This window comes from Leiobunum rupestre, chromosome 4, assembly GCF_980474605.1.
Source record: "Leiobunum rupestre chromosome 4, qqLeiRupe1.1.hap1, whole genome shotgun sequence".
NCBI lineage: Eukaryota > Metazoa > Arthropoda > Arachnida > Opiliones > Sclerosomatidae > Leiobunum > Leiobunum rupestre.
This window is the reverse complement of record NC_143387.1, coordinates 21,313,240-21,385,328: the sequence shown is the minus strand read 5'-3', so window position 1 is coordinate 21,385,328 and position 72,089 is coordinate 21,313,240. Positions and strand designations below refer to the sequence as shown.

The 72,089-nt window shown below is 36.0% G+C and overlaps 1 protein-coding gene across 1 annotated transcript; it reads right to left on the bottom strand.

Annotated features, from left to right (window-relative positions):
• Positions 1 to 46,200: 46,200 nt before the first annotated feature.
• On the bottom strand, positions 46,201 to 65,365 carry LOC149946857 (glycerophosphocholine cholinephosphodiesterase ENPP6-like). The gene is made up of 7 exons (XM_090171629.1): positions 64,695 to 65,365; positions 56,684 to 57,034; positions 51,500 to 51,609; positions 49,263 to 49,418; positions 49,051 to 49,194; positions 47,103 to 47,217; positions 46,201 to 46,438 (listed from the first exon to the last, which is right to left on the bottom strand). Exons 1-7 carry the CDS (start codon positions 64,933 to 64,935, stop codon positions 46,305 to 46,307), a joined length of 1,251 nt encoding a protein of 416 aa, XP_090027755.1. The 5' UTR covers positions 64,936 to 65,365; the 3' UTR covers positions 46,201 to 46,304.
• Positions 65,366 to 72,089: the final 6,724 nt, after the last annotated feature.

Here is a 72,089-nt window from a genome sequence, read left to right as displayed (position 1 = left end):
TTGGGCTGAGCTCATTTTCCAGTCTTCTCAATTCGAGCTCATTGCGAGCCGCTCACTATCTCCTATGTCATAATAGCACACAAGCTCGTATTCGTTCGCTCCGTTGAGTTATCAATTAGCTCAGTCGATGGGCTACTCAAAAGCGAATTGTTTTTTCAAACGAGAGCGGCTCGTCAATACGGGTACAGTCTCCGAGCCAAGCCGATTACAGACGAGTTAAGATTCAATTCGCTCGAGAGACGGCTTAATTGACACCTCTAATTGTAAATCTTCCGGCTACCATTACAATTGAGTTACCCTTTAATTTGCTGATATAAATAGAATTTATAATTAAGGTAAGGTAAAATTGTTTGCGTCTTTCTGTGGGCTGGTGTTGATCTGTTAATTAGTAAAAAGATATATTTTTAGGATTTAACAATTGTAAAAACAACTTTGTTCTCTCTACAACAACTAAGGGGGGGGGGTGTATTTAACTAGCTTTTCTAAATTTTCCATTACTAGCTACAGAATACCAATGTCACATCTTGTTCCCTTGAAGTACCCTAAGCCTTAGTTTGCAGACGTCTTTTCAGTCTAGTTTCTTTTTAGAAACAGGTAATTTTCTCCTCACTAGATGGTGTTAGTTACCATTGCTGCATTGGATGGTTTTCCTGGCTTCTTGGGGGGAAGAACTTTCCAGGGTTCGAAAACAAAAAACCCGACCCAAAAAAACCCAGTGGGTTTTTTGGACCCACCCACCCCAAAAAACCCCCTTTAAAAACCCACCTCAGAAAAACCCACTTTGAAATTTCATATTTTCATGAAAAGGCATTTTTTCAAGGTGCAATGACCACTTTAATATATATATATATATATATATATATTTACAAAGTTAACCGGCTTGTTAACTTAATAGTTGAGACTTGAGACTTATGACTAAATTTTTACAAGCTTTTCAGCTTTTTCTGACACAATCTTTTTTAGCAGGGCTCGACATAAGACATTTCTAATTTCTCTTGATTTGAGGTTTTTTTTTGACATATCATGTAATAAAAATATGGAAATAGTATACTAAAATAAAAAACCCACCCGAATAAAAAAACCCACGAAAAACTCACTGGGTTGGGCTTTTTGGAAAAAACCCGGGTTTTTTCGAACCCTGCGACTTTCAACCCCGTTTCCACGCGGCTCAAATAAACGAGTTTCCCACAAAAATTGCGGATAATTTCAATTAATGTATTTCTGAAATAATATAAAAATATTTAAAAATTTTATTTAAAATGTAATTCATTTGAATACACACCATTATCTGATTAATTGGAGCCAATTTTCAAAAGCCTTGTACATTAACAGAATAAGCGTTCTATAATAACCGAATGGGAATTTGATCGAAAATGAGCGTTTTCCAAACCATCCTGTATATTAATTAATCACTCGGTCGTTTAACTTAACTAACGCAGTAACCCTTAACAACCTAAGAGTAATTTAAAACAAAGAAAAATCCACGACAACGCTTTATTAATCACTCTGTCCATTAATTAAGAATAACATTTGCACCATCCTTTAAATTGAATTAAGAAGCAACACATTGTAAATTTCTCCTTCATAACCAGGGAATTAATCCTTAACAAAGTAACTTTACTTCAAAAAGTTTATTGAAACGCTTTATCAATTACCATGCCCGTGAACTTGATAAGTACAAAGAGGATTTTTAACCAAAAACAGCACTTTCTCAGCAACCCATTGCACTAACAACGATCCCAAACACCTTGTCATTCATTCAGTTAAAAAATGCATTGTATCATTGACAAAAGCACCAAAAGAAAAATAAAGCTAACTAAGAGTGCTATTTTCAACAAATAGAAAAATAAATTACTTAAGTTTGACGATAAACACGTCCATTGTAAAAAGGACCAAAATAAACACCTCGTTAAAGCAATTTATGCAGTAACAAACTTTGCCCTCCGATTGAAAAAAATAGCTCAAATAAGCAGAAAACGCCAATAATAGTGAAAGGTCGTTAGAGATATAAGATTGATGTGGAACTGCCCAGGCTGGCACAGCTGATCTTGAAAATATTGTGCCAGACTATGCTTGTTTTTAACTACCGAATGATGTACCACTCACCCTTCTAACCCTATCAAAAGTATCAGTTGGATGGTTATCTACAATACAGAGTAATAATGAATACTAATACTGCTCAAATTATTAACTCTTGTTAGCCAAAATAAATAAAAAGGTATCCATTGATTCACCTTCCTAACCCAATCGTTAGAGAGCTATGGGCATCGTTACGAAATCAAAAGTACCATGATGGAAAAACGAAAATGGATACTTATCACGTAAAGGGGCCCAGATCGGGAAAAATGATATAAGGGCAACAAGGCTGGGGACATTTACTATCGATTGAGGTATTATTTACCGTCTAACCCAACCGGTTGATTAGTTTAGTAAAATACCACGAAATCACAAATATGGGCACTGCCAAAGTTCCACCCCCTCCTTAATCGATATCAATTTTGGACTATCAAGGGTCGGCGACGCACTATCGATAGATGGATCATTCACCATTTTACCACAACCAGTTCGAGAGTAATCGACGAACGGCGGCGGCGGCGGCGGCGGCGGCGGCTACGTACGCTGGGAAATAATACATTCAAATCCCAATGTAATTGTGTGTAAACAAATACTCGGCTTCGAATATAAGTCATAGACCTATAGCCGGTTAATTTGAAATTCGACTAGGCCGTGAATCCTATTTTAATGAATAAGGTGAATAGCAAAGTTTAGAGAGCGAACCTTTGTGTGTACAGCCTGCATCTAATACAAGCTAATATACATTTCTTGGAGGTTTTCTAGTGCTGGCTTAACCAAACTTGAAATTATCGTGAAAATCCTGAAATCTGGATGAAAATTGGTCACGAAACTGAAAATGTATTTTCGGCTAGTAAAATAAAAACAGTAATTAAAAAGTTGAAGGTTAACGGAATCTCGAGATCGCGTGACCCAACATACACGACGAGTTCCGCGTTCATTATTATTAAATTGAACAAAGTTTTATTCACATAAATACCTTTAACAGCACGAATGATTATTTTACAAAAGATGTTAGGGTGACCCAGTAACATAGTTACAGTAAATATCTTGTAAACACCTAGGAATGACTATGCTTTCAATAGAAAAGTTTTGGTTTTTACACAGAATCCTAAGGGATTTGTTTGTATTAGTTTCACGTACTGTCCCCCGCCGCCGCCGCCGCCGGTGTTAGCACGATTTATCGTGGTACATTGAGTTATGTACAAAGATACATAATACGTCAATCGATTGGAAATATCATGCCCTTGCCGGCATGGTTAACATTTGTGAGATTGGGGCCCCCGAAGTGGGGTATTTGCCCATTTTAGTGATTTTTCGCCATTTATATGTACATAATTTTTTAACACAAAGATTGACTTGGTTGAATATTATATATCTAGTTAGTACTGATCATTTCTGAATTACGTTTTCTGTTGCATTAAGAAATTTTAACTTTAAATGAGATTTCTGGACAATTCGCGGGACCACAAAATAGGCTTTCGCACTATTGTAATATTTGAATTTCGTACCAATTGATACAGACGCCATCTAACTCCAAAAACATTCGAGTTTCACTACCTTATTTCCAAAACCAGGTACCTAGAAAAATTTGATTTGTATAAAAATTACTTAAAACTAACGTGTTCACGTTTCGCTATTTAATTCCTCTTGGGTTTATTACGTTAATGTACAAGATGATTGGAAAACAATTCAAATTTAAATTTAATATTTAAAATATAATTAATACATCGGGGGGATTGTATATACTTAAATTGTCGTGACATCTTGTTGAATAGCTTATTTCAAAGTCCACATCCTTCATGCTTGTTCGTTTGACTCAAGCTCACATGTTTTAGAAATATCACTTTCAATTCGCATAAAATCTACATCCGTCGTGGAATTCCGTAACGCTAGAATCGAAAACCTAAGTAGCATTCTACTTTGAATAATTAACGTTTGCTTTAGCGTATGTTGGTTTAAAAATAATTTAATGTTTTAATTAAACTATCTTTATAAAGTTTATATTCTGATTCATTCTTCCATATCGACAAATACAATGATTTATATTTATCTCGAAATAAAAATAGGCGTTTTTGACATTGAAATTTGTTATCGCAAAATCGATAATTTTGATCTCGACATCGAAAATTGTGATCTCAACGTCAAAAAGATGATTGAGATCTCATCGACGATAATTGTGATCTCGAAATCAAAACTTGGGATATCGACTTCCAAAATTTTATCTTACACCAAACAACTATTCAAAACAGGGAGATTTGTGTTTTGCTCATCACTAGATGACGTGTCCCCTATTATGGCAAGTACACCGAAATTAAGGGAAGAGAACGTGAAGTAAGCTTACGCCAAGAACGCAGATTAATCCGAGAATCGTGTACACCGATTACGCAGACTGGTCAGCGCTTTGGGCGGTTACAATTTTCAAAACGATGGTCTCGACCTTCAAATTGGAGACCTTTTTACCTCTCCGAGGGGACTTTGTACCCTAGGAGGGGTTATACAACCACCGTGTCTGTCTGTCTGTGGGTCTGTCTGTCAGGCCTGCGAACGCGTTCGCATTTTCGGGGCAAAGGGTAATCAGGGAAAAGGTTTTTCCAAAAGCGCCCTCTTTTTGTCAGTGGGTGTAGTATAATTTTTTAATCGGCCGGGATTCGAACCCGAGCCCTCTTGCACGACAAGTGAGCGTTCTTCCGCAGAACCACGGATACAGTTACGCTTCACTGAAAATTAAAAACTCTTCCGACGAGAGGTATATTTTGGCTTGCCAACTTGTTAAATTTGAATTTGGGCAACTCTGATATAAAAGTAAAAAATTGAAATACCGAACTTTAGAATCATCATTAAAAGTGTCTCCTTTTTAAAAAGTGTCAATCCCAAAGTTGATTTAATAGCGCGCTAGCTCGGACGCGTTTGTCAATTTAGTCAAATACTTTTTGAGTCCGGATCCGACAAACCAAAAACGCCGAAGCGGAGGCAGTCAATTCCCGAAAATTGTTTTAAAAGCCGGGTGTCCCGTATCGCGAATGAAGTTAGAATTTCGGAAGGCGAGGGAGAGTGCCATAAATTGGAAGCGGGCACACGGAACGAGCCGAAAAACATCAGAAATCGATTTCGCGCAGAGCCAGAAAGGAATAGAGTCGGCGGCGCATTTCTTCTATCAGAATACCTTCTAGGATGGACGCGCGAGCCGAACCCAAGGCGGCCCGCACCTTGGACTAAACTTGGCCTTTTTATCTCCTTCATTGGAAAGGAGGAAGCGCGATAAGAATGAAATTCTTACTCGAGTTGGCAGCACGAAGAAACTTTTCAGACACAAAAGAATATAAAAATTGAAAGTTTTTTTTCTACACGCTATCTTTAAGACATGTGGGAAGTTTCTCTCGGTGTTCCCGTTATTCTATTTCCAGATTCCCGGGGCGTACGCGATTTTAAACCTTAGCTCGAGAAATATATCACGAAATTACATACGTACATTTTTATACGTTAATTTTATTATAGTTCGCTATTTTGTATTGGTTTTTGTTGCGGCAATGCCGTATCTCTGCTTTTCGAAAAATCAAAAGATTGCGTTCTGCTTGTTGATTCGACTTGATAATAATACAGTCCTTTCTTTGACTTCTTTGCCGTTTCAGGTGGAACAGTGGGTTGTTCAAATATTTATCGCAGAAACTAGTTTTGAAACACATACTTCTGAACGATATTATTCAAAAGGAAGGAACAATAACATGTTCTTCCTTTTAAATAGCAATTTAAAAATTTCTCAGTTACAAAAAAAGTGGAAAAAAAAGCCTAACTAGTTCATTTAAAGGGCAGTTTTAAAGTTATTATTTTAAATAGAAAATCTAAGAAGAGACCAATATAAAGATTTTTCTTATATATAGAAAACTTAAGAAGGCGCCGATATAAAAATTGTTGTGAAATTTCCATCAACGGAAATGTAATTCCTTATTATCCAAATGAAATATTTAACAGCTGAAAAATTAAATGTTCCAAACCCCTAACCGGAGTTCTCACCTCCGCTTGAACGGGTGTCAACGGCAAAGTAATGCATCTCGACTCACCAAAGAATGCATATCTTTTCACTAACGAATGTAACTGTCCTCACAGTTTGTCAGAAATTAAAATACCGGTGCTCCAAGCGAATCATACAGCCTGCTACACCGGTAGTCTCATCACAATGTCCTACGTCAGCGTCCACGAGCACGGATAGGTGACAAAACAGCCATATAGGTAGTAGAACCCTACTACTGACTATCTCACCCGTGACGCAAGCCACTCATCCCGACAAAAGACACATCAATGGAGCGAACAGCAGCGCTTACACTTCGCGCACAGCTGTGGGAATAAGAGCGGATGCTCTAGCATCTCCAGCCGACACCTTACCTACAAAGGTAGAGATCCTATCCCTTTAGAAAAGGCTCCTAAAGGGGAACGATGGGAATATTGCAACCCAGCGTTGCCCGGCACAATTGGCACCGGAGATCCCGTTGGGCTCCAAAAGGCTGGGAAGAACGGTCACAGTGCCTCATACGGAGACCCGCCGTCCCAAAGCAAAACGTAGTTTCCAGTCCTTACCTGAGCTTAGTCGGAGGTGGAGATAAGACCATTTGATCACAGTTAACATCTCCCAGTGCACCACCACCATTCTGGGTTACAAGAGCCGGACCCCGACTCCACAGTTAAGCTACAAGTTATTTCACACTGTCACCCGTTAAGGGCGGTATCTGTTCTCACAAATTAATCTATCTTTCCTAACCTACGAATGTATCTCTCTGCACTTAAAAAACTCGCCTACAAATGTATCTCTCCTCACCAACTTAAGTATCTCTTCTCACCAACGAAAGCATATCTCCTCACAAATTAAATTATCTCTCCTCACCAACGAAAGTATCTCTCCTTACCCGCTTAAGTATCTCTCCTCGCCGTCGAATGTATCTCTCCTTACCAACGAAAGTATATCTCCTCACAAATTAAATTATCTCTCCTCACCCACTAAAGTATCTCTTCTCGCCGTCAAATGTATCTCTCTGCACCTAAAAACCTCGCCAACGAAAGTATCTATCCTCACCTTATAACCTGTTCAACGAATGTATCTCTCCACGGCCAAACTACCGGCCATGGATTTGGCTGTTAAAATTGGTTCTGTTTGAAATTAAAGATTACGTAACTACATTTAATCTCGAAGGGCAATGAATCATACTCCATGGAATTTTCCGTTAAATGTAATGGAAACCTATCTATTTGATTGGTCCAGATAACGCTTTGGATTACCTCTTTATTGATAGCGACGGTCAGCTCGCTCTCCCGACCTCACCATGTCGAACTCAAAATTGGCAGCAGTTGCAATAACCTTGAGAACCGCGAAGACCAAATTAATCCATCGCTATCAACGGGGGGGGGGGGGGGGGAGGATATTCCACTCTTTTCCGATACTGGAGGATCAAATGTAGGTCAATTAGACCCTTAAGACCTTTAAAACATCTTGGCGAAAACGGACTTTTGTTACATAGGGGTAATTAATTAGATTAAGTAACAAAATAAAATTAAAAACATTGTAACATAGAGAAAGAGGTTGGTTGCTGGAATCTGGTACATATTATGAGGCATCATTTTCTATGTCAACGGGGCATTAGTTTTACCTGGGCCCATTCTCTTTCTCGGCTTCCTGGAACAACCTAAACCAACCCAAAAGACTATAAACACTATTCTATTTTAAATTTAAAAAAGTTCAACTTCATTTTGAGTTGTTAATTATCAGCTAGGCTAATTTAAACGATCACTTGTCGATGAACTATTTTTAAAATCTAATTGATTTCTATGCTAGTGCACAGTCAAAACGGGATAAATGTAACCCAACTGAAAATAACCCAAACCAGTGCCCACAAAAATTGTAGGCTCTTTACACCCCAATAATTGATAAAATAATATTTTTATAATAAAAAAAATCCATGCGTGTCTATCTGTTAATAGTAAAAAATTTTTAGTTAACAATTTCCATGGATAGATTAAAATCTTTTAATATTTATAATGTTAAGAGGGGGGTCGAGAAGGGGGTGGAAATTTAGTACAGTCAAAGGTAAGCCTAAAGGGGGGTCTGGAAACGGAAACCCCCCTTGTCTACGCCACTGACCCAAACCAACCCGAGGCGTGTTCACCCAAAGGTCGTAAGTTCGATTGCTGCCAGAGGTGAACTGATTTCACTAAGTCACTTTGCTAATGTTTTTATTACGGCTATTTAAGACCTAATTATTGGTTAACAATTTGTTTCTAAGTTAAATAATAATTATAATAGCAGAATACCCACAAATACGGCAAAGTAAAACTATGCCCTCTCCAGTTTAATTTTCATCATTAGGATTTTAATTCCAGAGCCTTAACCATGCAACGTATTCTTAGTAGCAAGTATGAATTCTTTGACATCACTGACCTTTCCAAATATATAATCAGCTATAGGCTAATACCCAAGGCACCACCTTAGGCCTAAGTCATCTATCGACTTTTAATGCCTTTAAACAGGTGGCCAGGATACAGTGCGTATGGGGGTGGTGGCAAGCTCTTCATGCCACGCGAGCCAACAGCTTCCTACACTAACTATTACCGTTAACCTCTACAAGTTTTTATGGAAATGGGAAACCGAAGAACTCGAGGGAAATCTAGATATAGATAACTTTGCGCCGCTTCATTGAACTGGGACTTCCATACCTGATTAATTTGGGAGATATTTACGCGTGTGTATAAAAATTGTTGCACTGAGAATGAGTGCTGTTCGCGTCAATGTAACGGACATCTCCGCTTATTTGCGTTTCAAAATTGTTGCACTGAGAATGAGTGCTGTTCGCGTCAATGTAACGGACATCTCCGCTTATTTGCGTTTCCAAATTGTTGCACTGAGAATGAGTGCTGTTCGCGTCAATGTAACGGGCATCTCCGCTTATTTGCGTTTCCAAATAAAAGGTATCGCGGTTTGTCAAGAAAACACTCTGTATATTAGAGCGAAGTTAATCGATGTATCGATTACAATTATACGAAGGCATTTTATCAAGCTTCCGGGCAAACGTGACGCTCGTACTTGTCCTAAATGGCCTTCGTTAAACCAACATTGTCCGAGCCGAGGGAGCCCAACTCCGGTTTGTTCACTTTTTGACTTCGCAGCGAGAAATTTGAAAAGCAATTTAATGCCTGATAAGCTCGCGACCATTTGGTCCGGACAGATAAATATTAATACCGCTTCAACGGAAATGTTTGAATAAAGTATTTTTCCAGGAATAATTAGATTACGGAACTCTTATTACGGGCGTAATGTGGGGCGGCCGCGACCGCTGATGTCGTCGCCTCTCTTTCCCGATTATTTTTTTCCTTACGCCGAGCTCGTCACTGGGATGAAGGTTACGCAATTTTCGTAATCGTAGTCGTTCGCGTATTACTTTAGCTTGAATATCAATAACGGGCACCCATTGAAAAAGCTAGTCTTATTTATGATTAAATAAAAGAGTAGAATGTTAAAATTTAGAGCGCGTTCGGTCTCCTCGGTACAAAAATATGAACGTGTCGACGGCGGTCGCCTTGTTTCTGGCCTTTTCTCTTTATAGTTGAGAAGTTGTATTCGATTCGTCGACGATAGCGCGGAAAGAGTCGGAGAGCGGCTGAGCCGGAGAACTTTTCAAAGAGCAAAAATAGATTTCATTTCGCGGGTGCAAACTGCCCCTCCTCCCTCCCTCTCTCCCTGCCCCCACACATACACACACACGTAGAAAAGACGAGCGTCGGCGAGCGGGGATTCGCAGCCCTGAGGTTTTAATTTCCGCTTGACTTCCGTTCGCTTACCGCCGGAGTGTGCGGCTGATAAGTAAATTTTCAATCCTCGTTGAGACCCCCCCCTCCTCCAACGACTTTCATCTATATGCCATTTATTGCTTTTCTAAAGCGCCCTGTTTGGCTTCTGCCATTTGTAACGAGATTTCGGAGAATGAGGTTATCATCTTAAAAGCGGCGCCACCTTTTCAGATTATGTTGAAAAAAGGAAAAGATATTCCGCCGCTGAAGGAGCTCAATACCTATTGCAGGCCCGCACGTGGCCCCTTTCATAAATACCTTCATCTTAATTACTTTATCACCCTTCTTTATGTATACTAATAAATGGGATATTGAATTTAATCACTGTTTCCATACATAATTTCATAACTTTTTTATTATTAACGTAACAAATGAAACGTTAAAGATGGTTCGATCACTGATCAATTATACCATAGGAGAGTTTGGCTAAAGAAAAAGTGACCGTTAGATGGCGCGCCCGACACTGTGTTGCCCCTTCAGATACTTATGGGTGTTCCCCCAATGCAAAGAAGTACCGAGGTGCAGCCTAATTCATAGGAAACAGCGGGAAATTTAAATTTTACAAGCTAACTAGGATCGCTTTAATTTCTGTGTCATTTTTACACGTGTGAATTTTAAGGAAATCTATTTTTTTTAATATTTATAATTAGCGAACATTAAATTTCAGTTTATCAGACATTTATTTGAACTGAAATACGAATTTTGTACTTGAATTAATAAAGGAATAACACTGACCGTAGATTTGCCTTTTGGCTCTTAATTAGCTTCGGTTTGCTTAGATTGTTCGCAATTTCAAAAATTAAATTGTTAATCAATTTATAACAAAGCGACAATTAACTAATTTAGAGATCATAAAGAACCGTGATCGATCGACACGAAAAATTGGTAGTGTTTCCTTTCCGTAGGTACTCCTGTGTAATGAGGTAAAGCCTACAAAATATCTGTAGGGGCGCCATCCGTGGTAGAAATATATTTAGCCAAATAAAAAATCTAAGTGATCGAACCATCTCTCTATAACCCTGCTCGTGGCGCTACAGTCTAGAACATAATAGAAAATACTGTCGCCAGCTTACATCTTTCATCGATATTAGCAATGGGACATTAGAAGTTTCTACTAGGTTTCTGACTGTAGTGATGAAAGCTTGATCTTGCGTGCTAAGGTTATACTCCCTTTAGTTAATACGAACCACCTTTAGACTGCAACGCAAAAAATCCATTGCAGTCCATATATGGTTCTCATTAACTGAACTTTTTATAGATTATATTATGCACCACTATCCCCGTATTTCGCTTTCCGTTGCTTAGCAACGAGTTTTAAAATATTTACGATTAGACTTACCTTCTATTTTCGGCGTGTTAGTCAGATTTCCTGCACGGTACTGATGAGCCACAAATATAGCGAAATCGGTATATCGTTGGAAATTCTGGCTATTTTATTTAATTTTTAATTCGATTTGACTCGAAGATTTATTTGGTCCAAGTTTCGCGTCTTTATTTAATTTATTTAGGGTTAACTGTTTTGCTCATTTGCATTATGGACTGTTCCCGTCTTTTTGTACTCCCTTTAACAATAATCGTAGAGAGTTCCCGTACAAAAATCGTGTATAGAAAATCTATAGAAATATATAGAGGTTTATAGAAAGGCTATGGGACACGATAGGAATATCTTTTTCTATACAATTTTCGAAGAAAATACCACTATTTTTTTTTGGGAAATGTTTATGGTTTTAAAAACTTCAAATATCTATAGATATTCCCAAAGTACTCTATACGTTTTCGAGCTACCCCATCAAGCCCTTACAAAAATATGTCTATTGAAAACCCGAGATTTATCTCCATAGTTTTCCTTGGTTTTTAATACTTTTCCTGGGTTATTTTAATGGTTTATCTTTGGCTTTTTAATAGATTTTCTTTAGCTATTTCGGTCAATTTTCTATAACAAAAGATCATTTAGAGTTTTAACTCTATAGTTTTCATTGGTTTTTAATACTTTTCCTAGGTCATTTTAATGGTTTATCTTTGCCTTTTTAGTAGATTTTATTTCGATATTTGAGTTAATTTCTGAACTTTTTATTAAAGTTATATAGATTTACCAAATGTTTTTAAAAAACTTCACTGGTAATTATAGTTCAATTTCTATAGAATTTATTGTGTTTTTTGTTGTGTTTTTCACTGGTATATAGTAGAATGTCTGTAGAATTGGCCGTTTTTTAAACAGCAATTATTCATTTGTAAATTTAGTGGAATTTCTACACGATTTACCAATTGTTTTTTTTAGAAAACAGCATAAGTAACCGGGTAGCGGGTTCCAGATTTGGCTTGTTGAAATATACATCGCATAAACTGTATGAGCATCATCCTTTAAACACATTTTTCGCCTATTTACATTTATCACAACTAACGGAAGAAACGATAGTTAATAGCATAGACCCGGGACTTATTCTGTTGCAGACAGTGTGATGCTTTTCAAGAAAATACCCTCAACTTTACGTAATTAAGCAGCTTGTCGTGTATCAGAAATAAGGTGCATTTAATTGACATAGCGTATAATAGTCTTTGAATACAAGTTTTCGGTTTCTACCGAAAGATATGATATCCAAGTCTCAAGGTCTCATTCGGAATATATGGTCTCAAGGTCTCAGTCGGAAGATTGGGTCACTTGGGTCTCCAAATCGCCGACGGAAAAACTACTCTCCAGGTCTTTGCCGAAAGATCTGATCTCCGGGTATTCAGATCTCCGTCGGAAGGTCTGGCCACTAGGTCTACGTCGGTAGGTCTCGTCTCCAGGTCTCCGATGGAAAGTCAGTTCTGCAGGTCTCTGCCGGAAAGTCTGGTCGCCAGGAAGATCATCTTCTGACGGTTTCTGATATCTAATTTCCACTTTGTTCTGGTAACAAGTCTCCGGTCTTTCGTCTTAATTGAAAGTCTTGGTTTCCGGTTTTTCAACAATTGTTTTTCTAAGTGAAATTTAATTTAATATTTGAAACCGTTTCGATTACTAATAGACTTTGGATCTTCTTAAAAATCAAGCCGGCGAAGGAGATTGTTCAGGCCTAGTATTTCGTATGAAATGTGGATGCCACGGTTCGCCACATCCGTCGTAATTTTTTATTTCTTTTGCATTTTACCGTTTGCATAAATTGAATCATTTGTTATGAATATTTATATCTCGAACTTAATGTTAGCTTACCGGCCTTTTGGTTAAGACCAAAGTGTAGTATATGTGTTCTAAATACTCTCAATTAGGTTCACTCGGATGTTATTTGTTGCGGCATCTACCCCAAGTCAATCTGAGCTACTCTGCCAGCTGTTAAAAGTTTTCGTAAAAGGATATTATAATATTCAAAGAATTCTCTAACACACTCCAATATAATTCTATAAATAAAGCTATAAGAACTCTAATAAAATTCGAAAGTTATACTATAGATATTCTATACAGTTTTTCTATAAAAATAACCAATAAAAACCTTTAGTGTTCTAAGATATTGTTAAGAACATCTTTCGATGGGTTATAATGTTTTCTGAAATAACATTCGGTAAATTCTATAGATTTTCTACTATAATTAACAGTAAAAAATTGGTGTTTTCTAAATCAGCCCATTCTATAGAAATGCCACTATTTAAAATTGAAAAATTTATATTTTCAAACAAAAAACATTTGGTAAATTCTATAGAAATTTAACTATATTTACCAGTTCAAAAGTGTTTGTTTCCTCAAAAACCAATCAGATAATTCTATAGAGAAAACTTTAAAAGGGTTTTTTTACCGAAAATTGACCCAAATTTCTAAAGAAAACCCATTGAAAAACCACGGAAAAGCTATGGAGATAAAACGTGGGTTTTCTATAGACATATTTTTGTACGGGTTTATAGATCAAGTAAATTTCACTACACGATTTATTTCTTTTAAACATCGCGTTGTTTAGCACTGAGTGAATGAAAGTTCCGCAAGGTTATATGTCAACTATGCTAAAAACCCCTATGAACTTTTCGCCTATAGCTTTTCATCGTAACAAATTGTTTATACAAAATCTGCCGATAATAGAGAAAACCCGCTTGTTAATTTTGCCTGTCTCTACTGAATAGTATACGTATTGAGCCCCACAATACTTTGAACCTCATTGCCATTTAGGTAGGTAGGATTGAGTAAATGGATTTCCAAGGGCTCTTGAGACATCTGTGATAAATCTTGCAAAGACAAATACGTTTTATGTAGGTCACAGATCTATTTATATCACAGATAATACGCGGGTGCCTTAAAAAAGTTTGAAACTATTTCATCTACAGGATACAAGTTACAAGTTTGTTTCTCTATGTTAGCAGAAGGGCTACCAGGTTGATAATTATGGTTGAAAACTCGTTTTTGATATCAAATTTCAAAATAATTACCTTTATTAACGAAGTGTGTGCGTATAACAGTTAATATAATATTCATATTTGTCATATTGCCAATTAAACCTTTTAATGCGAAATATTTCTTGGCCTAAAGCGTAAATTAGCTGGTGAAGAAGATTTCTTGGCTTCGTTATATGGATGTTACAGAAAGCACCAAGTTTGTTTGTGGGGTAAGTGCAAACTTCATTTTTGACATTTCATATCGAAAATTTCTATCCCGACCATTCGGGATGCTTTTAGAAGCATCCTTTTTAATTCTTAAAACATACGGCTTCACCTCCCTTCCTAACAAAAGATTTTTTACTATTAAATTTTGAGATATTTTTTCAGTTTTCTGTTTCCAAATTTCGATTTAACGAAATTGAAAGGCGTCCTTTTAAGAATATTCAACTGAAATTTTGCATAAAAAATCTAGCATTAAATTAATATCACATATTAAACTGCAAAATTTAAATATAAACTTTTACCAATTTGAACATCTGAATACAATATTCATTATATTATCACTTAAAACCCGAAACGTTGTTATTATACTTCAGAGGTTGCAGTAAGTCACATACCATATTAAATATGTACGTTTCCAATATATTCATTGTAAATTTAAGTAACTAAATTAAAATAAAGCCAAGTAATTACCAAGTTGTGTATTTGAGAAAATCTTGGAACATTATACGATTTAAAATAAAATCGTCGATGTTATTCAGCCCATACCGGTAACAACAGTAAAAGGTTAAGAAACAAACACAGAAAACTATACATATATACACTTGAAATATCCAAGAAGAAATTGCCAAAATGCGGCAAAAATGTCTCGAGAAACAGGCGTCACTAAGAAAAAAATGAAGGACACCATTCAGAAAATAGACTTAAAGGAAAATACATTTAAGGAACCCAGATTAGTTATCGCAATGTTGATCTCGGAGAATTTCACATGATCTTCGAGAAACTGGTTAAGTTAGCGTAAAATCACGAGACAACACTTAATATGGACTAGGAGCCGAGTCTAGCTCGGCTGTACAAAGGTAGGGAGCTGTTGGCTCGCGTGGCATGACGGGCTTGCCACCACCGGCCTAGGCCTCCTACGTATTGTAACCCGTCCACCTGAATTATTGGCTTCAAAAGTCGCTAGATGACTTGGGCCTTAGGTGGTGCCAAGGGTATTAGCCTAGCTAGCTGATTATTAGAACGAACTACAGGCATTGTTTTTAAATAATATTATTACAATCGGTGTTAAGTCAAAAATGTATCTAATTAAATTGCAAGATAATTAATTTTTCTGTAATTTTAAGTTCGGTAATATGCAAATGATCAAACTCTCAGTTTTCCAAAGGTAAAACGCACTAAAAACCTGTTTTATAGATAGTTTTGTCTTTGCAATTGTAATTTACCTAAATTTATTTATTACTAAATATCTTTTAAAACGATCTAAAAACGTTGTGAGTTCTTTTTACACAACATTGCTATCGCAGAGGGATTATATCCAAACAGACGCATATTTAGGTCTGTTTTGATATTTAACATTTCGAAAAAATGAAACAAACCATATATTATTATAGACTGTTTTACCTTTACCATGTATCAAAAACATATATTATGAGCAAATACTATTAAAACTAACTAACCAACATTTTGGGGAAACTAAGCTTTATTAGAGAAACAAGCCCGGTACTTCGGCCTATAGACCTTCTGGGCTAATATAAAGCATAAGATTAACGACAAAAATAATTTCAAAAGATAAAATGTTTAAATCAAATGCATGCAAACAAACAAAATGTGTGTTTTTTTTGTTCATCGCGTAGGGGTTTGTTTGCTTGCTTTTGATGTTTCTTTTCCCATTTTTTGTCTTCCCCTCTTTTTCTACCTGATTCTTCGTCAAACTTCCCCTTTTATGACAGCCCTGTTCTAGAATTTTATAGCCTTTTTGTCGTCGCGTATTTAAGTCTCGCGTCTCGCACTTTTATTTAAACATTTTTACCTTTGAGTTTAGAATTGGATATTTTCCGATCAAACTTTTGGAGCTTTATTCTAATGATTTTTTGATAACTGTTCATTTTTGATTAACTACTTTCATTCGATATCTGTTTGCTGTTTACACTAGATTTTATTTTGAATAATGGCAATATTTGGTGGTGTGTTTAAATTTGCGTTTTTTTAAAACACGTATGACCAGTGGTGTAGACAAGGGGGGTTTCCGGGTCCAGACCTTTGACTGTACTAAATTTCCACCCCTTCTCGACCCCCTCTTAACATTCACATACTTCGACCCCCCTGGACGAATTTCTTGCTACGCCACTGCGTATGACCGTAATAAAAAAGATTTGTAACAATATCAGACTGTTCCTATATTTGAATCAAAAAATGCCAATTTTAAACGTTTTTCTAAATATTTACGATTCAGAAAAATTCATTGATTTATAAGATTTCCCTTAAACACGTCCTTTAACACATTTAAAAAATAAAGTATAGTTTGTTGTGCCATATCCATCTAAATAAAACTGTCTAAGTGCTTAAAACGCTACCGTTAAAACATCCTATGCAAATATGGTTGTTTTTACAGCTAAGCCCATAAAATATCCAGTTTAAAAACATACTACAAAATAATATAGTTCGTTTTACTGAAATTGCTCCCAAAAACACTACTTGAAAAACGGCCTTAATCAAAATCTAGTTCGTTAAACCACTCACAAGAAAAAATAAATATCATATTAAAAGTTAACTATATTCGAAAATAGTCTTTTTTTCCACAGATGAAAAACATACTTATGTCTTATCATTAAAAATGATCAGTTAGAACTTAATATTAATAACACCATTGAAACCAGATGCAAATTGTACTATATACTATACGAAAATTATTTTCACATTTTGATCTAAATAGAAAATATTTTAGGTTTCGATATCTCAAAATTACCAAAATGCCTATGGTTCATTTAACCTTGGTACACCCGAGCTTAGCACGTCGCGAGCGAAATCTCCGCTATAAACCACGTCCGTTTCTAGGCGAGTCATCAGGGCTGCCATCTAGGAGCAACAAACACAAGGAGAACGCAGCTAGCCTTTAAACACGCGTACAAATTTTATTGGACGAGCCTTTTTGCTGAACGTTTTACGGGCAGGGGGGGAGACAATTTCCTAATTTTCCCCTTCCGATGGCAGCAGGTGCTAAAGCGTCTAACCAATGAAAATTGTACGCAAGAAAATCCACGACTTATGACAGGTTGCGTTCTCCTTGTATGGGGTGCTGTGTTTGTTGCTCCTAGCTGCCATAGTCTTCTTTAGACATTCCAAGTTAATCATATATAGCTTTCTGGTATATGTAATTTAATATATTTTCTACAATAAACAGAGATAATACGAAAACAAATTTAAGGTCTGGTTCCGTTAAATTAAGTTATTTTACTAAACCCTAGGTTAAATATATTTTGTTTTAAATGACAGTCTGTCAAAGAAAGTTAACGATATATCGGAAAAGCATTGAGTACAGACGGTTTGAGTTTTTAGATTGATATCTGATCCCTAAATCTTGAAAACGGAATCAATATTTTTCAGTAGCTATATTTTGCATTCCAAAGTTTCCGTTTAAAATTCTTTAAGTTAATTTTTTAAACCTCTTCACTATTTCACAAACGAAAGCCATATTTCGGTATGATAGATTTAAATTTCACGATTACACTGAAAACATTCTTAATTAAGAGTGATTCTGAAAATATAAGAGTGTGAGGTCAACTTAAGACTTGATAATCTGCTGAATGGTTAAAATAAATTTATACAGAAACATGTTTTGTAGAATTGGAATATGGCATCAATTATCGAATAAGATATTTTTAAAGTCCTTTTTATAAAGAGCCGATACAAGGGAACGCGGTCTGTGCAGCTTATAAAATGGTCGGAGTTGGAACAAAAGAGGTATAATTCTCTCCGAAAAAGTATAGCTATCTCCAGAAGCAACGGCTCTCTTGGGGCCCGTAACTTATATATTATAGAGGCCTGGGTCCGATCTCGGCGGCCCTGGTGAAGGGAACTGGGAAAAACGCTCAAAATCGTCTCAACACATTCAGGCTCCCTAAAACTAAACCATTTTCACTAGGGATGCAACGGTTCCACTTTTTTTTTTTAACTATCTCGGTTCCAGATCCGGTTTCGGTTCCTAAATTTTTGCTTTATCGGTTCCGGTTCCGGTTCTTAAAATTTTAATTTATCGGTTCCGACCAATATTTTTTGTGGCCTTTGCTACATTTGTGAAATTGTGTCGAGTTTTCTGACTGAAGAAAATAAAACTAAAACTATCGCGGATTTCCGGATGATGCCAGTTTTGAAAGCAAACATTTGAAGGACGAGCCCATTTTCAATTGAGAATACGTAAGGTTGTGTCAGTTGACAGTGACGTAGAAACCCACATAGAGTTATCTGAGATAGGATAAAGATGAGCTTATATGAAAAACTAAAAGTAAATTAGGAAGTTTAATTACTAAATTTCAACAAGTGCCAAATGTTGGTAAATAAAGTTATAGAACCGTTTAAAAACCGTTTAAAACCATGAAAAACTCGGTTAAAGTTCCGGTTTCGGTTATCTTTTTTTTACAAATATCGGTTCCGGTTCCGGATACGGTTATCAAATTTTTATATTATTCCTAGAATTTACTCGGTTCTTCTCGGTTCCGGTTCCTGTTCCGGTTATTCGTTGCATCCCTAATTTCACAGTAGTCTTCTCCCTAATTAGATAAAAAGTTATGGAATAAATTTCAAGTGCTTAGGAGTATACTATAAAGGGCAAAAGAGAACTGAAGTGCGGCGGTAAACAGCTTTGTTCGGAAATCAGAGCATTTTCCCACAAAGATTTGAGGTCAAAGCGTATCTATCCTATACTAAAAGAAGCTTAAAGCCTCGATAGGTATTTTCGGATAAAATAACGAGCACACCGGATGGTGAAATAATTGCGAGCAAAACCTTTAAGGATCGACATGAAGGAGAACCTCGGAAAAAAGACGGGAGAGCGAAACGGAAATCATTGACATACGTACTCGTCTATCGAGAAGGGTCGTTTCTCAGTTATTTCAGTGATATTTTTATCGCGATCTTTTCACCTCAATATCGCCCTTGTAAATCTCGTCTTCGGTGATGCTTATGGCGACTTAGAAAGAGAGAGTCAAGAAAAGAGAAAGAAATTGAGTAAGCGCCCTCTATATTTTTGGGGAGAGAGTATCGTAACGACTTCTGAAAAGGTTTGCCCATAATAACGCGTCCTCTAACGACGAAAAATAACCCTCATTATCACGACGCCGGCAGCGCGAACCGCCGACGAAAAGAAAACTGTCCCATACCTAACAATTTTCCCCGGCCTACATCGTTAACAATGAAACTTTTCCCCTTTTATGGACTTATATTGGACGGGTGTTACGACGACGTAGCGGACGACGCTGAAAGGAAAAACCCCGCGAGCACGCTCCTTTTTTTGGCTCCGTTTAACGCTTTATAAGACACGAATTCGGTTAAGCGGAAAAAACGTCGACGCCAGGAGAAAGCTCGGATCTCGCTCGAGACGCGCGGCCACTGTATCTCTCTATCTATCCAAAGAGAAAGTAGGAAAATGATTTTCCCATTCTCTCGATAGAGAGGGGGTCCTTCGTGAAACGAGACTAAAGCGAGAGGCCCAAAATTATCCCAGTATAAAAGACCCCACTACTTTAATAGTAGAAATAATAAAAGCGTATTAAGTTCGCCAAGCGACTCCCCCAACACCCTTTAACGAGACATTGAGGTTTTATACGACGAAGAATGCTCAGCGTAAAAGAAAGCTTATATCATAATATCCCGGCCCCTGCTTCCACACTCGCGTGTCTAATATAAGAATAGTAATTTCGAGCTATATTCTCGAGCCCACGGAGAATACGTGGGCGGTACCAAGCTCGACTTGTGATTACGCGAAGAAAAACCACGCCCCTCTCTTTTCATCGTATTATCACCCACTTCGGTACGATTGCTGGCTCTCTCTCTCTCTCTCTCTCTCTCTCTCTCGTGCTCGTTTTATAAAGTTTGCGCTTGTTAACGCTCCCGATTCTTAGAGTATTTTTATTGTTTAAAGCAGCGGTTCCCAATTTTATTTTGCTATGGAACCCTAAATTATCCACCTAATTCTGGCGGAACCCCAACTCATTTTTTTTACTCATCTTAAACTCTTGACACAAACAAAGATGGCCACGCTGCGAATTCTCGGAACCCCTGTGACCCTTTTACCGAACCTCAGGGTTCCGCGGAACACCTTTTGGGAACCGCTGGTTTAAAGTGCCGTACAGGCTTTATTTTTGTATATTTCCGTTCGAGAACGTTCCTGCTTGCTTTTGGTGAAAATTTTTCTCAAAAGAACCGATATTTTCGGTTTTTCGACCGTTTTTCGGTTTTCGGTTTTTCGCCAAAAAGTCGAATTTAACTTTCAAATCGCGTGCCATGGTGACTGGTTTTAAACCTAACGCCGTGATTTCTTCTAACACGATTCATCCTAACCCTACTCGATCTACATCTTCAACCCGATTTTCATACTCCAGAGCCACCTCTAAAAATATGCACTCATCCGACTCGAACCAAACTACTCATCAATAGCCAAAGAAACAAGTCTTTCGATCCTGGCCAAATACGAACAGCCAAGCCAACAAGAAAATTACTGCCTCGAACGGTATTTTAATTGACTCAACAATTTATTCCTATTCTAACAAAGAATTAATCGATGCCGTCAAAAATGCCACCAATCCCGCTCAAATATACTCCTTTGCGAGGGTTCAAGGATTTTTCCAATTATTCTTCACAAACTCGACCTGGGCAACGGATCTAATAACCAATGGTCTCGTTATGCCTGACGCGACGCTCATTCAGTGCCATCCGATCGGCATTCCTCCAACGAGAGTAGTCGTTTCGGATGTTCCTTCTCACTTTGAGAATTTCGAATTAGGAGATCTAATGTCCGGCGACGGAACTTTGGTCGGCCCAATTAAGACCTTGCGTGCCTCGTACGCAGATCCGGATCTTCCATCTCTACAAAGTTTCCGTAGACAAGTCGTGATGAAATTCCCCGCCACGAAAGCCCGTGAATCACTTCCATAACGTCTGTTTGTTGAGTTAGACGATGTTCCCTACACCTTCTTCATTTCTACGGAAATAAAATGTCACCGCTGCCATAAAACAGGCCACACCGTGACCATTGTCCGGAGGCCATCGTTTGAACCAAAGATATTCCTGGCCAAGATCATGGAACAAATACTACACCAAAAGAAGTCCTTTCTAATGAAGAATCCATCGCTACTTTAGAAGCTTAATAATAATAATATACCATTAAAACACCCTTTTTTAAGAGTGTACATTTATTCGTTTACTTTTAATTTGTTCTTGTAATCTAAAATTCCAATTTTATTATTTATTCATTTCACATATTTTGTATTCCTAAATTAGTAATTTAAGTGTTCTATCGATTTTATCGCTAATGCAAAGACGTGTTTTTGTTCATTATTAATATCTTGTAAAACTGACTATGTTTTGGCTATAATAATAAAGCCTTTTTATACTCTCTCTCTTTCCGGGTAGACGGATAATATCTGCCAGAAATCTTGAAAACAGAAGCTGTAGTTCTTATTCTCTGTTAACCTGAATATGTTCTTGATAATATACTCCTGTACTATGTTCGTCCGGTCAAAGATAATATAGAACTCCGTACCTTAGATTCGAATTCTGAGAGCTTTCTGATGGACGGTTTTGTAACCAAGCGATTACCCACTTCCGAAAAATTGAAGTCCATCTTTTACTGTAATACGCTATCTAAAGTTGGTTTCCATGGTAGTTATCGAGCTAATTTTTTTGGAGTTACGACCGGAAGTGGGTAAACGCTATTAACTACGCGTGAGGCAGTTATTTCGAATCTAGTGTACGAGGTCTATATTATCTTTGGTGCTGTGAAGAGCAGTTGCGAAACAATTACTGTGGTCGCAGCCATCTTGTTTTAGATTTCCAAGATAATGGTGAAACGGTCCTTGTCTGAAAATATTAGGATAATATAACACATACCGTACTAAAGGTAGACGATTGTAGAAATAACGTATCTGAAAATCAGTTTACCAGAAAGATTTACGTATGGAAATTAGACGTGGTGTTTTGCATATTACCGTTAACTATTAATTTCCCAAACACACCATCTTGTTATTCTTAAATTCATTACAATGAATGGTCCACGAAAATTGAAGTTCAAAATATAATTTTTTATATTTACAGGAGTTTCGTTTTAATTATTGAATCATGAGTTCCAGAACGGAAACGGTGAAGTGTACAGAGCTCTTAAATTTACTAAAGTAGTCTGTTACACAGTACTTAAACTTACTTTATTTACTGTATTTTAATATAATTTAACTGATTAAATTAGAAACTCTTAGACTCTAGACATTAGAAAATCACAACAATCAATTTGTTTTTATTTTGGCTAAATTTTTCTGTTACTAAAAGTTAACAAGTATTTTAAGATTAATTTCCAAAAAAATAAATAATTTCAAGGAGTTTAAAATTCCGTTCATAACAAACTATAAATGAAATTCAGATTGGTTATTTCAATTAAATTCCTTTCAAATGTCAATGCCAACTATCGCTTTTTGCCCCTTAAACGTTTAAGAACCAATAAATTCGAATCGAAACAAGGTCGGACATAGCTATATCATTAGAACTGAGTTATTTTATTTCGCAACTTTTTGGGGAAATGCCTTCATCCCTTTATTTTCAAACTACTTGTTACTTGTTAAAGGAAATATCCGTGACAAATCCTTTCCAAGTTGTTTAAAATTGGGGATAGAAAATCCCATTTTGACAGCGAACGAACGTGTTTAAGGGAAATAAATGAAACGTCATGTTTGCGAAGAACTTAGATTTGAGAGAGATCCATAAAAATGCGCAGCGAAAGGGTGTCACTTCGAATCGGACGTCCTCCTTCTCAAAATATACGAAGAAGGGAAAAACACAGAAATTCACTTCCAATAAAACAATGACTGCGCCCACTTTGCCGTTTTATTTTATTTCGCCTTTGTAACGCTATTGCATAAATACACGCAACATACGTAAAATAGTATATGAGATTGTGGCAAATATTCAAAATAAACAAATTGGTTCTACGAAATAAATGTCAATTTTTTTGGAAATGAAAATAAAATCACTAATTGGGCGACTCAGCTTCGTCCGATACAAAATAATCCACTTACTATAAATTTCACAGACTTTTTGGTGCTCGGATAAGTACAAGAAATATGAGAGTATCAGGAATATTTGATATATATGGGCGTGTAGCTTCAATTTATTGCCTAAGGTTAAGGTTAAGTTATCTAACTGACTTCAAACGATTCCTCAGCGGCTGTCGCGCGTTATACGAAATATCACCTTATAATCACCTTATAATCACCTTATAATCACCTTATAATCACCTTATAATCACCTTATAGGCTTGGTGAAAGAAAGCATTTGGGGGAAGAAAATGGAAACTACGGAGCAGCCCAGAGTGAAATTTCATTATGAGCAGTTCTCAGCTGATTTGGATGTCATTCGGCAAGAGCTCGAAGGAGGGAGTTTGAATGTAAATGATATGTAAACTACCTATATCAATATTTTGGAAGACAATTGTATTCCAGTACGGGAAAGTAAAAATATATTATGAGCCTTATCTCAAGAAACTTCTATTGGAAAACATTTCGAATGTTCACTTTAATAAACCCGCTTCTAAAAGACTTCCAGAACAAATTGTATCAAAGGAAAAAAGGAATGAAGCTGTGGAGACATTTCTAAATGAAATAACCGAGGACGACATAAGAGCCATAAGGAAAGTAAGCAAACTCCTGCGACGCGATATTGCAAATATGAATGTTTGGGAGTTCGAAGGAGAGTTTACGAACTTCTCGCCTCCAATTTTGGTACAGCTTTTATGCAGAAATACAATTTTTGGCACTCGTCTTATTGAAAATGACTGAAAGTCGAGTTTTTAAAGACTGACGTGAGACGCAAGTGTTTTGACGAAACAATCGGATTTCAATGCACCAACGTACCAATAAGGGACTCTTAAGATTATTTCGATATTGATGAAGTAGATTCAGGTAATAATATTACAAAACGTTTAATTTTAAACCATTTATAATTATAATTTTGTTGGATATTAAATTGGATTTTTATTAATTATTTTCATAATTGAAGAATTAAAGTACCAATAAAAACTAGCGATAAAATATCTTAGAAATATAGGTGGTGTCTTATTTGCTACACTCTAAGAAATTACCGTATATTTTACAGTCAGATTGCTGGCAGCTAGCTGCCAGCAATTTGACTGTTAAAAAAAATGTCAAATTGATCATTAAAATTAATGTCCCTATTACAGTAAAAAATACAGTAGCAATGAGATTTATATTACTGTGTAAGGAGTTTCTAAGTAACAGTTTTTGAAACCTTTATTTTATGGTAACGTGACTGTGCATTGTACGGTGACGATATTGTGCATTGCACGGTGACACAACTGTGCATTGTACGGTGACGCGACTGTGTATTGTACGGTGACGTAACTGTGCATTGTACGGTTACGCGACTGTGCATTGTACGGTGACGAGATTGTGCATTGTGCGGTGACCTGACTGTGCATTGTACGGTTACGCTAATGTGCATGGTACGGTGACACGACTATGCATTTCACGGCGACTGTTCATTATTCGGTGACGTGACTGTGCATTGCACAGTTACGCAAATGTGCATTATACGGTGACCGTGCATTTAACGATTAAGCGACTGGGCATTTTAGGCTGACGCGATTGTATAATTTACGGCGACTGTGCATGGTACGGTGACACGACTGTGCATTTTACGGCGACTGTGCATTTTAAGGTGACCGTGCATTTAACGATGAGGCGACTGGGCATTTTAGGCTGACGCTATTGTATATTTTACGGCGACTGTGCTTTGTACGGTGACACGCTTGTGCATTTTCCGGTGACGTGCCTATGCTTTGTACGTTGACTTAACCGAATGTTACGGTGACATGACAGTTAATTTTACATTGATTTTGCAGTTTAAATAACGGGTGAGACATGTTTCATATTACTGTTCTTGTAAAATCCATTGTACATTCACCAGTAATATTAGATATACTCAAACCATAAATTATCAATTTCTCAAACCTATATTTTTCAATCAACCTGTAAAATTAAATTCATACAAACCGTTAATTTGCAATCAAAATGTAAATTTCAGTTATAATAATTTAAATTTTTAATTAAACCGCATAAATGCCACAAAACTATGAATTATTTTAATGAAATCGCCTTCTTTCAATCACACAGTGAAATGTTAAGCAGTTGAACTGTAAATCACGTTTTTAGACAAAGTTGTTTAAGATTATTCTTTTACTAAAGAGTGGTTTACTTTGGTTTCATTTGCTTTACATGATCAACAGTAATAATACATCAAAATTATATATTCAAAATACGAACAATATTCTATTAATTTGGTAAAAAAACAAATCACACTGTTGTAAATAACCTTTAATGCAGTAATTTTACATTAAAACAAAAATAGGAATCTTGAATATTTGCAACCACGAGTGTCGTCTAAAAATAAAATTGCCTTATTATTTTTAACAGAAGGGCTTGTAATGATTACCAGATCTCTTATTTTAAAAAAGTTGTCCTTTAGTCACAATTCTTTAATTAACTAGACTATTTGTTATCATTACAAATAGCTACCTTATTAGGTAGCGCAATAAAGTAACAAATGACTAAGAATTTAAATATACCAATAGATAAGTAAGACAACTACACACTTATTCTTCTAGGCGAGGTAACTGAGAGTAACAAATATAAAAAAAGAGATCTGAAAATTATAGGACATAAGTAAATAAACCTTTCTATTTCGGATCATCGATATCTGTTCTTTGAGAAACTGAAAGTCGGTTTCTTAAAGTTAAAATGTTGTTTACACCATTTTTCATTCCCTTGGTTCCATTGAGAGGGTCAATACCCAAGAGGCGCCTGGAAAAATAACATGAAACTAAATACAAAGTGTTAGATAAAACGACTATTGACGTAAAAATTGGTCAATATTTGAAAAACATGTTAATACAATAATACAATATTTTACATACCTCTGAATGTATTCTAATGAAACAGAAACATTCTCGGCATTGTGTGGTTTACTTGTCTAACTAAAATCCTTTACTTATCCCTGACTTCCTCTATTTAACAGATCCCTGGTTTATCCAGGTTTCCAGGTTCTGTACAAACCCGTATTAAAGCTAAAAGTGTATTGTTTGTAAATTAACTTCAGAAGTACAACTTTGCATGAAAAATCATTTGGTGAAATTATACAAAATTGGAAAGCTATTCAATATATTTTTTAATAATGTTTTTTTTCTAACATCGAAATTTTTAAGTTTATGCTACCTTGATAATATCTACCACACCCGTGTGGTGTTCTTCAAGCTAACAGAGTCCCAAATAGGCAGAAAAATTTATTTTTTCACCCAACTCAAAAAAAAATATCCACCACACCAGTGTGGTGTACTTCCACTCTGGCACTTCAGTCAGAAAAAATTATTCAAAAAACTACCAAAAACAATAATATCCACTACACCTGTGTGGTATACTTAAAACTAACATAGTCACTACTTCAACTCTGGCACTTTAGCCAGGAAAATATAATTTATTCACTCAACTCCTAAAAAATGTAATACCCACGACACCTGTGTGGTGTACTTAAAACTACAATAGTCAACTCGCTACTTCCACTTTAGCCAGATCAATTATTTAATTTACCCAACTACCAAAAAAATTAATATCACCTGTGTGGTGTACTTATAATTTGTTAACACAACTCCCAATAAAACAAAACCAAATCCACTACTTCCTACCACCACTCTGGTACTGTAGACATTTTCCAACCAAATTATAAGTATATATAACTAAAGAACCTGACGTTTAGTTTCTTTAATAATATGAACTTACTGGACACGAAAAATTGTTAGAGAAATTAAAGTGGAAACAAGGTAATAAATAATTTAATAAAAATTTATTTTGGCTACAATAGTATGACCACGAATTGTAGTAAGTAAACAAATTGTTGGTAATTTTAATAAAATATTTACCCTCTTGTTACCTAAATGATAGATTTTAGATACTGTAGGCGAAAAAGTTCGAATTTACTTTTTAGGATCTAAGATTAAGGAAATCTGACCTTACATAATAATAGGCCTTAGCTAAAATTACTTACCACGACCTCGGTTTTACCAGTTACAACTGTCCGCAGAACACTTTGTTTAGAGTACAGTCTTCCTAAATTAGAGTAAAATTAATGAAATATAAAAAACGTATTTTAAAATAAAATTATAACTACCTCAATTTTAAATATCCACGCAGAACAGAAAATTTCAGCGTGTTAAGCTTATTTTCCACTAGCGCGCGTCATAATGTTATTTTCTTTACGCGCGTAAAAACGTTCGAACGTTTCAAAGCTGAGAAACGCGTCGTTGCGCGCGCCAGTGGAAAACAAGCATTACATGACTGTTTCAATTCCATACTTTCAGTGTTACCAATGTTTCAGGACCAAAATTTCACGACTGGCAGTGTTGCCAGGTCAAGGAAATTAACGTACTACGTCCAGAAAATTTAAAACTTCGCAACCATAGACATAATAAAGAAATAGACCCACGATTCTACGGGCGTTTAATACGGAAGGGACGCCAAGCAGACAATTATTTTCTTCCTGGGGTACTACGTTTAAGCGACGCCTGTCGAGTAGGTGAGGTACCCGGGTTTGGTGTCTTCCGAAATCATAGAGATACTTCTAGTAATAACGGCAGCCTTGCGGCCCTGAATTCAGGGCCATGCAGACGGGGAGCAGAGGGGCAAAATCCCCAGGGCCCGGCTAAAAAGGGCCCATGAGGGACTGGTAGGGGGCCCGCAGCTGTAGGGGTCCACCGAAAAAGTTCAAGAGGGGTTCAAATCAGAAAGATTTTAAAGAGGATTTTAAATCTCAATGGAGGGTGCAAAACGAAGCGCCCGCAAGTAAAACTTTTGCCCCGGGCCCCAAGAAAACTGCCTGAATTCTTATTTTACCGCGGCCCTGTCCTGGCGGAATATAGTATACAGTTAAAATTATAGAAAACCTCGAAAACGAGTGTTCACACGAACACCTGGAAACCGCTCTGAAACACTCTAAAGCTGTTTCTGGCAAGTGTGAACGCGTTGAAAACCAGTAACAAAGCACTTCGAAACGATTTCGAGGTGTAAGTGTGACCGAGGTTTTGGTCTGGAAACGCTGCCTTACGCTGGCAGTTTTAAAATTTTCAGCCAAACCAAACCATTTTAGCCACGCCCTCTCCCAAAACTAAGGGAAACATATCTTTCATACGCTAGCGAGGGCAAGTACTAGATGAATCATGAATTACAAAAATTTCTTACAAAATACAAAACTCTTAAGGCATTATACAATACACAAATAGATTGACTAGATATATATATTTTTTTTTGAGATAGTGGTTTTTCTCAAAAAAAATGTGAAAACCTTTAACGTTCAAAAAAATACTACAAAATCAATAATTTTCGCCTAAAAATCTCTTTAGCCCTCACAGCAAAAAAAAGTTAAAAATCCCACACATTGGCAACACTGTCTACGGTCAGTTTATAAGCTTTCTGTAGCTGCTCCAATTATATAATAAAGAAATAGATACCTTACACGGATTGTGATTCGCCTGAAATATATGGGGGCGATAACTGGCAGACAACCGTCATGGTTAGTGTTCTGTTCCACTTCCATATTCTTGTTTTCCACTAGTGGCCGTAACGACGCGTTTCTCAGCTTTGAGATGTACAAACGTTTTTACGCTCGTAAAGAAAATAACATTATGACTCGCGCCCGTGAAAAACAATTTTAAAGCTCCACCTAACGGCGAAATATTCGCGAACCATGTGAGAGTCCCTAAAAAAATACAAACATGAACACGTGATAATTTTTTATTTTATCACCCACTCGACAGGCATAGTACCCTAGGAAGAAATGATTGTCCGCTTGGCGTCGCTTCGGTATTAACCGCCCGAAGAATCTTTATATTTCTGTCTATTTCTTTATTATGTCTATGGGCTGCTCTAGTTCGATTTATGAATTTTTTCATGTTCAAAATTATGTTTTCTTCGTATATTCCATTTGTTAAAATATAGAATCCTTGGCAAGAGTTAACTAGAGTTCTGTTTCCGCAAGGAAGATTCGCTAAAAGGCCGAGAAATTTCCAAAATAGTAAATATGGCAGCCATATACGCTGAGCCCGAAAATGAAAAAACTTTCGCCTCTCCACACGAAAAACTGTTCATTTTTTGATTTGAGTAAAAAAAACAACGGTAAAGTTTCGTTTTAAATGTCAGATTGCCGTTAAGTCGCGTAACATTAGTTTTACCGTTAAATTTACGGTAAAGATCAAAGTTTCATTTCACCGAAATTAAAAATGCAAAATTATCATTAAGGACGGTAACATAACATTACTTTGACCGTTAATTTAACGTTAAAATGTTATTGATTAATTTCACCCTAATATTAAATGTCAGATTACAGTTAAGTAGCATAACATAATTTGACCGTTAATTTAACGAAAAAAATTCAAGTTTCGTTTCACCATAATTTTAAATGTTAGATTACCGTTACGTAGCATAACATTCATTTGTCCCTTAATTTAAAGGTAAAAATGCAAGTTTCATTTCACAATCATTTTAAATGTTGGATTACCGTTAAGTAGCGTAACATTAATTTCACAATAAATTTAACGGTAAAAATTTCAACTTTCATTTCACCGTAATTTTAAATGTCAAGTTAGTGTTAAGTGGTATAACAATCATTTTACTGTTAAGTTAACGGTTAAATTTAATTCGCCGTAATTTTCAATGTCAGATTACTGTTAAATAGTACAACATGAATTTGAGCGTTAATTTAACGGTAAAGAAAAGTTAGGTATATTTCACCGTAATTTTTAATATTAGATTACTGTTAAATATGACAACATTAATTTGACAGTTAATGTAACAGTAAAAAATTGAAGTTTCATTTCACCGTAATTTTCTATGTCAGATTACTGTTAAATAGCACAACATTAATTGGACAGTTTATTTAACGGCACAATTTGAAACAATCGTATTACTGTCAATTTAACCATGGAATTACTGTTCAATTACGGTAATTTCTTAGAGTGTATACCTTATTCATTCTACGCCCGAAGGGTTTAATTTTCAATTTCGCTCTCCCGTCAGCCCCCAAATGCAAACCTGCAATATAAATTGATATTCGTCAATAATTTATCTGTAAAATGAGGTATCTGAAATCTTTCTGCGATCATTTAATTCAAAGATATGAGTAATTTTGGGCCAAAGGGAATAAAAATCGAGTTTCATGCCCCTCAATAACAACTCTGAATAATTAACATTATTCATTAGGTATTTGACTTTAAAGTGATACCTTTGAAATAATGTTCGCCGAAACTGTTTTGAAGATATGACGCTTTTTTAAGTATTATCAAAAGTAAATAGAGGGAGAAAGTCTGGCACTTGGGTCCAACTGCACGACGTCTTATTTGAGGGGTAAAATTTTTGGGCTTCGGAAATGACTTCCCCCTCGCCTCTTTACAGGGACACAAAGGTATCGGTTGTACTCCGCCGCGATGAAAAATAGTTCTCTATAAAATACGTGAATATTAAACTTTTGCTTTCGATAATTTGGTTAATTCCTAAATAAAGTAGATATATGATAGAAACTAAAATGCGACATTTTAGAAATAATAACACGACTTTTGAAAAGAAATAAACCGTAACTAGGATAACGCTCACTTAAATCGTGGAGAGCGTGGCGCCATCTAAGAGCAGAGATCGGGACTAATTGGTATATCTACGATGTTAAGGCCTAACAATTTGCAAGTTTAACTGAAATAATAGCTATAGCTACGAGCTTTTTTTGTTTATTTTACAATTGATATAGTAATTATTAATTAAAATCAACCGTTATCGAAGGAAATAATGGTCAGCATTTGACAGATTTACTATTTGAAATCACGAGGCGATGACATGGTTGCCAGAGAATAAAATTTAAAATTTTCATCTTGATCGGCGACCGGAATACCACAAATGCAGTACTTCACGCGTAATGTGCTATCCTAATTGGTTAGAAATATCACGTGGTCACTAGCTCTTTAAAAAGGTTGTCAAACCTGGTGGAAGGTAAAATCTGAAGGCAGTGATAGACTTTCTGCCCCCTATTTACTTTTGGTATTATGGCACTACCTACGTAATTAATCAAGGCCCGTGCATTAGGGTGTTTCAAAAACAATGCAAATATCGAAATGTTTTGGTGCACATTGATTTTCTTGTTCATTTTGGTGGGAAAATGATCCAGAAAAAATTTTACGTAAATTCATTAATATTTAGGACTGCTAAAGTTTTACCATTATAAACAAACCCATTTATAAGCAAAAAAATTATGTCACTCAAATACTTTAACTGAACGAAATATTTAATATTTATTACTTACTTAAGTTTACACAGGGTTTATTATAGAAATAAGTACCGGTACACAATAAAATAATTTGCAGAAATCCCCCCAAAACCAGGTCCTAACTTGTGATTTTCAGCAGTTATGACTTGGTTTAGTGGGGCTTTCTGGCAAATATTTTATTGTGTACCGGTACTTATTACTATAATAAAACTTGTAAAAACTTAAATAAGTAATAAATATTAAATGTTTCGTTCAAGTAAAGTATTTGAGTGACATAACTGATTTTTGCTTATAAATGGGTTAGTTCATAGTGGTAAAACTTTACCTCGTTGAGGCAGTCCTAAACATTAATGAATTTACTTAAAATTTTTCGTGGGTCATGTTCTCATCTAAATGAACAAGAAAATCCATGTGCACCAAAACATTTCGATATGTGCATTTTTTTGAACCACCCTACCCGTGCATGCTCGGGAAAAAATAAAATTTTTGGTCTTTCAAATTAGCCGCAAATTTCCGCTAGGTGCGCATGTGCGTCGAATCTACTGCCTTGTCTACAGCATAGGCCGGTATCGCAGCTTCATTTAAGTATTTGTTTTATAAATCTCAATATTTATATTACATAATTTTAAAATCGTAATACTAGTTAACCTATATCTATTTGGCAATTTTCACAAATAAAACTATTAACAACACCAAGTAACTCAAACAATTCGGTTAGTCTAACAATTAATTTTAAATTAAAATTTAATACTTGAAATATATTAATACATCGGGGGATTGTGTGTATTTAAATGTTCGTTACATTTTGTTATTACAACGCTGGGTGGCATGCTATAAAATCATCCGGTTGCAGTCCTTCACACAGTCTGTAGTTCCTATACTTTGTTAACTTTAAAATGAAATATAATAGTTTTTTGTTTAAAGTCCAGAAACTTTGAACACCTTCAGTTTCTTCATTAGCAGTTATATTCGTAATTAACGCAATAACCGGTTATATAGACTCAATTTTATGTCTAAAAACTTGCAAACTTGCTTTACATGTTGAATACCAAACAATTATTCGAACTTGATTCATTACACAATTTATTTCTGAAAAATCATCAGAAACACTGTCAACACCAGTAGACCAAGTTAATAGTTTACTAAACCTTGACTTCTTTGGATAGTTCTAAATCGTCGAATGGTTCAATGAGAGATAGAATAGTGACTTCAAATACTTTCTTTCCGACTTTTAAATTTAAATTGCCAGCCACCAAATTATCCATTAATAAACAAGACACCCTTCCCATAAAATGTAAACACGGCACTTACTTGTAAGAGCCAATTAATTTCAAATTCATTTTACGTCTTAAACTCTACGTTATTTAATGTTAAGTTGAAAGGAACCACCTATGGACTGCATTGTAAAGGATGATAAAATTTGCGAATAAGTAGATAAGTCCATAATGAAAAGGGATAATAAAGCTAACCCCTAAACAAATTTGAAGAAATTTAAAAACCTACTAATAGCTGGTACCGATAGGTCTTCGAGCAAACAAAAACGCGAAATAGATCTTCGAGTGAATAATTAAATTAAATTAAATTAAATAAAAAAATGTAATTTAATTATTCACTCGAAGATCTATTCGGTGCGAGTTTCGCGTTTTTGTTTGCTCGAAGACATATCGGTACGAGCTATTAGTAAATTTTTAAATTTTTTCAAATTTGTTTAGGGTTTAGCTCTACGTTATTTAAGCCCCACCGTTTTCTCAACGCTATTTCATAAAACCTTGCCATTGGAACCTAAGTCATTCCTAGTTTATACCTAAATAGTTTCCTGCTTATATCCATTTTCTTTGTTAGTTCGAACTCTGCGATTTCGGTAAATCAACTTCCCAGAACCCTTGGAACCAACGAACGTATCACTGGGGTTCCCACAAAAGTTTGAAACCCGCTAATTTAGGACAAAGGAAAATGGTGACCAATATTTATTATCCTCTCTGTAATAGATTAGGGTTTAATAGCACGAGAAAATCAATTTCCCTGGGTTTTTTCTTCGCTCTGGATGTTTTAGAAGGCAATTCGCGTTGGGGAAGAGAGGATGTTGGAAATACCTTTCTGCGCGGGTATTTGGTCCATTTAGGCTCCGAAATAACCGGCAGAACGCTTTGAGCGAGATGACGGCAGAAATCAGACATCCACCTATCCTATAAAGGCGAACGCTGCAGCCTTATAAGAAATATCTCGAAGCCTCTATCTTAGATTTCCCGAGAGTCTTTATAATATAATACCTCTTTCTTCAGCGAGCAGTCCCTCCGCCCTTACAATTTTGATATTAAATTGGGCCCTCTCTTTCCATAGCGCCGTTATTATTGTGACACGGTAACACCCAAAAGGCAACGTGATTTCGCTAGTATCCACAAACGACGACATTCACTGCCCTCTTGGCTCTGAACAAATTTTGCTTTCACGGTCTATCATCTTTTCCGACGACCACCTATTACGAGCTGTTTTTTATTAATGAATATAGCTTCTCAAACAGTGCATTTACGCTATACGTGCTTGTTTGAACTGCTATTTATACATAACATAAATATTTCTTTAGTGGTCTAGTCCCTATTTTGGTTTTCTTTAACCGTCGATATTCCCGAACGTTGTCTCGTGTATGGTGGAAGCACCTAAATTTGCAATTTAAAATGTCGCCATCTTGAAGGTCCAGGTCGAGATCGCCATGCTTATAGTAATCATTTTCATTATAAGATCTTACTACCTTTTCCATTATAAAAATTTTGATGATCGAGATAGCCATTTGGGGATACAGCATATGAAATTTGCTCATTTTTAATAGTAATAAGCGATATTACTTAAGTCAACTCCTAACAAACAAAAATAAACATGCTACTGACGTAGAAAACATTGTGCAGTATTTACAAATTTGTCGATGTTTTGTAGTATTGTTGGCAATACTACTACAGTGGTCAAAAGTGGACAAAAGTGGACAAAACTTAGTATAATCTTTTCGTTAAAAGAAGTAAAGGCTCATCGGTTAGCGTTCTACGTCCTGACTTATTATCATTACAGTTTTCTTGCCAAGATTTTTACACTTCAACTTCATTATTCATAATTTATTTTCCCCCAACTTATTATTCGATGAGATGAATTTTCGTACGTGGAATTGTTTATTATTCAATATATAAAATAAAACATAACATAACAGAATATAAATACTTAATATAAATGATTAACCGTTTCGTTTAATCCCACATTCAACACTCACTGATAGGAAATAAACAGTTACACCACAACAGATCAAACACTTATTTATCGATTTGAGCCACACAATCATCTAAAGTCACGGTCACACGACAGTTTAAACTCAATATTTATCTATTTATTTACTGACCTGATGTTTGACGTGGAATGGGCCATTATCGCAATAGTTTAATTAGAAAAATATTTACGTTCTATGCCAAAGTTCACCTGAAAAAAACCTGCCAGAGACAAAAACCTTTAAATGAAAGGGAAAGCAATTAGACATAAGGATTTTTAAGCTTATTTTATTTCAAGGCCAATAAAGTGGAAACGTTTATGAAAGTGGCTAACCTGTAATTTACGGTAATGTAGATTCTTGTGAACGTTATGATTTTCATAGTTATTAAATAACTTATAAAATGTCGCTGAAATAATGAATCAGTCTATTTTACAACGCTGCAATGTCGAAAACCGATCAAAGAATATAAACAAAACATACGACGTTATGCTACGTGATCATATTTAGTTTCAATTTATTTTATTGGTTCTCGTGGATATGCGAGATTTCACTCTGATAGCGGCCTTCTAGCTGGTTCATCTCCTACAGTCCGATCGTGGTTCTAGTTTCATTTCTATTTCTATGATCAAAACGAAACTAAATCAGACCCTTTGATTTGGGAAGACCCCGAATAGGGTTTAGCCGGTAGTTCTGACGGTAAAAGCACTCACTTGCTTTTTCAGGGGTAAACCTGGGTAGAAGAAGAAAATATAAATATGATTACACTTAACTAAAGCAGCCGTGAAAGGGCCTTAGAAAGATATATCCTTACTATTTCTGCTTTACTAATTCTGCTTTATCACAAAATACTGGCAGGCCATCGTGATTAAAAGTTGTTTCCTAACAGCTAGCGTTGTCGTTTGGAGTAAACGGGTAGGCATACAGAAATTAATTTAGCACTTGTATAAAAGCCTTTTTATTTAAAATAATTTCGTATTTCTTGCCATTGTTATTAATAAAATCGAATAAGATTATAAAAACAAATCTCAACTTGAAATGGCTCCATTTAAATAATAAAATATAAACGTAAACATTCACTCCGGTTTTTCCAAATTCAGTATTTATTATAGAATAATCTTTTATTGGGGATGGCGTAACTTTCTAACCCATCTCTTATTTAAATATATAAATAATATGTCACTTGATGAGGGAACCGAAGGGTCTCGAAACCAGTTGCGTCGGCCACTTTAAGGCAAATACCCGAGGGGCTAACCACTCTTAGAAAGTATGTACACCAGATTACGCTTAGATTAGCACTGCCAAAGGCAGGGACTTCAAAGATTACGCGTAATCCCATTAGTACAGTCAAAGGTACGGCTCTGTACACCGATTACGCGGAGTGATCAGCCCCTCGCAAATACCCGGTTTAATTCTACGCAATAGTAGTCTTTCATTTTTATTCTACGAAACTGTTATAATATACTAAAGAAATGATAATAATACTATAGGACTGCCATCTATAGAAATAGCATATTATGTCTACGTCGTATTTCGTGCTTTAAGTTTCGTTTGAACTACTCTAAATAAACAAGCATTAACACGGTTTTCAATAGCTATTTTTAAAATAAGTAGTGAACCGATTAGACAGTGAAAAACCGTTTTTTTTTAGCTGTTTCGAATTGAAGTTGGCCCAATGGCTATCCACTCTAGTCTGGCATCCAAAACATTTTTTTTCTCGCGTCATGCGTTTTATTACAAACTTAAGAATAACAAAATTGCTATTTTGTACGCATTATATATGTTTTTAGATACAGCGATAAGTAATTTTTGAGCCTCACAAGACAGTATTTCAGTTTCTGGGTTACTTTAACTTTATCGTATATCATAATGGTTAACTGTTTTGTTTGCAACATCAGAAAGGCAAATCGTCATATAAGCGGAGTAGGTCTATGATATAATATTATTCAATGCCTTTTAGATCTTGAAAGAGAACATCGAGAAAATCAGTTGCAAAACTGTCTTTGTTTAAATCAGGGTTGGAAAAAAGCCGGCTTTTTTTGAAAAAATCCAGACCACTGGTTTTAATTGGCTATAACCGGTTTTTACTGTTATAACCGGCTAAAATATAAACAGTGCCTTTTACATATGTAAGTAGAAATTGTCTGCCGTTATTGTCGTAAATAAAGGAGCTAAACAAATAAAGCGAAATAACTATATAAAACAACTGAATTCTTTTGATTTCCTCGGGAAATTCCCCCTAGTTTTTGTGTATGACGCACCGACAGAAGCGAGGCAGCGGACTTTGGAACTTTAACCCTACCAAAAAACTGGTAAAAGTAAACCGGTTTCTAAATATGAAACAAAAAATAAACTAAATTTCTATTAATTTACTAAAATATTCATATTGTAATTTTTAAAAAAAAAAGCTAAATAATTCTGGATTTTTTTCAAGTGGCTATAGCCGGATTTAACCTGGTGGCTTTAACCGGTATGGCTGGTTCTATGCCAACCCTGGTTTAAATGGCGATAGGCGAATTAGATAAGTGATTGAAAACAAAAATGATTTAGCAGCAACATTTCCAAAAGTGCTAATACGACGGTCAACGAGGTTGTGTTTTGTTTGCCATGAAACATTTCTAAAGCGTCTATCAAACTGACATATTAATACCTACTCGCACACGTTGCTGTCCCCAACATTTGACAGAGGTTATTGTCCTTCAGCTTGGTTTTGTGGAACATCATAACTTCGTTCGTCGTGGCGTACGACTTTCAAGAAGGAAGATGGCGGGCTGGTTTGGAGTTCTTCGAGAAGTAACAATGAGACGAGTTTAACTCATAGTGTAATTCCGTCCAATTTGGAACGTTAATTATTTAAAGCGCATTTAATTATATTCATTTATGACATACTAATATAGCAAATACATAAGCCACCACTTGTAAGTCTAACACCCGCTAAATTCTTTGCGGTTTTTATGTCTTTTCGCCCTTTGCCCCATATACGCTCGCCTCTATATTGAAAACGAAACCAAAAGTTTGGCTTGAGGAAAAAAGGTTAGAATCGGTAAACAACTAAACTGAATGCATCAAATATTCACCGCTTGTAATAATATTTTTAATAATTGTATTTAAGTAATAAATATTTAGTTCTGTATCTCGGGAGTTTTTCAGTCTGCATACGTTAATACACGAACAGGGGTGGTGGCAAGCCATTAATGCCACGCGAGCAAACAGCTCCCTACACTAACTATTACCGTTAACCTCAACAAGTTTTTATTGAAGGGGAAACCGAAGAACTCGGGAGAAAACCCCCTTAAACCAGTGGGGAGAGAACTAGCAAACTCAACGCAGAAGGAGTTGTTCCGAGCCAGTGCCACAAGCTGGGATCGAAACCGGCTCCTCGTGCTGCGAGGCGAAAGTGCTAACCCCTCCGACACTCCACTACCAGGTCCAAAAAAGAACAAAATTCAAAAGTTTGAAGTTTCCTGTGCCGGGCGACATACTGTGGACGTTTCATGCTGTATTTATCCATCATAGCTGTACCTTTAAGAAATCTAACAAAAAAATGCTGAGTGGGTTTGGGATGAATCGCAGCAAACCTCAATGCTAAACATAAAACTAAGTTTGAAGTCTGCCGTCAATCTCAACTATTTCAACCCGTCACGTCGTGCAGAGGTTATTGTAGATGCCAGTACAGTACGTTTGGGTGCAAAGCTTTCTGAATACGATGAATCTGGCCAGGTATACGTGGTAGCGTTCGCGAGTAAATCGGCTAATTTGAACAATAGCCCCGCCACCTAGTTTCCACTTTTTAGTTACACCAAACCAACGTACTTATTAAGGGGAATCTAATGGTGCAAAAATTATAAGCCACAAATAATTAATTTTAAAGATATTCTAATTTGAAGATGTACGAACTGAACGGTTCGGGGCGTAGAATTCACTCCGCGGCGAAGAGAGCTCGCCGTCGCGCCGTTTTTTCCTGGTCGAAAATCAGCCTTTCTTTATTTATTGGGAGTGGTAATGGAGCCAGTAGGACTGCAATATTCGCGAAATATGCTGCTGTAATAGACGTGGGGTCTAAGGATTAAAATGACGGTGCCCGAAACAAAGCTTTTGTTAAAGGATTAAAATTACGGGGGGGGGGGGTACTATATAGGTAGGAAAGAAAAATTTCCCAAACCGTATTCAACGATTCTTTAAATTCCTAGATTTTAATGCGTTTTGGATAACGTGGGGCTGGTGACGAAAAAGAAAAATGTGGACATGCAAAACATTACTAACTTACTATTTTCGGTATTTTCGCGGTATTTCAACGAATTTTAGGGGTTTTTGGTGGGGAAAATAGGTTAGATTATTTATATTATTAGGTTAGTTGTATAAATATCGTGTTGACGATACTTGATGCGTCAGGCTTGGTGCTGTCCTCTAGGTTGCGTTATAGATGGCCCATAGCTTTTTTTAGTATGGGGTTGGGGAGGCGCCATGCGCCACCAGCGCTCGAGCGAAGTGAGTGCGCGGTGCCGTCAAGCGCCATTACTTAGAATACATTCGACGTTCTATAAGTCTACATCACACTGAAGACATATAATATGACATAGTATGATTAAAAAAGCCTTAAATGCGTTGAAATACGGGGGAAAATCCCAACCCTTAAACATTAGTACTGTTTTGCATTTCAGCCTTCTCCTTTTTCGTCATCAGTCCTACGTTATCCAAAAAGTATTAAAATCTAGGAATTTAAAGAACCGTCCACGTCATCAGTCCTACCTCATCCAACACGAGTGCGCTGCGCCGTCAGCCGCCAAGGTATAGTCTTTGGGCATTTTTTAATTACCTTTTTAAATAATGCTTTGCGGGGAATAATTTTCGCACCATTGGAATCTCCTTAAAAACAACTTTAAGGGGGGTCGAGAAAGGGGGGCAAAGGGGGTGGCGGGGCTATTGTTCCATTTTACCAGTAAATCCTTATCTTCACAGGAAACACGCTATTCCCAAATTTAGCAAGAAGCGTTGGCTACCCTATTTGGTTGCGCACACTTTGACATGTACTTGGCGGGAGTGTTATTTGAAGTTTTAACTGATCACAAAGCCTCTTCTCAACATTTTTAATAACCCAAAATCCATGGCATCGGAAAGATTTCAGCGATAGAAGTACTTATTCACTGTTAGACATAAGCCTTAAAAATATAATCCCACCGACTACTACGGAAGCATATATCGCCAGTGTGTTACCGTTGGGCGATTTGACACCATCAGAAGTCAAACACGAAAGAGAAATCGACAAAATAATCCCGCGCGTATTTACGGCTCTTCAAGATCCTTCACATTGAAACAAGTTTGAATCAACCATAAAGCCATAGCAATTGCCCATGAAGGGCGTCCAGGAATTGTAAATATTTAATTCGCGCCTAATACAAGATATACAGGATTTTAACTAAAAAACGATACAGGGCCAGTAACTCAAAATGTGTTTTAGCTCAGAATGGACATTTTCGGGACACATAGAACGAGCAGGGGGTCGCTTGACCTTGAATCATTTCTTCAAGGTCATTCCAAATTTACCTCGAGAACCATTAGAGATACAAAATTGGTTTAATTAGAAACGTGATCCCCGTCACATTTTAGGACTAAATAGCTTAAGACCCACCTAATTTGAAAAAAAAATAAACAAAACAAGTAGATGGATTTCAGTCGTGATGAAACTAATGTACCAGAGACCACGCTGTAGGGCTAATAACTGCCTGATTTCTTTTATTAATTAATAATTTAATTATAATACTTAACAATGAGGCACGAGCTAGACTATATATTGTTAAAGTTAGAAGTGCGCGAGGAATTCTGCGAGTTTTCAAAATGCGCTTTATTAATTTCCGTTGATGACGCGTTTTTAGTCACTGAGTTGGAAGTGACGTAATTTATGTAATATCCGGGGTCAAGATTTCACTAAAGAAAATGCTTTAATGACATACTTAGGAGTGATTATGTTACATGTGGTTTTATAAAAGCGCTTATTGATCATCACTCTTTTTAGTGCAGTTAATGCTATCCATGTAGAAGAAACTGAAACATTATGAAACAGATTTTGAAAGTTAACTATAATGAGGCTTTTGATAAACGCCGTGGAATTCTTTAGTTTTTGCTTTTAGGAATTCATGCTCGTTTAGCAATAGAAATAATCAAAAGTACGTTTAAATTATGATATAGAAGTACAAGATTTAATCTACCACGATATTTTTAAACAATGCTGATAGATTTTTATACAAATGATCTATGAGCCGGATAACACAATAATTTTACTTTTTCTGTTGTGTAACAACTAATGTTGATAGTTCTAATTCATAGTTGTTTTAAATGAAAGCAAAAAAAAGGTATTTGAACTATAGTTTATTAGTAATTTGGAAACGTAAGTTAAATTCTCTTATAAACAAACAATTAAAATATAATTAACTTTAGAGAAAAATGGATCTTTTAATCTGAATGTTTTAAACTATAGTTTTAGCTGTTCAAAATTTTGTCGAAATACAATTCTGCTTTTTATCTGAATCCTGTAGCCTTCCCATGTTACAGAAGGGTGCTAGACCATTTCCCCAACTGAAAATTCTAGTTTATCTCGTTCAGAATGAATGATTCGACCAGATAGTTAGCATTTCTATTAAACTTTCTTGGTAATTATTCATTGAAACTAGGGCTGTGCGAGAAGTCGTTTTAGGCAATCGAGTTGGGTATCGAGAACCAATTTTATTTCATTGAGTATTCGAGTCGAATAATTTGAAGTCGAGACGAGTAATCGAGGAATTTTTATCTTATTAAATTAACTTTCAATGCTAAAAATTATTTCTTTAATTCAAATGAACCACGTGCAGTTTCCAGAACTTTAATAACATTGTAGTGACCAGTGAGACCTAATTAATAGTAAAATGGCAATACAATGTACATTAATTTAAATGATTAATGTACCGTCTGTCCGTATATTAGGAGAAAAACCATGCCGGCGCACAACGTTTTAAAAACCGTGATCCATCCCTCAAGGTCATTCAAAGCGTTTGTTGGTTTTACGTCTTGTAGGTACCGGTTATTTTTCCCACCCCAAAAAGTGGCAAAAAACCTTCTTTGAATTCAGCTTATTCGAGTAATCGAGTATCCGACTATGCAAGGTTTTGGTACTAGATAATCGACGAGTATTTTTACTAATTAATTATTATCATCGGTTACTCGGCATTTTTGGAGGTCGAGTACTCGAACTCGACCTCCAAAAATGCCGAGTAATCGATGATGTTCGAGTAATCGATGATGTTCGAGTACTCGCACAGCCCTAATCGAAACTCTCTTAGCACAACGTCTACGTTCGTCTAAGGCTTTTATGGTGTACAGTGTTATTTATGAATAAAATTCAATTTCGAAGACTTGAGGGAATATGCGGGAAAGCATCATATTTGTCTGAAACACAGCAACTTGTACTTCCGAGAAAGAGACGGGAAGCGGAGTGGGGCTATCTTCCGAAACACTTCATCACTCCGGCAACTCCATCGAATTCCCTCTTGATCCGCCAGAAAAAGATGCGACGTACTTCGAGAGTCCAAAATTTACTTTTCGTGTTTTGAAGAGCATTGAGCTAAGTTATAGACTTCAATAGAGCGAGGGAAAAAAATGGGAAACAATAAACACCGATGGTAATAAAGACCTATATCCCCCTCGAGATCCGTCAGGGCTGAGTTTCAGAGATCTATATGACTTCTCCGCAGTAAAGAAACCTCGAAAGAAACTTCGCGAAGAAACTTCACTCGATATATTATTTTCTGATTATTTATAGCTCTGGTAAATGTTATGACTAAAGAAAATCTTGATTTTTTTATATAAAATTCCGATATATTTGGTTATTTTTAACGTGAAGCTAAAAATTCAAATATTTAAATTTGAGAGCAGAGAGTTATTTTATTTAGGGCTGTGGGAAAATACGAGTTTTAAATATTTATACTTTGTTTTTATTTGCGAGTTTATTATTTATCTGAATTTAAATGAAATAACCGGCTTTTTTGATATTTTAGGGTAGGAACTTATTCTTTGGACATAACGCGTGATTTCAACAATGCCAAAATTCGCCTAAACAGTCATTCTACCTAAGTATAAATAAATAAACTCTTTTAAAATTAAAATGTTAAGACTCATTTGACCATAGAGTAACCCACTCACATAGAGTGTTAGGCCATATATATGGAAGCTCATGAAACATTAAGCCTAACGGGCCAACTGGTTTTCGAGGCGTGAATAAGTATAGTCGGAAGAGCGATGGTGTTGTTTTTACATTTATTAGAATTTTAACTTACTTTTTTATCCAGATATTGTACATTACCTTTCGGCAAACTTGTTTATTTCACGCCTCGAAAACAAGACGCTGCGTAGGAAAAGTGTTTACAAGTTTCGCTGATAGCCTTCCACTCTATGTGAGTGGGTTACTCTATGCATTTGACTGTCTATATTTAATTTTATCGTTTTGTTTATGTTTAATCAGAGTATATGTAAAATGTGTATAAACGAAACTAACATGTTCACCTCAAATATCTCTAAAGCTCACTAGAAATAAAAACAAAATACAAAATCAAATATCGGGTTTCATCCGGAACCCACCCAACCCGTTTTGTTTAAAAAAAAACGAAATATCTATCCTAAATTCTTAATTTTATTAACTACGACTTTCTACCTCTTATTTGGTTGTAAGCACAATTTTTGTATGCCGAGAAGAGTTGGAAAAAAAATGGATTTATTTAAATGTATTATATGACACGTCGTTCTTACACAACCACAGTTTAAATGACAAATCTGAAACGCGACCGAAAACGCAGTCACTATTTCCTCAACAGAAGGTGCAAGCCTTTCAAATTGAAAAGAAAAAAAAACATTGTTTTACGTTCGTATTGGAATTTCCAACAAAAAGACAAGAATGAACAATTGAGGAATCACTTGTGCACTCTCAGTTTGAATGTTATTCCCTAAATGCGCCTTCATTTTGTGCCTTTCCTGACTTAATAAGTAAACGGCACTGTAACACGCAGTTCAGGTATAACATTGAAAACCATAGCTCTTAAATAAAACCATCTTAGCCTACATACCAAACTGTACGTTACAATTTTTACAAAGTGAAATCGGAAAGTAACTGAGGCAGGGACAAAATAAAGTATGACTGCGATGTAATTAATTTCTTCTTCAGTAATTTACTAGTTGTCATATTTGGCAAAAATCAATACAGAATTCATGGGCCCATGCAGGGGGCAAACGTGACATCTGTCCCGTTCATAAATGAACTATGAATTCACTAATAATTCTCCGCCTATGGCAGCAGGGGCCCTAAATGTGCGATTTTTAATAAATAGCGATTTCAACCTTCAAAATGATTATCCCAAAAATATACTAAAATCTTATAATAAAGAAAATGCTAATAACAGGACGATCTCGACTTCCACAATTTGGGCAGAATTGCTACACATACATGAACTTACGTCTTTCATTTTAATAAAAGTATTTTTTAATTTATTTTCGAGGGTTTAACTTTTGTTAATTAATTTTTTATAACGCTTTCGTAAAATTCGACGGCATTTTTTATTTTTCAACAGCTCGCATGGTGTGAAGGCTTTTACCCATATACACCAACCTCCACTCTTGTGTAGTATTACACTCTTTTGGTAAGGAAGTATTATTTTTTTCACATTCATTTGAAGCCGGCTGGCAAAGCCCGGGTTTATTACCCTGAGAAGGCGAGTATTTTTTATTAATGTATTAATTGATTAGTTTTCTTCCATTAAGTGTCTAGAGAGACTTTTTATGTCGAAAACAAAAGGGGGTAAATCTGGAGCGATCGTTAGTCAAACTCCGCCGAATTACACTATTAAGACGCATCACAGCTTTTGTTCTGAAAATAGGACAAAACAGCTTTTAAACGTCCATATATTTGACTCACAATGCCAGCGGATTAAAGCAACGCTACACATTTTTTTACTTACAAGTCTATAAAGATTATTTACGAAATTTATCGCTCAGGTTACGGTGTTAGTATTGTAACCAGTTCTCTTTTAACTGCAAATGTTTTCACTTCAAACGCGTACCTTTGCGAGGCCACCAAGTTTTCTAAATACATGCAAGTTTCTGAAGAAAAAAATCGTGCGGAGAAAATAATAATAATTTAATTTAATTTATGTACTTTGCAGATAATCACCGAGTCATAGCCTAACAATTATGAAATAAATAAATGATATTTAAAAGATAAAATTACACTAAGAATTAGTAATTTTCTAGAAGCCAATTAGAAAAAAAATTCCGAAATTGAAGAAATGAACATTCTCATTGATGCCAGAGGGCAAATTGTTCCAAAGCAAAGCATCTAACGAACTTTAAATAAAATATATTTTATACTGACTTACTAAAACTTATTATTAAATAAACATCGCAATGCATTGCCCATTTGGTTGGGTCGAGAAATATCTTCGAGAATATAGCGTAGTGTCCTTTTCTTCAGAAAAAATTAGCTGGATCCAAATATCAATAGTGGAAGTTTGTGGGGCGCTAGCCCACCTAATTATCGTAATTTGGATTAACCTTATATTTATTTAATGACAGAAAAAATTACATTTTATAAGAAACGGGCATGCAGTAGCTAATTTCTCTTATTATCTGTAGTTTTAACCATGGACACTGTATCTCTAACCGGACGGGAAAAGCTGTAGCTTCCATCATACAAAATCACCTGCCGCCACCACCGTCTCTCTGTAAAGGGGGAGAGGTTCAAGAATTTTGAAAGTTTCGGGCTGTCAAGGCCATATAATTCGTCACGTGGTCGACAAAACGTTCCGTTTGAAATGGGGGTTTACATTCTTCCGAATGACCTTAACGGTCCTGCGAATCGAGTATGGCCGACTCTTCCAGCTAATACGTCCGGTTAGAGATACAGTGTCCATGTTTTAACCAATGTTTCGAGAAAACTGGTAATGCTATTCTGAAGTAGCTCAACTGAGTCTGATGCCAAATCGTTAGATGAATTGGGCCTATCGTGGTGTTTTGGGTATAAGCCTAGGTTTTTTTTTGTTATTATAAGAAAAATAAGTATTAATATTATTATAATTATTATTTTATTATTATTATCATTATTATTATTATTATTATAACATAATAATACATAGTTATTTTTTAAATAAATAATAGTACAATATTTAATAAAATGAAGAATATGGAAATATTCCATTGGTCAATATGAATTGTTTGCTCGTGATTATTCTCTCGTGAATTGCATGATTTTCGAAAGGTCTCCATCGTTGGGCAGAGGCTTAATGCCCAGCAAAGAACAATATAAATTGTACTGATCAACAATTCTTATTGGTGGTCCCACATATCCTCGTTTTAGACCTAAAATAATGTAAGAAAAACATGAATTGTTTTGATAGTCGTCACCTCGCCACTAGACCTGATATGCTCGAATAGACGCTCCAATGAAACCCATTCAGTGAAAGCTAAACTTTTTACTGGGCTTTGTAAGAGCTGTTTTTTTAAAAGGAAAAAACGCCGCGATTGTGAAAGCATAGACGCGAAAAAATTGGGTAAGGGGTAACGCCGATTGTTTGCGTCGACGCGAAAACATTGTTTTAGGCCTTACCAAAACCTTCGTTTTGCGTTGACGCTCGACATGGCACCATATTTGTATCTCGAAAAAATAAATCCGCGATAAGGAAAAACATGCGTTTATAAAGTGAATGCCCTTCCTGGTTTGGCATGAGTATGCAACTATGGTTTGTCGTTGGCTTTTTTTGTCTAGCAATTAAGGATTATCTATTAACAACCACTCAGCGACCCCTATTCACCACGTGAGTAAAAAGAGAGGTTCTTTTATTGAAGCGCCTATTAGATTAACCCCTTTAATGCTTAAGAGCAACCGAATTTGACATATCAAATATAATTTAAAAACGAGGTGCAGCATAGCGGTAATGTCGAAAAGGTCCAAAACGGGAAGCATTCTTCAAGCAGCTGAGAATGATTCGTGCAGAAATATACATAAATTAGAAACCGAACTTACCTGGTCCACGGCCGTAAAATATAGTTTTCATATCATCCGATTCATCAGGTCCGTATCCGTGTGATCCAAGAGTGTTTGGTATGAACATTGGTATGTTCTTAAAAGGATTCCTCAGCTGAAACAAATAAAAAATTGTTTTTGCAACTTGCTCGTAGAGCTGTAGTTAAGCCACAGATTGAAACGGCAGCCATGTCATTATTTCGCATTACAGATTGCAATGCAAAACAGCACACGAACCTGTGATGCAAATATTAACGTTCACTACCATGGGAGTTACAAGGATAACGAAAACAATTACGAATACGAGAAGATGCGAGAATTGAACTTAACGAATGAGAGAACACTCGTGATTTAAACTTTACGAATAAGCGAATACTCGTGATTTAAACTTTACGAATAAGCGAATACTCGTGATTTGAACTTTACGAATAAGAGAACACTCGTGATTTGAACTTTACGAATAAGAGAACACTCGTGATTTGAACTTTACGAATAAGAGAACACTCGTGATTTGAACTTTACGAATAAGAGAACACTCGTGATTTGAACTTTACGAATAAGAGAACACTCGTGATTTGAACTTTACGAATAAGAGAACACTCGTGATTTGAACTTTACGAATAAGAGAACACTCGTGATTTGAACTTTACGAATAAGAGAACACTCGTGATTTGAACTTTACGAATAAGAGAACACTCGTGATTTGAACTTTACGAATAAGAGAACACTCGTGATTTGAACTTTACGAATAAGAGAACACTCGTGATTTGAACTTTACGAATAAGAGAACACTCGTGATTTGAACTTTACGAATAAGAGAACACTCGTGATTTGAACTTTACGAATAAGAGAACACTCGTGATTTGAACTTTACGAATAAGAGAACACTCGTGATTTGAACTTTACGAATAAGAGAACACTCGTGATTTGAACTTTACGAATAAGATAACACGCGTGATTTGAACTTTACGAATAAGATAACACGCGTGATTTGAACTTTACGAATAAGATAACACGCGTGATTTGAACTTTACGAATAAGATAACACGCGTGATTTGAACTTTACGAATAAGATAACACGCGTGATTTGAACTTTACGAAAAAGATAACACGCGTGATTTGAACTTTACGAAAAAGATAACACGCGTGATTTGAACTTTACGAATAAGAGAACACTCGTTATTTGAACTTTACGAATAAGAGAACACTCGTGATTTGAACTTTACGAATAAGAGAACACTCGTGATTTGAACTTTACGAATAAGAGAACACTCGTGATTTGAACTTTACGAATAAGAGAACACTCGTGATTTGAACTTTACGAATAAGAGAACACTCGTGATTTGAACTTTACGAATAAGATAACACGCGTGATTTGAACTTTACGAAAAAGATAACACGCGTGATTTGAACTTTACGAATAAGATAACACGCGTGATTTGAACTTTACGAATAAGATAACACGCGTGATTTGAACTTTACGAAAAAGATAACACGCGTGATTTGGACTTTACGAATAAGAGAACACTCGTGATTTGAACTTTACGAATAAGAGAACACTCGTTATTTGAACTTTACGAATAAGAGAACACTCGTGATTTGAACTTTACGAATAAGAGAACACTCGTGATTTGAACTTTACGAATAAGAGAACACTCGTGATTTGAACTTTACGAATAAGAGAACACTCGTGATTTGAACTTTACGAATAAGAGAACACTCGTGATTTGAACTTTACGAATAAGAGAACACTCGTGATTTGAACTTTACGAATAAGAGAACACTCGTGATTTGAACTTTACGAAAAAGATAACACGCGTGATTTGAACTTTACGAATAAGAGAACACGCGTGATTTGAACTTTACGAAAAAGATAACACGCGTGATTTGAACTTTACGAATAATAGAACACTCGTGATTTGAACTTTACGAATAAGAGAGCACTAACTTGGTTTATGGAATACCCAGGATCTGCAAGTAGGAAAATAGGCATGGTTCTCTTATTGCGCTTCATTCCGTACTGTTCTGGTATATCTTCTTTCTTGTACACCGTCAACCCGGATATGTTAGCCGCCATCAAATCTTTGTATATCTATATGTTATTTTTCTTTGAAAAGAGACCAGCTTCTCCGCATTATGTAAACGTACATAAATAATTACCTCGTCTTCTCTTCCGGAATCAGGTAGAATCCAGGCATTGGCTCCTCCGTTGATCATGTACGTCACATGCCACGAGTTTATTTTATCGTTGATATTAATGTATTTCACGGACGATGTATCAGCCATTCCGTGATCTGATACAACTATCAGATTTACCTAAATAAGTTAATGAACTAGTTAAATATAAAATAGATTTTCTTCGAAATATTTCCAATCAATTCTTTTAAATCGAAATACTTCTCGTTTGCCTCAACTTTTTCCATTCGGACCTAGCCGCGAGGCGAGAGAAAAAATTCGACTGTCATCACTGGCGTAGGGCTTCGATTTTTACCGATTTACGGATAACAATCGACCCTGAATTCAGGCTCATAGACAATTTTTTATCTCGACGGTTGCTGCTGTGGCATTTTGGACCTACTAAAAATCGGCCTTTAATGTGTAAAACAGGCTTACTAAAAGTAAGAGTTTAACAATTTACTTCAGAAATACCGAACTCAGGGCTAGAACAACCACGTATTTTATTGTTCTTGCTATCCGATAACATTTTCTAGTTTAATTCTAATACAACCTTTCCCCGATAAAATGAAATCAAGAAGTCGCCAATTTCCAAGTTTTTTAAAGCTACATACCCTGTACAAGAAAGTATTTATTTATGGTTCAGGAGAATGATTATATTGAGACGATCCACGTACAGCATGGTCTAGTTTTCTCACGTCATGGAAGGGGGAAGGGAAAACGTCACCGGCGTCTGCTTCGATCGCGTGGACAGACGTTAGTTTTGGGGAACCAATCTATTCCCTTTTAGGTGAAGGAGCTTAACATTAGAGCTTGAATTGGATTCGGTAGGTTGATAAAAAATTGTCTGAATATAGTCATTCTCCCTCATTTTAGATAATTACATTCTTGGTATATACCTATAAGCTAAATTAGCAATATAAAAAACCTGGCTTAAAACTACCTTAAAGTTTTAACTTGAAAGGAGACGACTAGGGGTGTGCGAGTATCAATTTTTGACTACCGAGTCGAGTTCGAGTTTTTATAAATTTTCTTATCGAGTTCGAGTTTCAAAAACCTAGCGAGTTTACGAGTTTTAAAATATCACCTTTTCTAAGCTTCGAGCCCTTAACGAGTCTTAAAATTCTTAACGAGTTTCTACTGAACCATTACATTTGGGAGTTTTAATATATTAAAAGAGTTAATTAGATAACTAAGATATAATATTCGTAAAAAAAACAAAATTTGCATAATATTTATTACCACACAATAGTTCTAAGTAAATAAAACAACACAGCCAATGCTAGCTGTTTTAAACATCACATGACAATTTAAAATTCGAAATCTGTCACATGATCCAATGAAAATAAAGTAGCTGATAAAGTATGACGTCGAATGTTTTTTGTGAGCCCTAATTGGTGGAGAGCTATGATGTAATATTTTTGAAACTCATAAGAAGAACGAAAGCTGGGCGAGTTTTTCCATTCTGAGTACTCAAACTCGATTCGATTAATCGGTTTATACGAGTGCTCCCATAGTCCTGAAACTCGTTAATACGAAAACTGCTTAACGGGTCTTTATCGAGTTTAACCTTGAACCAATTTTAAACTCGAAAGTTTGGCGAGTTTCTGGACAAGGCTTATCGAGTTTCGAGCCGAGTACTCGAGCTCGAACTCGATTCGAGTAATCGATTTAAGCGAGTGCTCGCACACCCCTAGAGACGACCCGAGGTGTAACACACCGATTTGGTTCAAACTCGGGGGTTTGGTAGACCTTCATTTTACTTGAAAAACCCTAAAGGGAAATGTCTCCATAGTCAACCGTTTTGCCATGGCAACAAAAAATGTTTTGACAACACAAAATGGAAATTTTCCCATTGAATATAACATGGGAATCTGACCAATTATACGGGTACCCGGTGTAAAAATTTTAATTTTTTAAAATGCTAAATATAGAAAATATAAATAAAAAAATAATGCAAAAGTTCGAAATTGCTTAAATGTTTTTAAAATTTTTACACCGAGTACCCGTAAAATTGGTCAGATTCCCATGTTATATTCAATGGGAAAATTTCCTATTTGTTTTGTCAACAACATTTTTGGTTGCCATGCCAAAACGGTTGCTTATGGAGACATTTCCAAACCCCCGAGTTTGAACAAAATCGGTGTGTTACACCTCGGGTCGTCTCCTTGTTAGTACAAAAGGATTTTCTAGATATAGTAATACTTCAAAGATCAAACAACCTTATCAATTAGATTCTTCGATTTAATTTCGTCTTGGAGTGAGAGTAAAATGGAATCGATATCCTTTGTGGCTTTAATTCTCTGTTGCGAGTTCGGTCCATATTGATGTCCTATAAATTTAATTTAATTATTTTTTTCCTTATTATAGAATTATAATTTAAAATTTTTATATTTGTCAAAAAGTGTCTAAGTAGACCGTTTGTTTGCTGAATGCAAGAAGAAAACCAAATTCTTCGGTATACACAATAGTTATTTTTTTGGTCTTGGTATATGACATACGTTGTAACCGTAGAACCGCCTGCAGAATGTCTAATCTTTAGCTTAAATACTTATTGTTATGTTTTGTAATTTATTATAAATACTAAAAGTTCACCACTTAGGTATTTAACAATCACGATTCAATTTTACATATTATTATTGAGAAACTTGGTTGTTAATGTATTTTTTAATAATTTTAAATAACTGTGTTTATACTTAAATAAAATAACACTTCATGAGTTATTCCTTATGTAAATGTTCTTATTTTGTTCTGTGTTAGTTCATTTTGATTTGTTCGTTGTTTCACAGAAGCTGACATTTTCTAAAACGTAAGGGAAATGTTTAAGGTGTGGGGTTCCCGGGTTTGCAAACCAAAACGTCTCGCTTTTGTATTTTCGTATCAATGGTTAATTGCTTTTAATACGGCTTTAACACCACATTGCAATTCGCCGCTGATTACCAACAAAAATATCTCACTCTAGCTCATTAAGTGTTTAATGATATCTCTAGAGCAGAAAGTCTCGCAGACGGCATATTTTAATTAGCCAGAAGCTAATGGCTAAATCAAATGGTGACATTTATTCAGCCAATAAGAACGTGAAACTCTAGTCACGTGGTTTAAAGAAAAAAGTTGACACTGCATTAAAATTATTGGACTAATATTTTTTAGCAAATGCAAAATTGGATGCTAGACGTAACTTTCATCAGACTGTGGAAATAACTAAGGTAAATGGCTTGGTTCCAATTTCTGATTATCATCTACATGGTCCTGACCGACTCTTTCTATTTCTACGATATACAACTCTTCACAACCAATTAAGCTATGAAATTTTGTGAATAATAAATTTGAAGAAATCGTATAACTTGGAATTTTTCCTAAATGTAAATTAAGTATCCTGACTACGAAGTAAACTTCCAAAGGTTGAATAATAGCCAACGTCACAACTACAATCTAAATGGGAAAATTATACTATTAGTAAAAGTGGTTTCTGGTACAATATAAGTGCTTGGCGAAAACCAAACAAGTAAATGCAACAATTTATATAAGAGATATTTGAAACTGCAAGTTGAAAAAGCAAGTTTCTGGGTGTTGCGTTGAGAAAGGCTTGGAACAATGATGTTAAAAATAGTTACTTTTTTAAGTATCAAAACCGTTGTTTGACTAGTTCTAAAGGCAACAGATCGAGCCATCTCACATATAGGATAGCGTGCTTGCTGTACATAGTCGATTAAAGGCTGCCTTCGTATGAAGCATTATCATCATTTGAAATTTTACATCTTCCAGGCTTTCCCATAGTAAAACACCTGAATATTTGAAAGGTAGGTACCTCTAAGCAAATTGATGTGTAATTCTCGCTGTTATGAGTTCGTAGGATGTGCCTTGACAACAACTGAAATGCGTTCTTGAGACAGAATATATTTTAGAATATCTGTGGAGGGATAATGCAGCCAAGATTTACATTATCGAGCCTTATATCAAATTGTCTAAAGCCGATGCGAAAAGTTTTATTACCAATGGTGTTTTAAATGAATTGTGTATTTCAAATCTTCAGTCTTGATTTTTTTTGTTAGTTAATAATGGTGCAAGTAACAACATTGAATCTTTAGGTCACAATTTACGATAGGAGAAACCTCCCTAGCATATTTCTAAAGAAGATGGTACCTTCGACTTTTCTATTGGCTCTCGATTTAAAGAATAGTATGAACTAAAATTTTCGATTTCTTGTATCAGGTGTCCCAAACACCAGCTAAGAAACATGATAAACGCACCTTTATCTTTCGCAGGAGAAATACTCTTGGGACTTTGTGGTGGACGACTTATCGTTTGGGTGGTTACAATTTATAAATGCCAAAAACGAGAAGATAACCCCAGAAATAAGTAAGTTTAAGGACTTTGCAAAACTTATTTCGATAGAGAATCATCTATGAATTATGCAACAGTTTCTTATGTTAGTTGAACTGAAAATAACGCTAATCCACTGGATGAAAACCCACCTAGTGATCGAGATGAAGGTGGTTATAATATTTTGAATGCCTGTCATAAAATCTTTGACGAAGGGTTATTGTCGTAATAAGCAGCTTAATCCATGGATTCATAGTCAATAAAATCTTAATTTTATAACCGCCTCGAAGACATATTCTGCCGAAGTACTGCTTTTTTTCTTATTGCAATTAATCGTTCTATTACCATTGATTTACTTTATCAATAAAATATATGCCTAAAGGCTTGGAATATTTCAATAAGTGGGCTGGGCAAAGATTAAATGGCGGAAACACTTTGAATAATGTACATTAATTTGGATTCATTTGATTAGTTACTGGCTAAACTGAAAGAAATCCAACACAAATTGTGTACACCGTAAGAATTAACGAATCATCTGTTGAAGCTCTATTCAGTCAACTAGTTTGACCTACAAAAGCTGAGTGATTGCTTTAGCCATCACTGCATGCACGATTACATCTGTCAGAGTCTGAATTTAAAACCGTTGGTCTAGACATTTTAGATTGAGAAATCTAAAAATTCAGCATTTTTATAAAGCTTTATTCTTAATTTTTTCACTGATATGTACATATTTTTGAAGAAGGAAGTGTTACTCTTCTGAAATGTTAAATATTGACTAAAAATTTCAATTACTTAAAACTGATTTACTTTGTTTAACAATACCACAGTTTTTATTGGTATGTATGCAAGATTCATGAAGTTATATTTCTGACCCTCTGGTCTTCGTTACTTTTCCACATCTGCAGAGTAAAAACATGAAGATTCAGTTGGAACTATTTGGGTAGCATTCGGTTTCTTGACTGGTTTATTACTACTTTGGGGAAGGGATTAAAGTTGATCGTTTACTAAATATTCTTTTCTCTGACCTACTTTTCGCCTTTTTTCGTCTTGTCTCTTTTCTTGTTTGAATATCCCTTTGCACTATCTATCAATTTCACATCCCCCAATTTTTTTTTAATATTTCCGAAATATTTCCAGCTGTTCGCTAGCGAATCCAAATTGCTCGACTTTTTGAATATCAATAGAAGCATAGTGGACACGAAGTTTGCAACCTTCATAAACGTTTCAGGCGATCATTGATGCTTCTGAATTGATTTAAGCATAATTTCATCTTGCATATGTAGTATAGTTGTTTTAAAAGGGGTTAAGCTTACTCTAGATAGTAGGGATAACGTGTCGGAGTTTAGGGGTAGCTTTATTGTGTACATTCTACACTCAGTGCATTTCCAGCATATCGTTTTTTGGTCCACTTACGTAATTAGACACGTTCATTTCACTGACTCATATTGTGACATAAGGAAGAAGTGAGATATCCGGTAACAATAAACCACCTTTGTTTCTCCACGGACATTCTGTTACCAGGATGAGAGACTGCCTAGACGTCAGTAACATTAATCAAACCGTAATGGCACGACGTCAGTAACGTTAATCAAATCGTTATGGCATGATGTAATTATCATTAATCAAATCGTAATGGCGCGACGTAATTATCATTAATCAAATCGTAATGGCGCGACGTCTTTAACATTAATAAAATCGCAATGGCACGATGTCATTAATCAAATCGTAATGGCGCGATATAATTATCATTAATCAAATCGTAATGGCGCGACGTCATTAACATTAATCAAATCGTAATGGCGCGACGTCATTAACATTAATTAAATCGTAGTGGCGCGATGTCATTATCATTAATCAAATCGTAATGGCGGAATGTAATTATCATTAATCAAATCGTAATGGCGCGATATAATTATCATTAATCAAATCGTAATGGCGCGACGTCATTAACATTAATCAAATCGTAATGGCGCGACGTCATTAACATTAATCAAATCGTAATGGCATGATGTCATTATCATTAATCAAATCGTAATGGCACGATGTCATTATCATTAATCAAATCGTAATGGCGCGATGTCATTAACATTAAACAAATCGTAGTGGCGCGATGTCATTATCATTCATCAAATTATAATGGCGGAATGTAATTATCATTAATCAAATCTAATGATAATTATATCGCGCCATTACGATTTAATTAATGTTAATGACATCGCGCCATTACGATTTGATTAATGATAATTATATCGCGCCATTACATCAAATCGTAATGGCTCGATGTCATTAACATTAATTAAATCGTAGTGGCGCGATGTCATTATCATTAATCAAATCGTAATGGCGGAATGTAATTATCATTAATCAAATCGTAATGGCGCGACGTCATTAATATTTATCAAATCGTTATTGCGTGACGTCATTAACATTAATCAAATCATAATGGTGCGATGTCATTAACATTAAAAATCGTAGTGGCGGAATGTAATTATCATTAATCAAATCGTGATGGTGCGACGTCTTTAACATTAATCAAATCTTAATGGCGTGACGTCAATAACATTAATCAAATCGTAGTGGCTGAATGTAATTATCATTAATCAAATCGTAATGGCGCGACGTCTTTAACATTAATCAAATCGTAATGGCGTGACGTCAATAACATTAATCAAATCGTAATGGCGCGATGTCATTAACATTAATTAAATCGTAGTGGCGCGATGTCGTTATCATTAATCTAATCGTAATGGCGGAATGTAATTATCATTAATCAAATCGTAATGGCGTGACGTCAATAACATTAATCAAATCGTAATGGCGCGATATCATTAACAGTGATCAAATCGTAATGGCGCGATGTCATTATCAATAATCAAATAGTATTGGCGTGATGGCATTATCATTAATCAAATCGTAATGGCGCGATGTAATTATCATTAATAAAATCAAATGGCGCGATGTAATTATCATTAATAAAATCAAATGGCGCGAAGTCATTTACATAATCAAATCTTAATAAGCGAAATCATTTCATTGATTGAAACTCAAACCTATTAGTCAAATCAAAGTAAGCAGTGTTTTACCTTCACCGTCGACCGCTTCGTAGTAAGCCATGGCCAGTTGAAGTTCGTTCCTGGACATTTCGTCCAGAACACGCGACATTTCGCTGGTGAAGTCTCTGTTCAAGTTGGGCCACATTCCGTACCATCGCCTGTTGTAACACCTACTTACTCTGATGCCTCTCCTCTCAAACTGGCAGCCATCCCACCACAACACCGCCGTTCTCAGTCCTTGCCCTTCAGCCGTAATCCAAAGCGGTTCAGCTTGATTCCAAAATCTGATGTCCCACGCTCGAGTAAATGTTGAAAATATTGCATTGATTCTGGGATCGTACATGAAATTGTCCATGATTCCGTGATTTTCCGGAAGGCGACCTGGAAAAAGGCAATATTTACGTACTGTCACTCAATTATTTCGTTTTTAAATTAACATATTTGATAATTCAACGGCATCAACAGTTGGCATTTAGGGTAAGATGTAGTTTTCACATTAATAGAAAATTTGTTTTTACTATCACCGACCTTCCCAAGTCTCCACTTGGGGCTTTGGACCAAATGCAATTAATTGGAGTTGAACGAATTATAAATGTTAAGCCTGAGAAGTCAAGAAGACAATAGAGTACACATAATTCCGGTTTCAATAATATCGAGCATGTACACTAATCCCGGTTTTAATAACACCTTGTGTGGAAAGTATAATCCGATTTAATTATACCTTGTGCGGAAAGTAATACCTGTTTTAATAATACCTTGTGCGGAAAGTAATACCTGTTTTAATAATACCTTGTGCGGAAAGTAATACCTGTTTTAATAATATCTTTTGCGGAAAGTAATACGTGTTTTAATAATACCTTGTGCGGAAAGTAATAGCTGTTTTAATAATATCTTGTGCGGAAAGTAATACCTGTATTAAAAATAAGTTATGTGTAATCGAAAGTAATTCTTGTTTTAAGAAGATCTTGTGTTAAATAATTCCTCTTTTATGATCTTGTGTAAACAAATCCCTGTTTAAAGAATATAGTGTCAACAAATCCATGTTTAAAGAATATATTGTGTCAACAAATCCCTGTTTAAAGAATATATTGTGTCAACAAATCCCTGTGTAAAGAATATCTTGTGTCAACAAATCCCTGTGTAAAGAATATCTTGTGTCAACAAATCCCTGTTTAAAGAATATCTTGTGTCAACAAATCCCTGTTTAAAGAATATCTTGTGTCAACAAATCCCTGTTTAAAGAATATCTTGTGTCAACAAATCCCTGTTTAAAGAATATCTTGTGTCAACAAATCCCTGTTTAAAGAATATCTTGTGTCAACAAATCCCTGTTTAAAGAATATCTTGTGTCAACAAATCCCTGTTTAAAGAATATCTTGTGTCAACAAATCCCTGTTTAAAGAATATCTTGTGTCAACAAATCCCTGTTTAAAGAATATCTTGTGTCAACAAATCCCTGTTTAAAGAATATCTTGTGTAAGAAGAAATTCCTGTTTTAAGAATATCTTGTGTGGGAAGTAATTCATGTTTAAAGAATGAAAAAATAAGCGAATAAGTAGATTAGCCCATTAAGAAAAGGGATAAAAAAGCCAAACCCTAAACAAATTTGAAGAAATTTAAAAACTTACCAATAGCTTGTACCGATAGGTCTTCGAGCAAACCAAAAGACGCGAAACTCGGACCAAAGAGATGTTCGAGTGAAAAACTAAATTAAATTTGAAATTTTTTATGTTTAGGCTTAGTTTCTCTATTCGGTGTTATAGTCGCAAGCCAGATTTCCCACTCGGTATTGACGAGTCCCAAATAGGACGAAACCGGTCTACTGTTGGAATTTCTGAGTTATTTAATTTAATTTAGTTTTTCACTCTAAGATCTATTTGGTCCGAGTTTGGCGTCTTTTTGTCTGCTCGAAGACCTATCGGTACGAGCTATTTGTAAGTTTTTAAATTTCTTCAAATTTGTTGAGGGTTTAGCTTTTTTATCCCTTTTCGTAATGGACTAATCTACTTATTAGCTTAATTTTTCATCCTTTGCACTGCAGTCCATAGGTGGTTCCTTTTAATGTTTAAAGAATGTGTTTAGTTTAAATTTTTTCCTCATAACGTTTCTAAATGTTCATTAACAAAATAATTGTGCCATAACTATTTGCAATACTCGCCAAATTATCCTCAACAAATCGAGAGATAAAAAATTAAGGCGGTAGCAAAATATTTGCCAAAATTTATATTTAAAAGCTACAATAGATGTTTCTACGAAACTAAATGAACGAAATTGAAAATATAAAATGTTCTGAAGACGCGCTAGAAAATCCTAGATTCCCTTGGATACTTGAAGAAATAAGAGACCAACACGTAATAACTACCTTATAACCAGAATGGTACGTTACTTCATAGCAAAACCTATTGAAAGATAGATTATTTTTAATATTATCCATGTCTATGTCATTGGTGTGGTAAATTTTACTTTAACGTTACAACAAATTGTGTTTAACGTTTGTTAACCTTGTTTTTAACCTTTCATTTTATCAATAAAGCATTTGCTGCTGAAGAGTTGCTTGTCCCTTTTCTGTAAATCAAAATTCATTCTGATCAAAGACGGAAATTTATGATTTTGCAGATAGATGGTAGGTTTGTCAAACGTTTTTTTAACCCTCTAATTTATTATCTAATGTGCCATGCTATAATATATTGCGCGTTAGCACGGGCTAAATAATATAATATGGAACAATCGCAGTATAATTGTTGTAACCGACATTTTTGGCAGCTCGACATATCCTATTGATCGTTTTAACATTTAACTAACGGTTGGAGCGACATCTCTCGTGAGGCGACGAAGAGAGTTTAAATTGCGTATAAATGTACCCGAAATGACACGTTAATTTTTCAGTTACGCCAATTAGGCACTGTATTAAAACGAGGAAGCAGCAGTGAGAAAACCTGGCTCGAAGAGAAAGAAAATAAATAATTAACGGCAGATGACGCTTTAAAATTAAACCAGACCCGCGGATCTTGTGATTAGCGCCATACTGATTTTAATTTTTAAGATAGTTCCAATTCATAATAAATAAGCTCGAGCTCTTAAATATATCATCGTTTTAATATTTTACTTCGGCTGCGAATTTAAATTATTACACTAAATTAAACTTTCACGCTCGCTTTCGTAAATTTCTAGTACATTTGATAAGGTATCTTCAATTCGTAGCGTCGGATTTTATCAAGTGGCAGGGGCGTAGGAACGGGGGGAGGGCAGGGAGGCAATACCCCTCCCTAGAATTTGGCTGGGAGGGGTTAGTAATGTTGTTGCCCCACCAACTTTTTGGTCAGTTGAAATCATCAAAAGGCTCAAAGCCTCAAATTATCATTTTAAAAGCATAGACAGCTTATAGAACCTCAACTGTGTTTAAATTTCAGTCTTTTACGGCCAATTTACATTTCTAGAACGTTCCTACGCCCCTGTCACGGGGTCGAGGCTTCATCAAAAGATTTTTGTTTAGAGCTGGGCTCGCGCTCAGCTCACCGAATTCGTATATGAGCTTACGGTTGCTCTTGGGCTTAACCTTGCTCTCACCAATCATTGGCGGGGACTTGAGCTCGAACTCCCAATGTCATTTCCCCGCCGTTGTAAGGTCTCGAGCTCAGTAAATTTAAAACCTACAAACCGTCTCGGGCTCGGACTCACTGTAGATATAAATATACGGGCAGTCTCGGGCTCACGCTCAATATATTTACAAATCGACGGGTGGTCCACGGCCGGCGCTAGAAATTGGTTTACTCCAAAATTTGTTTTTAGGAAATAGTCAGAAAATTTTAGTTAAAAACCCGGGCCCGGGATACTTTTGCCCCGCTTACCCCCCTAACACCGGCCCTGGGGTGGTCTCGGGCTTGGGCTTGGGTTTGGGCTCGCCACAATTACAATTCGACATGTGATCTCGGGCTCAGGCTCACTATAGTTACTTACAAATAAGATGGTGGCCTCGAGCTTGGTCTCACTATGTTTTAAAACTACTTAAGGCTCAAGCTCGAGCTCGATGTTTAATCGCACAATTTATTTATTAAATAGCCCAATTAGGGTTTTCGAGCTCCATTACGGCATCACTGGCACACCTGGAAGACAGTCCGAGCCCGTTGACCTACGGTTCCGAAGTCTGTTGCTGCTTTAACCATTCTTTAACCAATTAGCTTGGGTCGAGCTGACATTTCTCGTGCTAGTTTAAACAATATTAGCACACCCCACTCCAAATTTACAATGGTTTGGGATCTAGGCGTTAGAACTTAAATAACAAACAAACTTCACCTTAAATATTTCCTTTGAGTGAAATTATACAAACATCCAGACCTTTGCAAATTTTTGTTGATGTTAAAACTGTATATTATTATAATCAGAAGTAACTTAATACGCACACGTATAACATATCCTACTCTCGATTCTATTCTTTTAACAGTAGTCTGTTTCGGCAATGACCATATAAATACGGACCGAGCCACAGTGTTTCGAAATCGACTTTTTTGGGACAAAATTAAATATGAATAAAATATATTAAATGTGTATATTTTTGATCAGATTCATTAGCTCTATACGAATATATAACTTATATTCTTGTAACTGCCACCAGGGGGCCGAACGTTCCCCTCTCGGAATTTCAGTAAATTACTTTTTTTCATTGAATGTATAGACTTAAGTTGAACGTAAATTTAAAATTTCAATAAATTTGGTTGAACAGAAGCTCTGTAATAAGCACTCAAAGGTACAATTTTAACCAAAATAAGGCTTTTTCCAAAGGCGATTTTCCAAAATATCGCAAGTTGTAGCAATACTTTGCAATGCTGTCTTGTAGAGTAGTTTCTGTAGAATAACCTGCAAAAAACTAGAATGCGACAGCGATCGAACTTCAAAAGATATATCAACATTTATCAAAATAATTAAATTTGCTTGTAAACGCCATTTTATACTGTCTCTGCTCATCTTGTTTTTTACTGTCTACTATAAACTATACTGCAGTGGGGAAACTTCTATTTTGTCCTACTGCTAGTAGATTTTATTATTCGTTTCATTAGTTTCCACGCACGCCACGGATTCCAATTGGTTGTCGTGTAACAATGAAATTAAAGAATGTGTCAATATTGAGATACAGCAGGTACGTGACGGAAAACAGAGAGCGAGTGTGAATTAAAACAAAACATACTGCAGCATTATTTAGCTATTTAAAAAACGCCACCTTACTTAATTTTATTTTTTAATCATACAAAATCACCGCGACTGCGACATTATCTTGAAAATAACGGGATTAACAAAACAATTTCGAAGAAAACAGCAAAAAAAGCTCGCTAAAGTGTTAGTTTGGTCTCATTTAGTTTTTTCCTTCGATGTTCCGCCTACACCTAAACCTCAAAGGTAGAGTTTTCTAACATTATATTGGAATCCGAGGCGTGCGTGAGAACTAATGAAACGAATAATAAATTCTACTAGCAGTAGGACAAAATAGAAGTTTATCCACTGTAGTATAGTTAATAGTGGATAGTACAAAAACAAGATGAGCAGAGACAGTATAAAATAGAGTTTACAAACAAATTTAATTCTTTTGATAAATGTTGATATATCTTTTGAAGTTCGATCGCTGTCGCATTCTAGTTTTTTGCAGGTTATTCTACAGAAACTACTCTACAAGACAGCGTTGCAAAGTATTGCTACAACTTGCGATATTTTGGAAAATCGCCTTTTGAAAAAGCCCTTATTTTGGTTAAAATTGTACCTTTGAGTGCTTATTACAGAGCTTCTGTTCAACCAAATTTATTGAAATTTTAAATTTACGTTCAACTTAAGTCTATACATTCAATGAAAAAAGTAATTTACCAAAATTCCAAGAAGGGAACGTTCGGCCCTCTGGTGGCAGTTACAAGAATATAAGTTATATATTCGTATAGAGCTAATGAATCTGATCAAAAATATATACACATTTAATATATTTTATTCATATTTAATTTTGTCCCAAAAAGTCGATTTCGAAATACTGTGCGAGCCTATTTGAAGAAACAGCCAAGGTGAAAATAGAAACGTTTTCACCAGAAAAATAATGATGAACTATTGAATAGACATTTTCGCTTGTATTCATTGCCACCACCCTAACCTGGTAGTAATTATGCCAAAGAACGAGTTTCCTATTCCGATATCGTAATCCATAAACACTTGTAGAGGTGAACGGTAATAGTTAGTGTAGGGAGCTGTTGGCTCGCGTGACATTCAGGGCTTTTAGTCCAAGAGCCCATGACAAAATAAGCATGTGATAAGGTACACGATGGGTCAAGATATTTTTTAATTAGGTTAGTGATTTGTAACAAAGAACTGTTTGTCTTATGGGTCAAAGTGGGGGCTTTCCGGAAATACGAACCACGTGACGTCACTTCCGGTGACCTTGAAAATTGAGATGACCCGATATTGGTATCATTCGATTGGTCTCAACGTGCTCTTACCAAATATTGCTAAATTAACCTTCACATCTGAACCAAACGGCGTATAAGACTAAAAAACTAATTTTGTCTTATACATGTAAATTTGGGAGGGGCTCAAAATTAGTTTTTTAGTCATACGCCGTTTGGTTCAGATTTGAAGGTTAATTTAGCAATATTTGGTAACACCACGTTGAGACCAATCGAATGATACCAATATCGGGTCATATCAATTTTCAAGGTCACCGGAAGTGACGTCACGTGGTTCGTATTTCCGGAAAGCCCCCACTTTGACCCGTAAGACAAACAGTTCTTTGTTACAAATCACTAACCTAATTAAAAAATATCTTGACCCATCGTGTACCTTATCCCATGCTTATTTTGTCATGGGCTCTTGGACTATTTCTACCACCCTCCTACGCATTGTAACCCGGCCACCTAAACTAATGGCTTCAAAAGTAGCTTGATGACTTAGGCCTAAGGTGTAATGGTGCCCTGGGTATTATTATGATTATTATTAATCAATAATCAAAAAAATATCAATATCCGAAATCGTTCGGTGTTATACTAAGGGTTTAAGGAAGAATTATCAAACACATAGCTGACAGCCGAAATCCGTGACCGATTTCAGATGCATCCATAACTACGTGGCTAAATGTAACACTGTGATTGGACCTAAAGATTGCCTATCATATGGTCAAGCTAGAGCATAGCATCGGCGGTCACGTGCCACAGCCGAAAGATCTTTGACAGAACTTAGACAAAGAAATTTAAGTATTTGGAGAGCGGAAGAATTTTTTTTCCTACATGCTATCGCAGCAAGAGCATTTCCGAAATTGCCAAAAATTGATTTATTTTAACAAAGTATAAAAAAATACATTCTAGCACTAGCACTAGCCATATACGGAAATTTTGAAAGTTAAACTAATGTGAATATTACGATTTTTGATATTTTCGGATCACTTTCCCTGGCGTTTGGTTTTTGATAGAATACGTCTTTTGAGGCAGATAAAACGATGTTACGTACATGTATCGTCAAATTTTACAGAGCCAATTATTGATAACCCTTTAGTTATTTTTTTAAATCTGAAATTTGACGAACGAACTCAAATTCGTACCTTTTTACACATTTTTAATTAATTTTTTATTAGAACGGCGTAAGTTTGTTTTATTTTGTTAAATGGGTAATAATTTAAAATCTGTTCAGAGCACATTTCCAATGAAGACCTTTAATTATTTTATAATAATTATTTAAAATAGGCGTTTTAGGTCACACTTTAACCATCGTTCACAACACTTGAAGCTCCTTAAAGATTGATACGTATCAAGTGTTATTTTTTAATTTCTTTATTTTGCGGCTGAGATATGAATTAATTAATAGCCTCTGGCGTTAATCTAACAATTCAGCGAGACGCGGAGAGAGACCGTAGCACATCTGGTGGCAGAAACCGATACTAAACATTCGCGAGATTTATCCTTTAATAGATATTTAAATTTGAGGCGAAATTAAAATATTTCACCTACAATTTTGGAAATTATTAATTTAAATTAATTATAAAATGTAGATTTCCCCCTATAATAAATGTTTAAAGTCTTACCAGTGGCGATACTGTACCAATTAGGCCAAGAGTTGGAGGGTGACACTGGATACACGTATTCCGAACGAACCCCGTTCTCCGCTATTTCGTTGAATCCTCGAATGTACGATTCCTGCGGGTAGTTCCATCTCACACCGTCGATTAACACAATTATCAATTTTTGACCACTTTCGAACGCGTCCGACATACTACCGCTAAAGAATAAATGAATAAAAATGCCCGTTGCAACGGCGGAACGCATTGCCACCACTGCGAAACTGTAGTCCGTGAAATTAAATTCACTATCGAAGTTGAAGTAAACGTATTTTATAAATGTTAAAGAAAAATTGATTTGAAACGATTCGTAGTTGATAAACGGGATCTACTTTTGCTAATTTGTGTAATCATCATTGAGAGTCTTTGCCAAATCGAAAAGGGCCCTGGTGAGAGGAAGGTGTAATAGAAACCTGCCCTCGTAACCCGACTTACGTGTGTTGTAGTGTGTGATAGCCGTCGTTTTACGTGGAATAAAAGTTCAATGAACCGCTATTTTACGCGTCGATGTTTTTAAGTATTTGACATTCAATCTAGAAGCAGTTTCCTACAGAGAAATCGAGTGTTACGTACATTTTATTTCTTGAAGGCAGTATTTTTTTGCTGCACCCGGTGTGAATGTTTGCCACGCATATACGATAGAGAGGTTAAGCAAACATTTTAAAACTGGAAGGCGTCACCATATTTTGTCGGGTTTAATATTTAGAGCGTTTAAATAAAATAATTAATATTACAATTTTACAGTAAAAAAATCGAGGGGGAGTTATGATAAGCTTGTTATTTTTCTAGCAGAATATATATAAAAATTTGGTTAATACTAAAAGCGCTATTAAAACCTTGTTTTTTTACTTTTTATTTTAATAAGAAAGTGCTTTTAGAATTTACCAAATTTAAATGGTATTTAATTATAGTAAAAAAGTATAGCTTACATGTATCGGTTTCAGATTGAAATGCATCTAAGCTTTGTATAATTAATTCAAAATAGGTACGACCTAAGTAACATAATAACAGAAAGTATGACACTTTCTTAAGCTAAATTTTTGAACCTATTTTCGACACTGACACTCTCGCCCGGCTCCAAGTTCTACTCGCAAATCAACTGACATTGTGAGTAGTATATTATCGTCCTTGTAGTAGTATATTTCGCTTCGGGCATATTTGGACACTAGAGGGCTGTTAACTGAACTAAAGCTTGACTGCGTATAAACTCTGAAACACAGTTCGATGATAATTTTTTATAACTGTCAAATTTATTTTTAGGAGAAAACCTTGGTCTTTAGACAAGGCTCACGGCTCTTAACAAAGCTCTTTTTAGTATTGCTTAAACCCGTTTTTCTTTTTGTCGTGTACCCTAGTTTAGTTAAACGCATAAAATGTATTAAAATTTCTATTAGAACCGTAGTCGATTTCGTTAACAATCGAACTGTTTTAAATGAAATTTTGCATTGCAAAGGTTTAGGTTATTTCGACGTTGTCGTTCAAATGCCTAGAGCGCTTTGATTAACCTGTCTAATGGTTAAATGCTTAATATTATCATTTTGATTTCCAGGAACTTTCTTTAAATTTAAAAATTTCTTACTCTTAACAAAGATAATATAAACCTCGTATCCTAGATTCGAAATAACTGCCTCGCGAGTAGTGAATAGCGTTTACGCACTTCCTGCCGGAACTCCGAAAATATTAGCTCAATAGTTACCATGGTAACCAACTATAAATGAGACCACGGCCATTTTTGATAACGCACTGAGGTCGATTTTTCGGAGGTCACTTGCTGGAAGTGGGTAAACGCTTCGTTACAAAACCGTCAAACAGAAAGCTCTCAGAATTCGAATCTAGGGTCCGGAGTTCTATATTATCTTTGCTATCAGCAACGTAATAATGGGGAATTATGATCTCACAGAATCACTTCAGAAATAGGGTTGCCATCATGATTTTCAGAATAGCTCGACTATGTTGAGACAGTCCGTGGCCATCATGATCGAATTTATCCCAGCAACAAGAGGGGGAAGGAAAACCGTCACCGTCGTCAGCTTCAATCGTTTCAACATATTATCCCCAAATAGAAATAAATACATTCATAATTACACAGAAAATTTCCACTGCCTTAAAGGTGACGGTGTGATGTGGAGACTAAGAAATTCAAGGCTGTGGTCCACCTGTAAGTAAAGGTTAGGAAATTGTAATTCTTTTAGTTTAAAGCTAAAAATCGTACCATTTAAGAAAGACACGCAAATATCAGGCATTTTTCTGAAATACTACTTGAAATAGAATTTTGATATTGTCAGTGTTTGTTTAATGGTAAAGGAATTATTTAATTTAACTAGGAAAATATTTCGTGGTTTGGATAGTTTATTTTTCCACCGGTAGCCGAAAGACAAAAGGGTTCGAAGATAACTTTGTAGATCATGCTTTGATACTTAGAAATAAAGTTGGTTCCGTGAAAATAGGCAATTTTATTTTCTATGACAGGTCGAGTTACAACTTAAAAATATTTGAAATGCATGTTTCTTCTAATGCTAACAGCCATTCTAGGTTATCCGTTATTTTGTCTGACAACCGCCACTTTATCAAAATGTTCACTGTTTTTTGAATAAAAATAATAATAATTAATCATACCTTTCCGAATTAATCATTTTCTTTTTATCTAAGATATCAGATCAAATATTAAACGTTGTAATGCTTTTTAAAAATTTACTTTAGACAATTTTTTTTTTCTAAAAATACAGTTTAATATTAAGTCAACATAGTCTTGTCTAAAATTTGTAGCAAACAATTGTTTGATTCAACAGAGCCATTTCTTAATTAAGTTATAAGCAAAACTTTATTCAAAGCACGAAGGAATAAGTTTTTTATTCAATCAAACAATTGGACATTTAAGACTTAATAGATACAACAAAACATAATTTTTGGCGAATAACTTAGCTTCGTAATTTTTTTTTCATTTAGTATTTAAAGTCACGACTTCTATTTTAAAGTCATTCTGACAAGTAATTTATTTAAGTTGAGTGTACCTCGTTATTCTTTGGAACAGCGCGCGTTTACGCTAGAGTTATTTCTTGGTGAAGACAATCGTAATGCTTCTAGAGTTAGCCAATAGTCCAGAAGGCGATATTATTATAGTATACCTAATCACCACACTGTCCTCCGGCGTAGTTTGTGATTTTCAAATTTATGGTAATGTCAATCCGAGGTTCCGAGGACCGGGCCACCATCACGTCAACTTGAAAATATCCTTCAAGTGTACTTTGTTGCTTACCCTCGAGAAAACGTCAGGACCGCTAGCAATGACTTGGGATTGTCAAGGGGTTATGTCTGGAGAGTTCTTGACCTCCACCACCACTTCCGTCCTTTCCGAGCAAACCTCCGTCAAGCACTGCATGATTGGCTATGGCCAATGGCGTAGCCATGTTGTCAGAATTTATAGCCCGGTGTACCGGTAAGAAAAGAACCACACCACCTTAATATCGCTCCTTAAATTCCTATAAACTAACCGCGCTTGTTCCCTTCCAGACAATGGGTCATTGAGCTGTACGAAAAACTTTTGCATTTGCGTGGCAAATTCGCAAACAGTCTCCTGGGCTTTTTGCATCCTTTCAGCAATCTTATCTTTAATGTGTTCGTCATTTCCCGAACGCTCGAAAGCGTGCTTAATTCTAGTCTCAAAAGCAGGCCATGACGTAAAAGGGGGCTCTGCGTAAAACCAATTTAAGGCAGGGCCCGTCAGTATAGAGGGGATAAACTTTTGTACGAACACATCTTCGGGGATACTATTAGTTACGCACACTTGTTTTGCGCGGCGCAAAAAGTTCTTTGGGCCGGCATCTACGGGGTTACCAGCAAATGTTGGTGTGGTCATCGGAGCACTATACGGGAAGAACGGGGTACCAAACATTTGGGGTGTATAACCACTCGCGGAATTTGTCTGCGTCTGGGTTGCAATTATGCCGCCGAACGAGGGCACGACCGGCGCAGGAGAGTGAGGAGAGTGAAAAGAGGTATTATGTACAAAAGAATTGCCTTGCCCTGTGGAGTTCACTATCGGCAGGGGATTTGATATGGAGGCCGTGCTGGGCGAAGGCGTACCAGAGGGAACGCTATTAGCTGGGGTGTATTGTTTTTTAATCTGCGCCATTTCTTGGCGAAGTAGCTTATTTTCACTAGCCAACTGATTTAATTGCAGTAAAATCTGATCTAACACGCTTGGGACTACAGTGGCTGCAACCCCACTGATACCTGCATAGCTTATACTCGCCCCTGCCGTATGAGACTGGATGACTTGAGGTTGTGGGGTTAATGGTAAACTAAAGGAGGGGTTATTAACCGCAATTGGGAACCCTCCAATTGAAGATACGGCAATTGAGTCTGCACTCGACATACTGGGGTTAGGTACGGCAATGGGTGCCGTTGTTATAGGTATAACCAGTGGCTGGTTACCGGTTAAAGCTCCGTTAACTGGCGACAAACTGCGACTCCTACGAGGGGTTCCTACGGGGCTTCATGCTAAAGGCATACTGTTATTTAAGAGGAGATTCCGCCTTTCGTAACGCTCCCCGCGACTGCGTTTTTGGGCCTCTACCAATTCCTTATAGAAACGGCTACAATAACTCATACAATTAGATATAATAAACAAAAGGAAATTGGGATAAACAATTTATACGCAATCGTGTAAGAGTTATACCCTACCGGCCAAAATTCCGTTGTTCCCTATAATAGTGGGCATAAGCAACAAAAACAAAGCAAGCAACTTGTAAATAGCATTAACGAATGTGAGTAAACCAACTAAACAAACAACAAACATGAATATGTAAAACTCTTCTAATTCTCAATATTGGAATATTCCCTATTGCATACTAATCACGATACTAATGGTTCTGCATTTAGTGCAGCTGACCATTTTCTGGTGGTTTACGGGTGTGGGAATAGAAAGTGTTTTCTCAAAAATCAGTATGCTTTTGGTGAGATAAAATTCATCAACATAAAAAATTGATTTTTTGTTTCGGGATATGGAAAATTATTAATTTTAGGGCTATTCATTTTTAGTTGTTTAAATAAAGTAATGGAAACGGGATACAATATGGAATCAATTGCATCATATGCTTCTGTGTCAAGTGAGCTATTTTGTTTTAATAGCTCCATCAATTCTTTCATGGAATCCATTTGGTTCTTTCTCATTGACAGTTTTTGAGAAGCCTCTTGAGCATTTTAATCTTATTATCTGCCTGAATATTAAGTCGTCTTAATATACCTGTTGATCTTGATTTCGTGTGATCAGGAATCTCTTACAAAAAATAAAAATCATGGTTTTCATAAACAAATCCTTGCAATATATTTTTGCATAAAATACTGGAGGACACACTTTTTTTGAAAGCCACCAGCGATTGCATTTATAAAATAAGCTAGTGATTACTTGATATCGCACTCTAGCTTCACCGATACATCTTAAAACGTCTCTCTCAAAAGATAAAAAAAATGTTAACATGAACCCAAAACCAAGAGTGCAATCTATTTTGGTCCATGGTAAAAACGCATATAGAGTAATTTAGAAAAAAGAGATGGAACATGGATATATTTTAAAAATCTTTAATGCGGGCAAAATTCCCGTGCAGAATTGACCCAAAACAACGAGATAACGGGAAAGGTGGTTAGTAACAAAGCCTACATTTGAGATTGCAAATACAGGATTTACACACCTACATCCAAAAATAAGGCATCGGGTGCAAGACCCCCCCCTAAAAAGTGTAACTAGGCGTTTACCTCAGAACGCAGATTTTAGTGATGCTTAGAGGTGTCTTCACCACAACCAACTCATCTACGCCATCTCGTCCTCCTGTCGCTTTGCTCTCACCTGAACGCAAACCAAAGCCTAATTCAAGGAGACGAGCGTCCCAATCCTTATGTCGTTCGACATAAGATATTATCATTGGCTTAATAGTTTCCGCTCAGTGAGAGTTGCCTGAGCGTGATAAGGGGCCTTCGTCTTAGGGCGTATAGCAAATTCCGAACAGTAGCTCTTGAAATTTTTATTAACAAATACGGATGCATTATCAGTTATCACCTGTCTTGGGAAATTTTTCCACATTCTCTCCCTTATTTTATCCGTAGTCATTTTCGTAAGCGGACTCAGTTCAGCCCACTTTGTAAAATGATGTACTACACTGTATGACGAGTAGGTACTGATTTTCCTTCGCGCCTTGAGTGTAGGGACCCATTAAATCAGTTACCAATTCAAAAGGCCTTACATTGGGTACGCTAGAAAGTAGCCCGGGGGTTAACTGTTAATACTTGATAAATAAATGATACGCTAAGTCTCTTAGGTACCACCACTTTCGAAGCATTTTCAAACATGTCTTTATTCTCTTCGTCCCACGGTGTTAAGCCAACTTTGTCCATTATACCGATCAGCTAGGCTAATTCATCGAGCGACTTTTAAAGCCATTCATTCAGGTGGCCGGGTTACAATGTGTAGGAGGGTGGTGGCCAGCCCTTCATGCCACACGAGCCACAGCTTCCTACACTAACTATTATCGTTAACCACAACAAGTTTTTATGGAAGGGGAAACTGAAGAGCTCGAGGGAAAACTCCTTAAACCAGTGGGGAGAATTTGTAATGCTAGATTATTTATAAAATTATAAATTAAATAGAAAATAGAATAACTCTTACACCTTAATGTGAAAAAAAATCAAATCATTTGTTTTTATTTATTGAGCGCTGTTATTCTAAAACTAACACATTAGTGCAGCTTTTTGAAATTTTCTTACAAACTAAACGCAGAAGGAGTTGTTCCGAGTTTTCACCCAGTGCCAAAAGTTGGGATCAAACCCGGCTCCTCTTGCTGCGAGGCGGAAGTGCTAACCACTCCGCTACCCCATTTCTAGTATTACCTTGGCCTCCAACGCCGTATTTTCACTTACAGAGCTTCTAACCCACTCTAACTTAGCGAAAATCCTCGCTAACCCTAGATCGGTAACTTGCGAACTTATGATGGCTCTCCTGTCAAAAGCTAGCCCCCACTCCTTGGTAGAATTTTCCTTAGAAACCGCCAACGTCACCGTCACCTCTCCCTGACCATTCTCGGAATCGAGAGGGGCCCTGGATAAAGCATCCGCTACAACGTCTAATTTCCTCGAAATCATACGGCTGCAGCTCCAATTCCCAGCGAGCAAGTCTGCCCACTGGCTCCTTAAGGTGTCGTAGCCATGTCAACGCTGGGTGATCGGTTTCGATAACAAAGACAGTACACGGGGTTTACCCCCATTTCGCCCAAAATAGTTATCCCAATTCTAATTTCTCCCAATCCCATTTCTCCCAATTCCCATTTATCCCAATCCCATTTCTCCCAATCCCATTTCTCCCAATCCTAT

Coding starts and splice junctions, on each gene's coding strand:
- LOC149946857 (XM_090171629.1), bottom strand. CDS start 64,935: ATGCGTTCCGCCGTTGCAACGGGCATTTTTATTCATTTATTCTTTAGC. Junction 57,035..64,694: donor TTGGTACAGTATCGCCACTG/GTAAGACTTTAA, acceptor GCCTTTTTCCAG/GTCGCCTTCCGGAAAATCAC. Junction 46,439..47,102: donor ATTTTACGGCCGTGGACCAG/GTAAGTTCGGTT, acceptor ACATTATTTTAG/GTCTAAAACGAGGATATGTG.